We start from the raw sequence: 72089 nt of genomic DNA, 5'->3' as shown, positions 1-72089 counted from the left end.
GTATCGTTTTTTTGCACGATAACGCCCGTCCTCACTCTGCACGCAGAACAACGGCCCTTCTGGAGTCCTTCAAGTGAGACGTTATCAACCATCCACCTCACAGCCCAGACCTGGCGCCAAGTGATTATCACCTCTTCATGCATTTGAAGAAATGGCTCGGGTCACAGCGGTTTGATGACGACGAAGAGCTCAAAGATGCGGTCACAGGCTGGCTCCAGGCACAAGCGGGTGATTTTTATGCAGAAGGAATTTCAAAGCTTGTGAAGAGATACGATAAGTGCCTCAATCGCTATGGAGACTATGTAGAAAAATAGTGCAAAGATGTAGTTGTAAGATGTATATATTAAAATATTTTTATTTAACTTGGTGTATTTTTTTAAATCAACCGGAGGCTACTTTCTGAATGGCCCTCGTATGTCAGGATTACCCGGTTGTTCAATTCGACACAGGTGAATAATATTCAGTATTTCGAAGTACTGTCATAGCTGCACAGTAAAAGGTGTCGTGGAGAAACTAGACGTTACATGAGATTGCATTTATTGGTATGGAAAATTTCGAAGTTTAACAACAAATTATGAGACAGACATATACTTAATCGACACATTAGATTGGGAAAGAAGCTATATTTGTTTATATGTTCATAGATTCGATGATATGGCTTCAAAACATAGGTACGAGGTAGGTAATGGTGAAGTGCTCTGTTAAGTACCATGATCTTCCGAATAATGATGAGTTCTAAAGACAATTAAGGTAATTAATTTTAGTTATACAATGGAAAACCCAGGAAGGAATGTAGCAATGCTCGCAGTCGCAGTGTGACTTCATCTGCCATAGACTGCAGTCATGTGTGTGTGAGTTGCGTTTGAGTGTGTGTGTGTGTGTATGTGTGTGTGTGTGTGTGTGTGTGTGTGTGTGTGTGCGTGCGTGTGTGTCTATTTTTGACAAAGGCCTCGTTGGCGGAAAGATTTTTATGGTAGTCTTTTTGCCGAGCCTATCTGGGACTCGCCCGAAGCTCGTGGTCTTGCGGTAGCGATCTCGCTTCCAGCGCATGGGGTCCCGGGTTCGATTCCCGACGGGGTCAGGGGTTTTTCCTGCCTCGAAATGACTGAGTGTTGTTGTCTTCGTAATCATCATTCATCCAACTGGCAAACCACCTCCACTAGGACCTTGCCTAGCACGTCGGTGCGGGACTCCCGCATCGTCCCCTACGCTCCTCAGAGCATGGAACCTCATCATTCATTCATCTGCGACTCAGCATCTCCGCTATATGGTCAGTGGCAACTATTCATCTCATAATATTATTAATTTTACTCATACTACAATGTGAATATACGAAAATCAGTGCCTATCGATTGCCAAAGACAAAAAAAGTGCGTTCATTGGTCCACAATTACAGTAATTATCTTGCAATTCAGTCAGTTACATCAGCTCACACACAGCGGCGCTTTCAGTTGAAACGACAAACGGCCTCGAAAACGGCTCGAAAGTCGATGTAAAGGCGGGTCCACACTGAGCGCGCCGCGCCGTGCTGCGCCGCGCTGCTGCAGCCCGCGCACAGCTGTAACAGGGAGGAGTGCGCCGTCCACGCCCCGCCGCGCCGCTCCGAGGCGCGCACTGTGTTCCAGTTGGAGCGCGCGCATGGTCTGAAGATGGAGCGAGCCAAGCCCCGTCTAAACAGAGCGCGCGCTATTGCGCCACGACGCGGCGCAGCGCGGTTCGCTGTCCACAGTGAGCGCGCAGAGGCGCGCACAGCCGTTTTGCGCAGCGCGGCGCGGCGCGGAGCGGCGCGCTCAGTGTGGACCCGCCTTAAGACTGACAGTGCCCTCAAAACCTTTGTAAAACTATTATAATTCTTTAACTTTTTTTTAACGCCAGTGCACTTAGATTGGACTGTGTCTGTCAGAATGTGTTCCATCTACGACACGAATTTCTTTTAATTGCATCCCCATCAAATGAGAAAGAAATTACCTACAAATGTCTTACTGCATGCAGTGTGCAGTCAAGTCAACTTAAAATACGAAGTCTGCAATCCATTTCCGGTGTTCTAATTTTCGTTTCTATAGTCCTTTTTCCTTCATTGATGCCATAATAGCGAGATTTAAGTAAAAAAATCGTTCCAGGAAAGCCCTTTGACTTGATAAATTTACTCTGCAGTAACATATGAAGCGTCCATACTCTTGTTCATTTCTATTGCAAACTGTTGCAACTGAGGACGGAATAATTATTGCGGCATCAGAAGTTTTACTATTTGTACCACTAATTTCTTCAAGAGCTTCATGCCTGAAAATTTAGCACAAAGTGCTTCTTGAACAATGACAATGAATCTTGTTTGTCGATTGTTGAAATTTGTTTTGCTCATTCATTGTCATCTAAAAGTTTATATTCTTTCTGAATGGTACTATGGTGTAGCAAATAGGCAGTACCCGTGGCTTATTCGAATTGAGAAGTCTCATCCCTCTCTTCTGTCATTCCCATTCATTTGAGAGGATTGCGACTACAGATCGCTAGACTGCCTCTTTTTGTGCAAACAGTGACTGGACCTGTGAACGTCCTTCATATTACTGACAAATAGCGAAGGGTAAACAGCGCTGACACCCAGATTCTGCCGAACTCAAGAGTTGTGTCAACCGCAGAATGCCGCACTGCAATGTTAAATGAAATGTTGCGCTGTTGCGGGTGCTTCTGAGAAGGACCGAGCAAAGCCGAGTCGCAGGTCTAGCCTTGGCCCGCCAGCAGCACGTTTGGAGACCTCAGTTTCTCCTGGCCTATACAGCTTTCAAATAACTTCCGGTAATTCAGCCGGTAACGCTTTCAGCGGCCGCCGATATTTCGGCGGGAGAACACCCCGCCATTTTCAAGGAAAACTGCAATGGACAGGCGACGTACATGCAAATTTAAAACCTCGGTTCTCGGACTGAAGCAGGAAAGATAGCACACACACTGAACACTAGTGCCACCGAAGATGACGAAAGTCAGAGCGATCGATAGTGAGACTACGAATTCGCAGATGAGGTAGCATTGACTCTGTCCCTCTGTTTTTTGACAAGGGAGAGAGCCGGATTCCAAACTGAGTTTAAACAAAAACCTCCATCCCTGTTAACGAGGTTGCTCGCTAATTTAATCTCAACTGCCTCCTTAATAACACTGTCCCAATATCTGGACGTAAATACCAATATCTCGGTGTTATTATATAACATGGGGTGACTAGTATCCAAGCAATGTTCGGCAATAGCAGATCTACTTGGCTGCTGTAATCGTGTGAGCCGTTTATGCTCAGTACATCGGTCCTCCACGGTCCTGATAGTTTGACCAATATATGCCATGCCGCAGCTACAAGGAATACGGTATACACCCGCCTTACGCAGACCAAGATCATCCTGAACTCGATCCACCCGAACATTCGTTTTACGACGGAGGTGGAAGAGGATGGTTGCCTTCCCTTTCTTGACGTGTTGGTTGGGAGGAAGGATGGTGGATCATTGAGACATGCAGTCTACAGGAAACGTACTCACACCGACTTACGCTAATGAACTGGCTGATAATTGACAGTGGTATAGTGCACATAGTAAATTACAAAAAAATGCAAGATTGAAAACGAGAGGAAGAAGACGTTGCACCGGCGATGAGCACATTGTAAATCAGTAAATAACAAAGTAACTAAGCAAATAAAATTCCAAGGACAGAGAGAAAACGTTGCAACGCCGGTGAATTCATCTTAGACAGCAGAGGTCGCTTTCCGTTTTCTTGTTGCCTTCGGACGCTGATGTTTTGTGGACGGGCGCAGAAGGGCCGCACGGACGCGGTGTCGCCGTCTCCTTGGCTCCACACGAGGCAGTAGCTTTCAGAATGACTCATCTTTTTGCGTATCAATGCATCACATTTTAACACACGACGTCAAAGTATCGTGTCACTAAGAGCAGCTCCGCAAAAATGTTAAGATACTCATCCTGATTAAAGTCACACTGCTCTTTTGAAGTCTGTTCTGTAAAACTTCTTTGTTATTTAAGATTTTAATTTCCTTTACCACATCAAGCAAACTTATTTTGGTTATTGTATGTGGCACTTTCATGTTCTGTTCTGTCTTTGTTGTGGAATGTTGATTTTCAGCAATGTGTAAAGAAAGAATTGTTTTACCTTGGGAATTTGTATGCTCTTTGAGCGTGTTTTAAACGACCTTTCCCTCTGACTATGTAATTCTGATCACAATCACTGCAGTTCATTTTGTACATGCAACAACTCACCAATTCCTCAAGTTTAGGTCCAGTTTTATGCCGGAAAAAAACTAAAATTAATAATTTTTTTAAAGAAAATCCTATTATAACGTTTAATATTTTAAAACTTTGTCCTTTTTTTTTTACATATTTTGGTAGTTCAGCATGCACATTTTCTTCTTCTGCAGCCTGAGGTTCTTCTTCATCACTTCCCAGACCCAACTTAATCATTCAGTAAATCCTAGACGTACGCACCTGAGTCTCCTCCAAGGTAAATTACGTGGACAGAAGAGCAGTCTCGAACAGCAACGTCGTAAAGTGCTTCACAGCCTTGTTATTTTTGTTATTGAGGTTCAAGATATTCCTTTATAACAGACACCAGATGATTACAGTCATATTCTTATATCTGCTGTATTACTGATTTCTTTTTCTTGTATGACTTGTCTGGGAGGTTGGGGTCCGGAACGCGCCGCAGAAGTAGTGGGGCCTCTCAGCGGCACTGCAAGTGCTTCGTAGCCCAACCCATCCCCTCCCCACGAGGAATCCGTGTGTCCCTAACCTATACCCATTCTGCTGAAGACAATTCGGAGCATGTTACCATATTTCTTACTGTGGTTCGGATACTTAAGTGTTTTCTCGAATTCATTTTTCACATACCTATTGTATTGAATATGTTCATCACTCCCAATATTTTTAAAAATGTAACTTGTATATTTGTACGTTAACCAAACCTAGACCACGGGTGCAATAAGGCTCGTAGTACCAAATTAGAACATAAAAGTAAAGATTAGTAAAATTAATTTATTATTTATTTTAAGGCACAGAACAATTGTCATACGTGGTCCTTTGATATGACGGCTCAAGGAAGAAGAAGGCTGAAGGCGACTATGCGTCCTTCTCATTTTATGAACATAGGGCAGTCAAAATTAAAAACGTATTAATTTGTCACATCTAGATGAACATTGCGCTCTGCGAAACATTCTTGTAGCTGCTCTCAGGGAAAAACAAACGTTTGTTTCCCGCCTCTTTGAATGGCAAGGACAATGTCTATAACAGAATTTTGATACATCATTCAATATTACTTCAGTCAGTGGCTCATTGTTTGACATACAATAGTAGTAATTATATAGCTTTGGTTAACGGGTCATAAGTGACTCTGCTAAGCAATTTTTATGTCGTAGATAAAAGATGGCTTCTTGTAGACAATTCAGTTAACATGAGAGAATTGATGTCCTTGTCAAGACGTTTATGCATATGGTTTGATTATAACAGATTGGTTACAGCTTGCCAATGAAACAGTAGATGTCATGACTTACTGTTAATGTCTGAAATTTTCTCTTTGCTCAAGAAAAATTAAGTGGAGAAAATTGTGACGTGGCCTTCAGACGTTAACACTTTACAGAATTAAAGACGTTATGCATCACAGTAAAATGCAACCAGTACAGAATACAGCAGAGATGCTCTCTGTTAACTCTAGATTACCAAAACCCACGTAAAATTTAAGGTTACACTGAGGTACAACACAGGATATTTTGTACTTAATTTGGTATCTAACATGCCTTTGCGCATATAATAATTGCAGTTCCGATGAATTACGACTCCCTTTGAATAGTGTACTAGGGCTGTGGGAGGTTTATCGCAAGATAACTAATCAAAATGTAGGAATGTAGGAATGCGCAAGAAGAAAGCACAACAACTGTGTACCCTCACCTTCTTGTTACGCTGCAGGGACACTTCGACGGTTCCGAAATTTCTAAAGGTGAAGTGGATGTTTCGCTCGGCCAAGGCACATCGTATTTACAACCGTATGGAGTCTGCAATGCTACGTGAGAGGATTCATCAGACGCGGCGAGCACTGGCGGTAACCAGCAGTAAACTTTTTCATCTCCACTTATTTCTTAGTAATAATATGCAGTGTGGTGATTGGAATAAGATTGACGGTCTAACATTCAAAACTATGGAAGTCAGTGCAAAAATACCAGCAAATAGGCAGAAGAAGAAGTTCAATAACTTACAGAACAACATTTCTGGAGGTTCAGTTGAGGACAATTCTCGAACTGTTATTAACCTGTCTGATAAAGATTTGTCAAAAGTTGAAATTTCTGTACAAGCGAAAGGAGGCAATTTTGCTGTGTCGCCCCAAAACGTACCCACAGAGGATATTGTAGCAAATATTGAGGCCGGTATCCGTCAGCTTCCACAGCAGTCCGCTGACGTAATTGGGATGGAAACGGCCAGGATTTTACGTACATGTAAGCCACCTAAAAGTAATTTGTCGCAGGCTCAAAGGAAGGCGCTGAGGGATATAAATGGAGATAAAAACATTATTGTTCTTAATGCAGATAAGGGCAGTGCCACCGTCATACTGAACAGTGAGGACTATCATGGAAAAATCAATGATATTTTGGTTCCTTCCAATTACAAAAAACTCCAGAAAGATCCGACTATGAAGATTTTAAGAATGACAAATCGACTGGTGAAAGCGTCTTCATTTGGCTCCGACGATAAGAAGCTGCTTTGTAAAACAGAAGCGTACCCACCTAGACTTTATGGCGTACCCAAAGTTCATAAACCTGGGATTCCGTTGAGGCCAATTGTCAGCGCTATAGGCGGACCAACACACGAGTTAGCTAGACACCTGGCCTCAATGCTGGAGCCTTATGTTGGTAGGACGGACAGTCATATTAAAAATTCAGCTCATTTCATTGACAAGTTAAAGGAAACGAGCGTGGGTCCGGATGATATCCTCGTCAGTTTTGACGTAGTGTCGTTATTTACCATGATTCCGGTAAACGAAGCTATCTTATGCATAGCGGATAATTTTTCTACCGACATTGTGGCATTATTCCGACACTGTCTCACCACAACCTACTTTCAATACAATAATACCTTTTATGAACAGAATGACGGGGTGGCTATGGGCAGTCCTCTCAGTCCTGCTGTGGCTAACATATTTATGGAGACTTTTGAACAACGGGCGTTGCAGACTGCCAGTAAGAGACCAGCCAGATGGTATCGCTATGTCGATGAAACGTTCGTAGTATGGACACACGGAGCAGTGGAGTTGGATGCCTTCCTGACAAATTTAAACAGCATTAATCCGAAAATCTAAATCACTATGGAGACGGAAAGGAATGGGCAATTGGACTTCCTGGATGTGTCTGTGATTAAACGACGGGACGGAACGTTGGGCCATAAGGTGCATAGAAAGCCCATACATACTGATCGTTATCTACACAAAGATTCAAACCACCACCCTAGACAAAAAAGAGGTGTAATGAAAACTTTGGTAGACAGGGCGTACAAACTTTGTGAACCTGTTTATTTAAAAGATGAGATTGAACATCTACGGTCAACTTTCGTGAAGAATGCCTATTCTAGCAAGGATATAGATCGAGCACTTCGCTCTAGGCAGAGAATCAGGAGTAACGACGAACAACAGTTGTCCAAGGGCAAAGTTTTTCTTCCGTTCATTAGTAAGATCACAGATCGCATTGGGAAAGTTTTAGGCAAGTATGGGGTAGAAACTATCTTCAGACCCACTAGGAAAATAAAAGAATTTTTAAGGTCGGCAAAAGATGCACGACACCCTTTGGCTACACCGGGCGTATGTAAAATTCCTTGTGGTTGTAGACAGGTTTACATCGGTACCACAAAGAGAAGAGTGAACACCCGTCTTGTAGAACATAAGAGGAATTGCCGCCTGGGTCACACGGATAAATCGGCCGTAGCGGAACATATTTACCAGGAAGGTGATCATGAAATAAAATTCAGCGATACAAGCGTCATATCAAAAACCTCGCATTATTATGCATGCTTGTATAGAGAGGCTATCGAGATTGATAAACATCGTAATAATTTTAACAGGAAAGACGAAGGTGTTAAACTGGATAAAAATTTGGATGTCAGCGTTGCACCGCAAGCGTGACGATCGATTACTTTCAATCGAGAATGTTGACAATACCAGAGACAATCTCATAGCCGACGCCACGTGATCGACAGTGACGCCCTCTGTACTGCCTATATAATCAGCGCTTCCTCGAGTTCTCTTCGCAGTTCGCCGCGTTACCTCCGAGGATGTCTCCCGCAGTCGGAGACGAAACGTCAGGAGACAGTTTTATACTTCGACCACGGCCTATCAGCCCGGAAGTTTCAAGTGAAGAATGTAGAAAGGTTCTAATTAAAGTTTCACTCCTGGAAAGAGCCCCCCTGAAAAACGAGTGATCGTAGGACAATGAATGTTTATAGAAACAATTGCAGAAGAGAAATAACAAACAAACTATTGAACGAAACACATTTTAATTTCCAGATGAAAGGGTAACATTTGTTAACTGCGTACCATGCTGACGTTCCAGGTTACAAATGTTGCTGACTGAGACGACCACCTGCATCCACGACAGCCTGGACCGCACTAGAGACAGCATTCCGCAATTGTTCGCAGCATTTTTCGGTGAGCCATGGAATGTTTAGCTTCCGTGACACTACTCGTGCTCTGCTTGAAGACTGCACAATGCGTCCAGCATTCACAGTCATACCAACTATAATCTCTTCAACAATTTGAGGCGCAATTGGCGGTCGGCCTCGCCCATGATCAATTCCCAAATTGGCAGTAAATTCTAACTTCCGAAACATGTTCTTCAACCCCGATATGGAAAGAGTATCATTTCGTATTCATTTAAACAGTCGATACTCGCCTAGAACAGCAGCACTGTTGCTATTGTTTTGATAAAACAGCTTTACGAGTAAAGCCCTGCCCACCTTGTCCAGACCCATTTGACTGTTTGCAACTGTAATGCACACTGATGCTGTGCTTCATCCCTATGTCGCCGCACCAGTACCGGCGCATAACAACAAGTTATAACAACAACACTACCAACAACGCAAATGCCGCAGCGCACTCGTTCTTAGAAAGTTGGATACCCATAAGGTAAATAGTTTTTGATCTACAGTGGCTCAGGTAGCGAAAGTTGCATGCACTGGCGCTTGGATGGTCAATAGACACGTCACCAAATCAATTCCTTCCCTGTGTTATGTTAAAACTGAAACATGAAAAGCAGCTTTACATATTATTAGTAAAAGATAGTGCTGCGTTTTCTAATAACTGAAGACATAGCTCAGGTTAATTGCGTCAATAATTAATGACAAAATTACAGAGAGGAAGGAAATGGCGTGCTTGCATTCTTGCAAGACGAGATACAAGGGAGTGACAAGAACGCGACTACACTCCATACATCGTTTAAAACAGAAATTACTCGAATATCAATCTCAGCTACGTTCAGTACAACGAAATGAGTTTGGCAGAACGTCAAAATGAATTTGCTATATGTATATATAATTTACTACAGTGCCCCTTTGAACGGCTAAGACAACTTTGTTAATAATATATATGTGTGTGTGGCGAGAACGACCAATTGCTCACTTTAGTGAGGATGCACACCAAGCCCTAACTCTTACGGGAATCGGCGAAATATCGCGGCTAATCAGCGTAATGTGTAGGGGCACTACATCAATAGTGCGTCGATAAGTTGAAGATTTGGGTCTGACGGAAGGCGTGTTAGCGCAGTCTGCGCAGGTGTGATGACCATTAGGTCCGTATGGTTCAGTGGTCAGCACATCTTTCTTAGTGAGCAGGGTTCCTGTGTTCGAATCCAGGACCAGAACAAATTTTCAACTTTCCTCTTTGATTTAAAATAATGTTCACCGGCAGCCAACGTCTTGTGTCCTCGTTAATAATGTTTGAAGAACCATTCAACTACATTACTCAGGAGATTCTCTTGTCACAATATTGGTACATACTAGTAATTACATAATTAATTAATTGACACTTCCGGCAGGTGTAAAATTATTTTACCAACAAGTATTTTGGATGTTTTGTGAACAGCATTAGACAAATAGTCAAATAATGCAATCTTCTTATCTTGACATTAGTTTAAACAGATAAACATTGAAAAGAGGAGCTACTACTATAGAATTCACAATTATTGACACTACTCAGTGTATATGGCTTTAGTAGTTTCGGAGTTCTTAAGAGTCATGTTTGGTATTACGAATGTTTCATGCGGCCGTTCATCGACACAGATATTTTTCGGTTTATCTGTTCCTGTAGACAGCATACTGTCACAGCGATATTTTGTACAAAACGGTCACAATAAAAGAAACATTTAGTTTCTGTTTTGCGAACAACGTACGGTAAAGTTTCATCACAGCCTGTTTTATACGACTATTAGGGTGTTGTGGTCGACAGAGACGAAGTGTGATGGACCAAAGGTTATGATTCAGGCGACGTCGTCGGCTTCGGTAGTATCCATCTTGATGAGCAGACTCTCGACAGGAAAGTCATCAACCAGAACATTATGCGGAGGTATCTGCTCGGTTCTACTTGCATCTTAAAGTAGTATCAGACCGTCAGCATTACCAAATTACATGAAACATATTTTGAAATCATACTACGTAGAGTGCGTGCCAGACAGGTTATACCGACAGAAATTCTTTTTAGATAGTAGGTATTTTTTAATTACATAAATATAAAGAAGAAAACATATCTTCAACGTGTTGGATGGATCTGTGCTTAGTGTGGTGGGAATTTGTTACGTTTCACTTAAAAAGCGTCCTTCATTGTCCCATACATTGTCTTAACTACTGAAGTTTGTGATGAACGAGATTATAGAGTCAAAATCACTTTTACAGAGTATTAACCACTAAAGTTTGTGATGAACGAGCTCATCATCATCATCATCAGTTATCTGCTATATTAGCAGGTCCTTTACCTCTCCATTTTCTGCGATCCATTGCTTCCTTCTTAAGGCTGCTGTATGTTGTACCGTCCATCATGTCATCCAGTATCTGGAATCTCTTCCTTCCTCGCTTCCTTTTCCCTTCTACATAACCTTCTAAAACTGTTTTTATCAGTCCGTCATTCTTTCTTAATATATGCCCAATCCAATTTCTTTTTCTTCTCTTTATTACATCTAGTAACTGTCTTTTCTCTCCCACTCTTCTCAGTACCTCTTCATTTTTTACTCTGTCCATCCAACTTATTCTTCCCATCTTCCGCCATGTCCAGATCTCAAAAGCCTCCAGCCTTTCTCTGTCTTTTTTGCTCATAGTCCATGTTTCAGCAACATATAGAAGAACACTCCATACAAGACATTTTATGAGTCTCTTTCTGAGTTCTCTGTCCAGACCGCTGCAGAAGATTCTCCTTTTCTTATAAAACGCCTCTTTTGCCATTGCTATCCTTGTTTTAATTTCTGTGGTGCACTTCCAGTCGGTGTCTATCCTGCTTCCAAGATACTTAAAATTTTGCACCTGTTCTAGTGTTTCTCCATTCAGCACAATTTTTATTTCCTTATTTCCTCCTGTTGCCAATACTTCTGTTTTATTTGTGTTAATTTTCATTCCATATTTTTTTCCGTTAGTTGCAATGGTGTCCACCAAATCCTGTAATTCTTTTTCCCCTGTGGCTAGAAGGACCATGTCATCAGCAAATCTCAAGCACCCACTCTTCTTCCTCCAATTTCTACTCCTTTGTCATCTAATGAGCATTGGTCAATCATATTTTCCAAGTAAAGGTTGAAAAGAGTAGGTGATAAACAGCATCCTTGTCTTACTCCTTTCCCTAGTCTGATCCAGTTTGTACTTTCTCCTCTCACTTTAACTGAAACTTTTTGATTAAGGTACAATGAGTTTATAAGTCTTCTGGTTTTCCAGTCCACTCTCTTTTCCCTCATAATAGTCGCCAGCTTGTCCCAAACCACATTGTCAAATGCCTTTTCTAAATCGATGAAGCACATATATAGGTCTCTTCCTTTTTCAATAAACCTTTCACCCAAGATTCGTAGGAGCACTATTGCATCTCTGGTGCCTGTATTCCGTCTAAAGCCAAACTGCTCCTCGCCGAGATTCTCCTCTATTACTTTTTCAAGTCTTTTATTAATTATTCTTAACATCACTTTGGCTGCATGTGAAATGAGTCTGATTGTCCTGTGCTTGCTGCATTTCTTGGTTCCTTGTTTTTTCGGTAATGGAATCGTTACTGCTGTCAAAAAGTCCTCAGGCCATTCACCACTGTCATATATTTTATTACATAACCTCAATATTTCTCTTATTCCATTGTGGTTCAAGCATTTTAGTATTTCTCCCGGTATTGTATCTGTACCAACCGCTTTGCCATTTTTCATTGCAGCAATGGCAGACTTTACTTCTTCCATTATGATGGTCGGTACTTTCTCTTCATCACTTACACTGTTGTGTGATTCAAGTTCCAGAGAATCTAGTTTACTATTTGTGTCATATATCTCTTTTATATATTCTTCCCATCTCTGGAGGACATCGTCACGATCTTTGTACACTACCTCTTCGTCTTTACTCAAAATTTCCATACTAGCACTTCCTGCTCTGTTTTGTTCCCATGTCATAGTCTTTACTCTGTTGTATAGTAAGTCGTATCTTCCCTTCCTGTCCAGTTCCTCAATTTCATCACATTCCTCTTTTAGCCATTTTTCCTAGCCTGCTCTGTTTCTCTTCGCAGTTCATTATTTAACCTTCGGTATATCTTTCTTGCATCTTCAGTGTTCTTGTTTTTCAATTTTCTTCTCTCCTCCATCTTGGAAATCATTTCTTGTGTGACCCATGGTTTTTTTGACCTTTTCCCTTTTACATATCCTATAATTTGCTCTCTTGCTTTAATGATTCCTTCTTTCAGCATATTCCAGTACTCGTTGGCATTATCAGGTGCTTCTTTGTCTCGTAATGTGCTTAGAAAGTCCCGAGACAGCATTTCTGTAATTTGTTCTTTGTTGGACCTTATCTTCTCTAGATCCCACTTCTTCACCATTGTCGCCTTTTTCAGTTTTTTCATTCTTATTTCTATTTCTGCCATAAGTAAGTTGTGGTCACTATTAATATCTGCACCTGGTAATGTGTGCACCTTCTTGATTCCATTCCTGTATCTTTCTTCTACCAGTATAAAATCGATTTGGTTTCTATATTTATCCCCTGGTGATTTCCAGGTGTAGAGCCTCCTCTTATGGTTCTTGAACCATGTGTTTGCCGCTATCAGCTGCCTTACCCTGCAGAAATCAATTAACCATTCACCTCTGTCATTTCTATTTCCAAGACCATGACTGCCTGCTATGTTTCCCTCTTTCCCTTCTCCCACAATGGCGTTCCAGTCTCCCATTACTATTTTGCAGCATTTGTTATTTTCGTCCATTATTCTCTCTATTACATTGTAAGTTTCCTCTACAATTTGGTCATCATGTTCTGAAGTTGGCATATACACCTGGACAATCAGTAAATCTTTTTGTGCTCCTTTCAGCCTTACACCAATAACCCGGTCATTTGCATAGTCTACATATTCCACACATTTAGCCAATTCCTTTGTCATAATCATTCCTACTCCATTAATTCCTTTTACTTCACAGAGTCACAGAGTCAAAATCACCTTTACAGTTAATGTCCATAACATGCACATTTTTAGTGTCTCTCTGATGAACAAGATTAATAATGAAGGCGTGCCGAACATTTGCAGCTACCATCATAAATGGATTTTTCTGCCATGCAGACTCCTGGAAAAGGGCAGTGGCTCTCTGACTCTTTCACATCGAAGCTTTTTGGTCAGTGTTTGTAAAGTGTGCGATCGGGCGTCGTATGTTGCACTTGGATAACGTCACCATCATTCTGCACTGCACCATAGTTGGATGGTCTTTTGCTGAATTGATTCTCGGTAAGTGCAACTTCCGTCGTAAACCGCGCTCAAGCATTTAGTTTTGTAGCCCGCATCAGCACACCCTAACACAGTGCTAAGTTAATTGTGCCGTAACTATTCTCAATGTTTTCATGAACATGTACTACGACAAAAATGGCATTGTAGTCATTAAATACTTTCCATATACGACTCTTTCCTGATTTTATACACTCCTGCGTTGTATAAGACTTACATGTTGTACCAGTCAGGATAACATTGTCTATTTATAGAACAAAAGTCAACATTGGCATAGAGTCTTAAACCATATCAATAAACAGAACATGGAAAATCAAAGTGAAACCAAAGGGAAACTTAAACTCAAAGCTGACGAAAATCCATACTTACAACTCGCAAGAAGCCAAGAAAACTGTACTCTTTCAAAAGTGGTTTGTGTTACTACGCCAATACTTACATTGTTTTGTAGAGTACTAGAAACATGGTTTCCCTACAAACCACTCTTTCCTTGTACCAAGAATTTCTTCTACTGAATGCAAAAGTTATGAAATTGAAGGTGGAAGTGGGAGAAAGGAAAGGCGAGGGAAGGAACTGATGATGTCAGCTGCATTGGGAGTTAGTGTGGTGCCAGTGGCGATGAGTCAAGAAGTGTGCTTCACCGAGACCCCAACCTGGGATCTCCTGCTTACTCGGCAATTTCGTTAACGACTGCGCCTTCTGCACAGTGTTTATCCTCGATGCGGCACATTTCCCAGCCGGCTCACATTCCCACCTATCCACCATATCCGTCCATGCCCTCCTTGTTCGCGTCTATCAGATTTCTGTAGGAAGTCGAATGTAATTGTGAACCTGCACTAAAGGTGGTGGATTCATTGCCCATAGAGGCGAATCAGTTGTATCAATGCGTGATGTCTGTTCTGTCGAACATGTCCGAAAGAACAGACATCACGCATTCATATGATTCCAGAACTACTGTAAGAATACGTTTCGTTACAAGCCACGCAACATTACTACCAAGTACTGCAGACATCACAGTATGTTGTCCACAATGTGAAGAGTTAACACATGAAAATGTATTAGTGTCCTCTTTTCGTCTCCTAAGCACAAACATGCTAATCTTCCAGGGGAATAGCACAACATCATCACTGCCTAGTAATCCGAATCAATGAATCTTCTCATTCAGTTCACAGGTTAAAGTAATAATATCATAGACCACTATCGCATATAGGGCTTGTGTTTTGGTGTACTGTCCATGCAGCATGTGAACTAACACCACAGTGTTTTTGCTTTACTCTTCTTATAACAAATATTTACACATTTATATAAAACAAAAAGTATCTAAATTGTTTAGGTAGCACAGGGCCTAGCAAATAATTAGTTCGATGCATGTAATTAGTAATTAGAATTTTTCTTCACCTAAATACTATTAATTTAAAATTTTTTCTTCAAATAAATGTCCAGTGACTAGCAATGTTAACCTCCTATTATTCCTTCAGGCCAAACAGATATCGTTCTCTTATATGGCACCAAGGTCTCTACTGATAATACTGGTTAAACCAGTCATACATTACAAATTATAACTGCATTTAAACGTAGAACGTCACATATAACATAAATTTGATCATTCATTTTTGTAAGTATTTTTTCAAGTCCTGGTTGGCATACTACCCCTTAATTTTATTGGCTTTAGGGTAAGGAGATAGCTTCCCTTGTGTGGAGATTTCACAATTTTGTACGGACCCATGTGCAAAAGTTACTGTTTGAAGCAAAGAATACAGGTGAGTCTAAAATAGAATGTATTCTCCTACCTGATATTTCTGCATTTGTCTGAATCTTCTACTATAATAGATTTTTCTCAGATGTGCCTGCCCAATATATTTCTTACCTTCTCTTCTCACGGATACTCATCTCTTTGTAGACTTGGGGCAGCATATATCCATTCCTTCTCCCCCTTCATTCTAATTATGAGTTCTTCTGTGTATTGTATAGCGGCAAATTGTTTACTTCCTGTTCAAAAAGCTGACTTTGGCACAGAAAGGGGTAAATTATGCTGCCACAAAAGTCTTTGGTCACCTACCAAACAGCATCAAAAGCCTGACAGATAGCCAACCAACATTTAAAAATAAATTAAAAGAATTTCTAGATGAGAACTCCTTCTACTCATTGGCTGACTTTTTAGATATAAATTAAGGGAAGGAAAAAAAACCAACTTAAACAGTAGTGTCATGCAATATTTTGTGTAATGTAATATCTTGTACAGACATCTTTTATTAACCTGACACGTTCCACATCATTACGAAGTGTCGTATTCATGATCTATGGGACAAGTATTAATCTAATCTAATCTAATCTTACGTGCTTTGATTCCCATGTGCATAGTTCCTAATGAACCTGTTAAATTCTCGAAAGATAAATGCAACAGGATTCTTGCAGGATGGAAGCGTGATATTAATATCTTTTTAATGCCATATTCATTTAGAAATGTTTACCATGTTTGTCAAGTATCGTTTGAAATATTATCTGACGGAAAGACAGAGCTTGCCACCTGCTGGTATAATTGCTAATTGTTCTTTTAATAATTGGTCCTGTGGTGACAAACTTTGTAGCATGCACTTAAACACACTTGGTGAAAATTTCATACAGTGCTACTACATACTTAACTCCACAGCTAGCTGAGGAAAAAGGTCATGTGTCATCAATTGACCCGATTTTTGGTGGTTTTATTGGTAGTGTAGGGTGTCACTCTGCATGACAGCATTTGTTTGAGGCTTTTTGTTTTGACATAAAAGGCATCTTCTTAGTAGCTCCTGTATGCATTTTCTTGTGTTAGGAAAATAGCAGTATAAACTGAATAAACTAATGTTTCTGAATTGCTTAGATGTGCTATAATGACCCGTGAATTATGTTTGTTCCAAATTAATGCATCCGCTTATGCAACTGGAATACCAATGCCCATCTGTCAGATCCCGTATCGTGTCTATAAAATTGAACATCATTCTGTAATATTGTTGTAGCATATCTGCAGGGTTTTGTGAAAATAGTGTCTTAACCTTCTACCAATGTGTCAGCTTTCTGTAGATACGTCTTATTTGTACACATATCTAAGTAACATTAGTAATAACTGGTATCTGTTAGTGGTACAATACAGTAGTCAGTGTACTATTCTATAAGTCTGTGTACTCTGGTAATCCATGTGGTACTCGTGATGGAGTATCTGCCAAAATGTTGTCTTTTCCTGAAAAGTGAATTATCTCAAAACTGTAGTCTTGTAAAAAACAATAAGCAATACACTAAGTGCACATGGAGTAATTTGCAGAACATTAGAAAGCACAACTCTTCATGGTCACAGTAAACATTAAAGTTTTTCCCACAAATATGAAGACCGAATTTTTTAAATGTCACACTACTGCTATAGGTTCCAACACAGTAGCAGAGTAGCGACGTTCACAATCTGACAATGTGCAGCTTGCACAACTAACAACATGAATATCTTGTTTGCCAGCTTCTTCTATTAATTGAAATAGATAGGCTCTTAGGCCAGAGAATGCGGCATCATTAACTAGGTAGAATGCTAATGTGCACTGGTTTTAGTTTACTAAGTCATCCTTTATCGCATCGGAATCTGTTTTGCAGTCTCTCGTTCACGCCATCGGTGCACTTTTCTTCAATAAACTTAATGGAATGGTTCAAAATTGTTCAAATGGCTCTGAGCACTATGGGACTTAACATCTGAGGCCATCAGTCCCCTAATGGAATGGTACTATTTAAAAGTTGATTAGACACAATTCTTCGAAAAAATGAAAGTAAGGTGAAAAATGCTTTAAGTGGTATTTCCCTGCCATGAAGAGGAAAATTCTTTATTGCACTGATTTTATCTGAATCTGGTGTGATTCTTGTAGATGAAATTTTGTGCTCAAGAAACCTAATATTGTCCCTCAGAAATTTTCTCGGGTTTGCGGTAACTCATGTTTCAAAAAAATTGTGTAGTGTCTTTTCTAACAGATCAACATATTCTTCCCATAGCCATGGGTGGCTATTAATAAATGATCAATATATAATGTAACTCTGTTCTGTAGTTCAGGCCCTACTACTGTATCTAACGCAGTAATAAACATACCTGAACTCACATTTCGACCAAATGGTAGAACACAAAATTGGTAACTTCTTCCTTCGAGGATAAAGGCAGTATACTTTATAAGTTTCTTGGTGAGACTTACCTGCCAATATGAACTTCATAAATCCATGCTAGTAAGATATTTAGTTCCATGGAACATCTGTAACCCTTCATCCAACTTTCAGATCAGGTTCTTGCTGGAATAATGATTTCATTAACGGCCCTCACATCCAGTAATAGACGAATGCTTCACCAGGCTCTGTCATAGCTAAGAGTAGACTACAATAAGGTTACATGGAAGGTTCAGTTATTCTCCATTCACGCACTTGTTTTATGTCATTTGTGACAACTGCACTCTTGATCAATGGGATGGAATACATGTTATGACAACAGATCTCGTGGGAGTGAACATCTACTTGATACTAGTATGTGTTGAGAATACCATGCTTGCTTGCATATACTGCCTGTTGCAGTGCGCCAATAATAGTAGACTAGAACCTTACTTTAAACCAGATTTTCAATATTTTCAATCTGCCTACAGTGTATGGGGTTGCTACTGATGTCTGTTGCTTGTGTCTTGAATAATTGTACCATTAAGCTGCGACAGTATTCACGATGCTCTAATTTTTCCTTGTTAAATCCGCTATAGTCTTCCGGTTATCGATGTTTAAAAGATAGTTACCTGATGAGAAGTCAGTCATTGTATTCTCCTCCATATAAAATCAATGCCAAGAATGCATTCACTATCAGCCAACTTGCAATTAGGAATGGGCATTTTGTCACTCCATTTCCCGTTTTAACCTCCACCTGAGTTTGCATCTTGACATTAAATGATTTAACACCAATAGCTCTGATGATTTTACAGTTGTGTATGGGATATGTGGGTATTTTTGTGACCTCATGAATTTTATTGAACAAAATTAGATGTTATAACACTCAACATAGCACCTGTGTTTAATACAACCATAGTTGGTATCTTTTCCACTGCTGTATGTATCATGACTTGCACACTCTCTTCAGTCTCAACACAGTATTTAAAATGGGGTGAAGTTAGTTCGTACCTGATGTCTTCGTTATCTCTGTAGTGTAATAAATTTGCTGCTTATCTTTGTTGCTTCCAGTCCACACCATAGGTAACATTTAACTGCACTATGTGGCCAGACTTAATTTTTTGACCCCATATTAATGGGTCGTGGCTCTTGTGGATGGGAGGTGGACCCAGCTGTGTCACGTAACTTATGTTATTCTCTCTTGTCACGCTGGGGTTATACCACTGGATGTTATTGTTATGCTTACTCAATTTAGCACCCTCCTGTATAGCGCCAGGTGAGTCCAACTCTGACACATGGTGTTCAATGTCGTTTTGAGATACATGGAAGAATTGGTTCCAGAGATCCAGTGGCAGTTTAGCTTTCATATACTAATAATGTCTCAATTAAATGTGGGCTTATCCCAATACCTTGTTCTATTTAGGTACTTTTCATAGTATTTTAGGAGAATACCCTGCTGCCTTTGAAAGGGTTACGGATTAAACATTTCCTTTTGGAGTCTTTCCTAGACACACCGAGATCCATACTTAGCTAAAAATGCTCGCTGAAATTGCGCGTAATCTAGACAGGTCTCTACAGTCTGTGGCCCAATGGAAGGTCTTGCCCTCCGTGAAACCTGTGACCTATGATGGAGTGGATTCTGTATTGGTTGGTCCAGGGCCTTGGTAGTACACCCTCAATAGACTTAATGAAAGCAATTGGATGGATATTTTTTAATCTTGAGCAAACTCTTGAAATTGTCTATGTTTCAACAGACATACGTCTACCACTGAGGTGCTGCCCAAATCTCATACATTGCAGGATCTGGTGACATGCCTATATTGTTTAAATCACTGTGATGCCCACCCTCACACACAATACGATTAATGCAATTGACTTCTACTCTAACAGCAGAAGGGGCTGAGTCAGTTACCTTCCGTTCGACTGATATTGGTTCCTGATGGATGTTACTAATTTGTGAAGCCATGGTTTGTCGACACTTTGGTACATAATTGTTTAGCGCTGTTTCAGTTTGGTTTAACTGTGTTAAACCAAGTTAAAACAGCGCTATGGTTTCTCTCAGTGTGGTTCCCTGAGATAACAATTAGTTATCCGTCTTTTGAACGAATAATGGTACTTCTGAATTCAGTCTTTCACTGCAATGGATTTTCCTATTTGAAATCCACTCAGAATAGTCTTTCATTAACATGGGCTTCCCTGTCTGAAGTCCACTCAGAATAGCCTTGCTACAACTTTCTCTCTGTGTCAAACTCAAGTTTAATCTTAGCCTCATGGTCAGCAGTGAATTTCTGTGCCGCTGATTCTGGCTTGTAAACAGACTCTTTGGTTTGACTTGCTCATCAGACAATTGTTTCACTATGTCGCATAGGCCATGGTATTCATCTTTCAGTGTAACGATTGCGGTAGTTAATGTGCCACATTGTAATGACAGGTTTGTCATATAGTCTCCATAGCATTTTGCAGTTTCATTCAGCGGTGGTTAAGTTTGCAATTTGAGAAGAAATTTCATTTTACAGGGTTGACATTTGAGACGACAATTGAAGTCACATTTTTGATAACAACGTAACTGACAACTGATCTACTATTTGTTTAAATATATCCGCTAGACTGCAGTGCAATGCAGTGTTTGTATCTGATATCTGGCGGGTAGTTGGACTAAGCATATGATTAATTACTTCGCTTTAATCATGTGCTTCAGTTTTACAAGCTGAAGGACTTACGCCACCTATAGCCACTCACCGAATTCCTCTTCTCGGAACTAAATTGTGTTTTATCTAATATTCCACGTTCCCTTTTGGATTATTTCCTGATCTTTACTACAACATAACACACAAATGATAACTGTTGCTGAACAAGGAGGTATGTGAAATTTAGTCTACCAAGCCATATTTGTTTTGAATGAGTACAGCCCAGACATGAAATCATTCTATGTCCAATAATAGACAATACAATCCTTGAGACTTTCTGATAATTTAAAACTACGTGCCTGACTCGAACTAGGGGCCTCTACCGACTGAGCTACCCAAGCACAACACACGACTCACCCTCTCAGTTTTACTTGTGCCCATACCTCGTCTCCTACCCTGTAAACTTCGCGGAAGATCTCCTCGAAACTTGCAGTACTGTCACTCCTGGAAAAAATGATATGTCGGAGACATGGCTTAGCCAAAGCCTGGGGGCCGTTTCCAGAATGAAACTTTCTCCATGCAGCTGAGTGTGCGCTGATACGAAACTTCTTGGCAGATAAAAACTGTGTGCTGGACCGACTCAGAATCTTTGCCTTTCGTGGGTATGTGCTCTACTGAGACAGGTACCCAAGTAACACTTACGAACCGTCCTCACAGCTTTACTTGGGCCAGTACCTCACCTCTTAGCTTCAAAACTTCGCAGAAGCACGCTTCCGATGTTTATTTCCGATAACAGTAAGTGCCAGAAATTTTTTCTTAGATATACGGCTTAGCTTTATTAAGAATGCTCTAAAAGCTAGACTGGAACTCTTTGTAACGTTACATGTATGTAGGCGAGCTGGTAGGCCGCATGGAGTTGGTGCGAGGTGAGGTGAATTTGTGTATGGAGCTGAAAGCTGGCAGACAGCCCTAGGGCTTTCAAAGCGCCACAGCCAGCTTGGCTAGGCGACCTATACTTATGAGTCCAGGTGCAAAGGCTTCAGCATGGCCGGATGTCCGTAAATCCCATTTCGGGGAATTTTGAAGAACAGGCAATGCCCCAAGAAATGGCGGAGTGTCTGACAATCTGAAAGATGGTTAAGTTGTAGCTCCTTGAAACCCGAGAATAATGCTGAATAAAATAATAAAACAAATCTGAATACGTTGGAGACCTTAGATAAATGAGATGTATCCAATGATAAAACACTGAATATTTATAACATTTCTTTTATTTAAATATTGTTGCAGTATATGAATTTAGCCTGGGGAATGGTGAAGTTGATTCGAATCATGTCTATAGAATGTGAATGGGAAAGCAGACGCTGGCGGAACACCACTGGAGTCAGGTGGAGAGAGACTTTTTCGAGTGAAGAGCTCAAAGGAGAAATTCAAAGCACTTTTCGTTTGGAGCTAGAAGAGGACCTTATGTTAAGACCTGGTGGAAGGCAGACCTGCCTGTAGTAATGTGCGGTATCTGTTCGTGTCGGTGACAGATTCTGGACAGTTACTAAAATACTCTAACTTTTTTCTGATTGCATTACAGAATTGAGGATCGACAGAGTATGAGTTTATACTTGTTATCTCACCCGTCTTAATTTGTAAATAATCATGTTAAACTATGAACTTTTTGAGCTGGTGAATATTCCTTGTACTGAATCACAAAGTGGACTTGGTTTTCACGTATCTTTAATGACTACTTAGGAACAATGGCAACACAACTTAATTCCATTCGCTAAGGGTATTTTCTGTAGGTACTTTAGTTGGATATCGTAGGACTACTTTCCGTTTATTTGAGATGTCCTTTCTTGAATAATCATTATTCAACATAATTCTCTGTCGTCTACATCAGTTACAGAAGTTACAATAGAACTCTATTTGATAAATTAGTCATTTATCTTTTATTTTATATTTCTGCTTATTTTGTTAATTCGCAATTTTAGCCAATCCACAGACTATTTGACTGCAGGTTCACAGCTACAGGTTATTATTTGCAGCGAATTAGCTGCTGACTTGAAAGCAGATGTGCGCGCCTCGACCCTACGACTACACTCAGCTGTTTTTTCTTAAAAAGAGCCATGCACAGCCCAACTATCTGAGGTGCGCGCAACATCAACGAATGCTTTATTCATATGGACTGCTGTTTAGATACAATCTATTCAGCAGAAGAAAACCGCTAGGTGACGCCGCACTACTGTTCGTGGGACCCATAGGGCAACTCCAACCAGTCTGATGTTTGCGTACCCTACACCGACATCAATCGTAGGGCCTATTAATGATATCCTTATCGAACACATTCATCCTAAGATCATCCATCGAAATCGAATTCGGTAAGCAAGCATCATACTGACCAGAGTTGCCCTATGGGTCTCATGGACAGCAGAATTAAAGGCAAAATTCAGCCAAGATATCGATTTATCCCACTTAGTTCGAGAGTGAGAATGGAAAATAACAAGTGCAAATTTAAGATTACTCTTAAGATTACTGTTCTGTGAAGGAAGGCTGCAGGCAAAGAGGATAGTGGTAATATGAGATATGGCAGTCCCAACGCAGAATTTTGCAAACACGCTGCACACAAACCTGAGATCGTTATTAATAAGACCTCAGGAAGCGCACAACTAAAAAGATATAGCCAAATGTTGAATAGTTACTTCGGTTGTCGCTCATTTACTGAGTATAAGCCGCATAAAATGGGAGATGTAGCCGTCCTCCGTCGATGTGCTGCCGTCGACTTCTCTGACGTAAGATATTGATGTTGTTGTCTACTGTACATGCCCGACTTTTCCTTATATCTACACATCAGATGGAGCAGCCCAAAAATCTTCCCTGTAACGGTGGCTAAATTTCTGGGTTTGATAATAATAATTAATGTTGACTTTTTGCACAGTCGGTCACCCTTCATTTGTTGCTGCGTTACCGAAGACAAGATAGTTAATAACGTTTTTGGATCTTAGTTATTATTTCAACTTCCTACTTCCGACGTTACTGCTTATCCGCACTGTTTCTGATTTTATATTATTTTTGTCCGGTTGGAAATGAAATGTTAAATAGTTTTTAAGTCACGATTTATGCTTCGTAATATTTCATAATCGAACCTTCCGTCATCCAGAGATTTGCAGCTTGCTTATGATTATCGTTGAATAATACACACGCTATCGTGAAATCACTTTAAGCTTTTATTAACAACATTTAATAATAATTAAATGATCATGAATGATTGCGTTTTGTATACAGAGAAAGGTAGCGTTGATCCTAAAATTACTCTCAGCAATTACGGCAACTAAAATGTCTGTGATTTTTATAGTTCGTCACTCAAAAATATTATAGCAAGGACTACCTGGATACAGTCATTCAAAATTTGTACGCTTTTACTTTCACAGAATTAAGTGTCCAATTCCTTTATTATATTCAATTTACAGCAGACTTTTCACAAATGTAGATGAAAACCGTTTCTTCTTACTTCTCCTTCTATACAGAAATATACTCTTCGATAGAAATAAGTAGTCAATTAAAAACCTGCAATGGTGATGTAGCCATATGGTGTATGGAATGTGATGCTAACTAACTAACCAACTAATCATCTAACTTATTTGCAGACGTGTACCTCGCTGATCATGATTAATGGTATCCATTAGAATATTTCATTACTGTCTTCATTTTAGGATTATAACGTCTCTTCGAGCTGGTTGACCATAATTGTATCTAAACTCCTAAACGTCCGCATTTCACTTCCCCTAAAGATAAAAATTCGAAGTATTTGGGTAAACTGCACATTTATATATTAGGGAACTAAGTTATACTGTAATTTTACAATTAGTTTGTTTTCCTCAAGCATTTCAGCAGTTTAAAATTCTAACAGTAACATTACTTTCGTTCTTCGTATTTATCTTTCTGTGATTTGTTTGTAAAGAATCTACATATCTACTTCTAGCAGTTGTAATCTGACGTATCTTTCTCTGGTTTTAGGAGCAACCAAAAATTTAGCCACTTTTTCATGCGCATACAGCTTAAATATTTGGAAATAGTGACAGATAGACAGTTCCTTGCGTTCCGAACTCCTCTTTTGGTTGCTGTTTTTCTTTTGTTAATGAAACTAACTACTTGATCCAGATGTCTCTTCAAGTTCTAGAAGTTTTCAGTTATCTTACTGCATTGGTTAAATTACCTTCTCGTTTGTTCCAAAAATCTCGTATTGTAGTAATTTCGTCTTTTTGATTTACCAGTAATAATACCATTACATTGAGCTTGCAGTTTTTTGACTTTACCTTTCTTGACAAGAACTATTCTCTTTCCAACCATCTTGATGCCTCTTTAATGCCCACTGTGCAACGCTTATCTGTCTACTTTTCTCCTTGTGTGTGCACTGTGCATTTGTTGCATTTTCCAAGGTTAATGATCTGCTCTTCGAAATCATTCTTAATTTTTTTGTGCTTCTACAAGTTACACTTCTTTCTGTATTGAAATTCCCACTTAACTGCGTCTCACTTTTCCTCGGTCACATATAATCTCTACGCATATCTCCTGATATTTTATAAGGCTGTGTTTCAAATTTGTGACGAAACATGTAATAGAAGAAAAATGAAAAAAACACTTCAATTTAGAGAAATGTGAAAAATGCTGCTGCTACGAAGGCTTACATCTTAAGTTACTCTGTCTGCAGAGTTACTTCTCATTTGCTGCTCTGCCACGATTTTTTGTGAGATTGCGTGCTCAATGGAAACAGACAAGACGCTGAAGCAGCGTTTCCAAATTGTTTTCGATATTGCCCCATAAAAAACAAAAATTCAATGAAATGATATCATTTCGACTAATTTTCTCCAAATATCTCAGACCTACTTAGTCCTTTACGCTACTTCTTATTATCAGTGTTGTCCGCCCCCGTTAGCTGAGTGATCAGCGCGACACAATGTCAAATCCTAAGGGCCCGGGTTAGATTCCCGGCTGCGTCGGAGATTTTCTCCGCTCAGGGACTGGGTGTTGTATTGTCCTCATCATCATCATTTCATCCCCATGGACGCGCAAGTCGCCAAAGCGGCGTCAAATCGAAAGACTTGCACCCGAGGAACGGTTTACCGCCGGCCGCGGTGGTCTAGCGGTTCTAGGCGCGCAGTCCGGAACCGCGTGACTGCTACGGTCGCAGGTTAAAATCCTGCCTCGGGCATGGATGTGTGTGATGTCCTTAGGTTAGTTAAGTTTAATTAGTTCTAAGTTCTAGGGGACTGATGACCACAGATGTTAAGTCCCATAGTGCTCAGAGCCATTTGAACCATTTTTGAACGGTCTACCTGGCGGGAGGTCCTAGTCACACGACATTAACATTAACATTATCAGTGTTGGCTGCTTGAAGGGACGGAATTACAGTATGTGTTCAGGGGTATAAAATTAGCGCGCATATTAAAAAATTGTAGACATGAGTAAAATTTTTAATTTGTAGATGAAAGCACATGGTCTGACCAAAAAAATAAATAACCTGTTGTAGCGGCACTACAGTTGCTTTCTTCATGCTCGTTTCATAGCTTTATTGGTTTCCCATTGGCGCAGCACCTAATATCATTTCGCTTCTCGACACCTCTACGCACTGCGGTACTTTGTACATATAAAATCCGTGTTTTTTACTTGCACCTTCTGAACGCTCTTATTGCTGCTATGTCATTACCATACATTTAATTGTAACAAATCATATCAGTATCGAAACGTTTTCGAGATATCCTCAATATTTGAAGCATCATGTATTCGTAGGACACATGTTATAATACAAAACCCATCAAATATAATTTTCAGTTAAAACGACGAAATCTAATATGGCCTCTCCTTACATTCCGATACGACTACTAAAGTCGATAGAAATCCCAAACGGTCGAAAAAGTGCATGTATAAGTCACACTAATGTAACGGAGAGGTATCACCGCGGTCAACCTAACGTCTGCCACAAGAGGAAAGGTGTATCGATTAACTTGAAGAGAAACTGACATCTAGCGAATATCTAAAAACACTAAGTATGTATTCTTTGAACTAAAATATCAGAAATGGCATCAGCAGTAGGCTAGGCAGATAAAATACTCCCTCAATTTCTCCGGTACCGAAATTTCCATCCCCAAACATTTTCCTCAAGGTATTCGGTTTTCAAAAAACTCTCCCAAATAAACCATTTGTCCCCAAAATTGCGAAAAAAACACCCAATCTGGAGTCCCTGCGCTGAAGTGATAATGAAAGACAAATTACATATGGTATTGACACTTATAAAAGCTTTCCGGTTGTTGGAATGAAAACAGCCTGTTCTGCGACGTTATAAATTAGTTAGTCTGATGCTACTACTTTTTAGCTGTCTAAGTTTATATGTCGTTTATTTATATCAAAACGGGCTGTGTAAAATGAGGAGAAGAAGAAACTGGAGGATTCACTTGATACCGGTTTTGGAAACACTCTAAGCGGGCTTTTGCTCGGTAATCGGCGTCTGCCTTAAAGAGTCTGCCATCTCAGAATTTTCGATGTTTCTGTGCTGATCCCTCTTGAGTAAAATCTGGCAGTCACTCGTGCCGCTCTTTTTTGTACACGCTGAATATCCCCTGTTGGTGCTATTTCGAACTGGTCGCACGCTCCTAAGTAGTGCTCTAAAAAGAGATGCGCGAGGGATTCGCAAGCAGTCTGGTTCCGCAGTGTCCTGTCAATAAACTGAAGGCCGCCACCGGTCTCACCAACGACTGAACCTATGGGATCACTCCATTACATATCCCTGCAAACTGTTACACCCAGGTATTTGTATGAGCTGACTGATTATTATTGTGACTGACAGATTTTGTAGTCATAAGACATTGCGTTCTTTCGTTTTGTGAAGTGCATTTCCGAACACTTGAAATAAGTTGCCAGTCTTCTACATCTACATCTACATTGATACTCCGCAAGCCACCCAACGGTGTGTGGCGGAGGGCACTTTACGTGCCACTGTCATTACCTCCCTTTCCTGTTCCAGTCGCGTATGGTTCGCGGGAAGAACGACTGTCTGAAAGCCTCCGTGCGCGCTCTAATCTCTCTAATTTTACATTCGTGATCTCCTCGGGAGGTATAAGTAGGGGGAAGCAATATATTCGATACCTCATCCAGAAACGCACCCTCTCGAAATCTGGCGAGCAAGCTACACCGCGATGCAGAGCGCCTCTCTTGCAGAGTCTGCCACTTGAGTTTATTAAACATCTCCGTAACGCTATCACGGTTACCAAATAACCCTGTGACGAAACGCGCCGCTCTTCTTTGGATCTTCTCTATCTCCTCCGTCAGACGGATCTGGTACGGATCCCACACTGATGAGCAATACTCAAGTATGGGTCGAACGAGTGTTTTGTAAGCCACCTCCTTTGTTGGTGGACTACATTTTCTAAGCACTCTCCCAATGAATCTCAACCTGGTACCCGCCTTACCAACAATTAATTTTATATGATCATTCCACTTCAAATCGTTCCGCACGCATACTCCCAGATATTTTACAGAAGTAACTGCTACCAGTGTTTGTTCCGCTATCATATAATCATACAATAAAGGATCCTTCTTTCTATGTATTCGCAATACATTACATTTGTCTATGTTAAGGGTCAGTTGCCACTCCCTGCACCAAGTGCCTATCCGCTGCAGATCTTCCTGCATTTCGCTACAATTTTCTAATGCTGCAACTTCTCTGTATACTACAGCATCATCCGCGAAAAGCCGCATGGAACTTCCGACACTATCTACTAAGTCATTTATATATATTGTGAAAAGCAATGGTATCATAACACTCCCCTGTGGCACGCCAGAGGTTACTTTAACGTCTGTAGACGTCTCTCCATTGATAACAACATGCTGTGTTCTGTTTGCTAAAAACTCTTCAATCCAGCCACACAGCTGGTCTGATATTCCGTAGGCTCTTACTTTGTTATCAGGCGACAGTGAGGAACTGTATCGAACGCCTTCCGGAAGTCAAGAAAAATAGCATCTACCTGGGAGCCTGTATCTAATACACTCCTGGAAATGGAAAAAAGAACACATTGACACCGGTGTGTCAGACCCACCATACTTGCTCCGGACACTGCGAGAGGGCTGTACAAGCAATGATCACACGCACGGCACAGCGGACACACCAGGAACCGCGGTGTTGGCCGTCGAATGGCGCTAGCTGCGCAGCATTTGTGCACCGCCGCCGTCAGTGTCAGCGAGTTTGCCGTGGCATACGGAGCTCCATCGCAATCTTTAACACTGGTAGCATGCCGCGACAGCGTGGACGTGAACCGTATGTGCAGTTGACGGACTTTGAGCGAGGGCGTATAGTGGGCATGCGGGCGGCCGGGTGAACGTACCGCCGAATTGCTCAACACGTGGGGCGTGAGGTCTCCACAGTACATCGATGTTGTCGCCAGTGGTCGGCGGAAGGTGCACGTGCCGGTCGACCTGGGACCGGACCGCAGCGACGCACGGATGCACGCCAAGACCGTAGGATCCTACGCAGTGCCGTAGGGGACCGCACCGCCACTTCCCAGCAAATTAGGGACACTGTTGCTCCTGGGGTATCGGCGAGGACCATTCGCAACCGTCTCCATGAAGCTGGGCTACGGTCCCGCACACCGTTAGGCCGTCTTCCGCTCACGCCCCAACATCGTGCAGCCCGCCTCCAGTGGTGTCGCGACAGGCGTGAATGGAGGGACGAATGGAGACGTGTCGTCTTCAGCGATGAGAGTCGCTTCTGCCTTGGTGCCAATGATGGTCGTATGCGTGTTTGGCGCCGTGCAGGTGAGCGCCACAATCAGGACTGCATACGACCGAGGCACACAGGGCCAACACCCGGCATCATGGTGTGGGGAGCGATCTCCTACACTGGCCGTACACCACTGGTGATCGTCGAGGGGACACTGAATAGTGCACGGTACATCCAAACCGTCATCGAACCCATCGTTCTACCATTCCTAGACCGGCAAGGGAACTTGCTGTTCCAACAGGACAATGCACGTCCGCATGTATCCCGTGCCACCCAACGTGCTCTAGAAGGTGTAAGTCAACTACCCTGGCCAGCAAGATCTCCGGATCTGTCCCCCATTGAGCATGTTTGGGACTGGATGAAGCGTCGTCTCACGCGGTCTGCACGTCCAGCACGAACGCTGGTCCAACTGAGGCGCCAGGTGGAAATGGCATGGCAAGCCGTTCCACAGGACTACATCCAGCATCTCTACGATCGTCTCCATGGGAGAATAGCAGCCTGCATTGCTGCGAAAGGTGGATATACACTGTACTAGTGCCGACGTTGTGCATGCTCTGTTGCCTGTGTCTATGTGCCTGTGGTTCTGTCAGTGTGATCATGTGATGTATCTGACCCCAGGAATGTGTCAATAAAGTTTCCCTTTCCTGGGACAATGAATTCACGGTGTTCTTATTTCAATTTCCAGGAGTGTATTTTCTGGGTCTCATGAACAAATAAGGCGAGTTGGGTCTCACACGATCGCTGTTTCCGGAATCCATGTTGATTCCTACATAGTAGATTCTGGGTTTCCAGAAATGACATGATACGCGAGCAAAAAACATGTTCTAAAATTCTACAAGAGATCGACGTAAGAGATATAGGTCTATAGTTTTGCGTATCTGCTCGACGACCCTTCTTGAAGACTGGGACTACCTGTGCTCTTTTCCAATCATTTGGAACCCTCCGTTCCACTAGAGACTTGCGGTACACGGCTGTTAGAAGGGGGGCAAGTTCTTTCGCGTACTCTGTGTAGAATCGAATTGGTATCCCGTCAGGTCCAGTGGACTTTCCTCTATTGAGTGATTCCAGTTGCTTTTCTATTCCTTGGACACTTATTTCGATGTCAGCCATTTTTTCGTTTGTGCGAGGATTTAGAGAAGGAACTGCAGTGCGGTCTTCCTCTGTGAAACAGCTTTGGAAAAAGGTGTTTAGTATTTCAGCTTTACGCGAGTCATCCTCTGTTTCAATGCCATCATCATCCCGTAGTGTCTGGATATGCTGTTTCGAGCCACTTACTGATTTAACGTAAGACCAGAACTTCCTAGGATTTTCTGTCAAGTCGGTACATAGAATTTTACTTTAGAATTCAATGAACGCTTCACGCATAGCCCTCCTTACGCTAACTTTGACATCGTTTAGCTTCTGTTTGTCTGAGAGGTTTTGGCTGCGTTTAAACTTGGAGTGGAACTCTCTTTGCTTTCGCAGTAGTTTCCTAACTTTGTTGTTGTACCACGGTGGGTTTTTCCCGTCCCTCACAGTTTTACTCGGCACGTACCTGTCTAAAACGCATTTTACGATTGCCTTGAACTTTTTCCATAAACACTCAGCATTGTCAGTGTCGGAACAGAAATTTTCGTTTTGATCTGTTAGGTAGTCTAAAATCTGCCTTCTATTACTCTTGCTAAACAGATAAACCTTCCTCCCTTTTTTTATATTCCTATTAACTTCCATATTCAGGGATGCTGCAACGGCCTTATGATCACTGATTCCCTGTTCTGTACATACAGAGTCGAAAAGTTCGGGTCTGTTTGTTATCAGTAGGTCCAAGATGTTATTTCCACGAGTCGGTTCTCTGTTTAATTGCTCGAGGTAATTTTCGGATAGTGCACTCAGTATAATGTCACTCGATGCTCTGTCCCTACCACCCGTCCTAAACATCTGAGTGTCCCAGTCTATATCTGGTAAATTGAAATCTCCACCTAAGACGATAACATGCTGAGAAAATTTATGTGAAATGTATTCCAAATTTTCTCTCAGTTGTTCTGCCACTAATGCTGCTGAGTCGGGAGGTCGGTAAAAGGAGCCAATTATTAACCTAGTTCGGTTGTTTAGTGTAACCTCCACCCATAATAATTCACGGGAACTATCCACTTCTACTTCACTACAGGATAAACTACTACTAACAGCGACGAACACTCCACCACCGGTTGCATGCAATCTATCCTTTCTAAACACCGTCTGTACCTTTGTAAAAATTTCGGCAGAATTTATCTCTGGCTTAAGCCAGCTTTCTGTACCTATAACGATTTCAGCTTCGGTGCTTTCTATCAGCGCTTGAAGTTCCGGTACTTTACCAACGCAGCTTCGACAGTTGACAACTACAATACCGATTGCTGCTTGGTCCCCGCATGTCCTGACTTTGCCCCGCACCCGTTGAGGCTGTTGCCCTTTCTGTACTTGCCCAAGGCCATCTAACCTAAAAAACCGCCCAGCCCACGCCACACAACCCCTGCTACCCGTGTAGCCGCTTGTTGCGTGTAGTGGACTCCTGATCTATCCAGCGGAACCCGAAACCCCACCACCCTATGGCGCAAGTCGAGGAATCTGCAGCCCACACGGTCGCAGAACCGTCTCAGCCTCTGATTCAGACCCTCAACTCGGCTCTGTACCAAAGGTCCGCAGTCAGTCCTGTCGACGATGCTGCAGATGGTGAGCTCTGATTTCATCCCGCTAGCGAGACTGGCAGTCTTCACCAAATCAGATAGCCGCAGGAAGCCAGAGAGGATTTCCTCCGATCCATAGCGACACACATCATTGGTGCCGACATGAGCGACCACCTGCAGATGGGTGCACCCTGTACCCTTCATGGCATCCGGAAGGACCCTTTCCACACCTGGAATGACTCCCCCCGGTATGCACACGGAGTGCACATTGGTTTTCTTCCCCTCTCTTGCTGCCATTTCCCTAAGGGGCCCCATTACGCGCCTGACGTTGGAGCTCCCAACTACCAGTAAGCCCACCCTCTGCAACTGCCCGGATCTTGCAGACTGAGGGGCAACCTCTGGAACAGGACAAGCAGCCGTGTCAGGCCGAAGATCTGTACCAGCCTGAGACAGAGCCTGAAACCGGTTCGTCAGACAAACTGGAGAGGCTTTCCGTTCAGCCCTCCGGAATGTCTTTCGCCCCCTGCCACACCTTGAAACGACCTCCCACTCTACCACAGGTGAGGGATCAGCCTCAATGCGGGCAGTATCCCGGGCAACCACAGTCGTAGTCCGATCAGGGGATGCGTGGGACGAGCTGGCCGTCCCCGACAAACCCCCATCCGGACTCCCACAGTGATGCCCATTGGCAACAGCCTCAAGCTGTGTGACCGAAGCCAATACTGCCTGAAGCTGGGAGCGAAGGGATGCCAACTCAGCCTGCATCCGAACACAGCAGTTGCAGTCCCTATCCATGCTAAAAACTGTTTTGCAAAGAACGTCTGAACTAATTTACAGAGAGCGCAAACAAATCGACAAAATTTAAACGGTTATTAAAATACAAGATTGCCTAGTAAATGCAGTAATGCTGCTACTTGCGCACTGCTGACACTGCTCGGCGGCGGAAGGAGACTAAGCGAAATTACACAATTCAGGTACTAAAACGCGATGCTACACTCTCAAATACTATAATACGCCCGAAATTTATGAATTAAACAATGCAAGTACCAAAAACACGCAAAGAAATTAAGAATTAAACTATGTAACAAATGAGTGAGCTAGGAGTAGACGACTCGCTGCTCAGCTGCTTATCCAACGGCGGCAGGGAGCACACTGACTGTGACCAACCGACACTGGCCGTTCACAACAAAAACAGTAGACAAACGACTACGCGAATTTACACTATTCAGGTACTAAAACGCGATGCTACAATTCTCAAATACTATAATACGCCCGAAATTTATGAATTAAACAATGCAAGTACCAAAAACACGCACAGAAATTAAGAATTAAACTATGTAACAAACGAGTGAGCTAGGAGTATACGACTTGCTGCTCAGCTGCTTATCCAACGGCGGCAGGGAGCACACTGACTGACCAACCGACACTGGCCGTTCAAAACAAAAACAGTAGACAAACGACTACGCGAATTTACACTATTCAGGTACTAAAACGCGATGCTACAACTCTCAAATACTATAATACGCCCGAAATTTATGAATTAAACAATGCAAGTACCAAAAACACGCAAAGAAATTAAGAATTAAACTATGTAACAAATGAGTGAGCTAGGAGTATACGACTTGCTGCTCAGCTGCTTATCCAACGGCGGCAGGGAGCACCACTTTGAAATCTTATGGAGATAGTTGTGCGCCTCTCTTTCAGATAGTATTTCGTTGTAGTTAACAGCATCATCTGCTAATATTCTGAAGTTACTAGTAATGTCATTTAACAAGTAATGAACATACAACTTGAAGACCATGGTTCCCAGCTCACTTCACTGGGGTACGCTTGCAGCTACTTTTATCTCTGTCGATATCTCTCCATCCTAGATGTCATGTTGCGAACTATGTACCATTCCTCAATACAAACACAAATTTTGTTCGGTCACCCATATAACGGTATTTTTGTTAATAACCCATGGTGTAGTACCGAGTCATACGCCAACAAATACTGCACACATCTGATTATCTTGATCTATGGCTTTAGGATTACGTGTGAGAAAATTGCAAGTTGTGTTTCTCATGAACAATGTTTCTGAATCCATGCTGGTTGACATTGAGGAAACCCGACAGGGTAGACGAGAGAGCCAAAGCGCTGCTTCCTGGACTCAGCTAGACGCGCCGGCCCCGGATCGAATGCGCCTGGCGGATTAACGACGTGGGCCGGTGTGCCGGCCAGCTTGGATGTGGTTTTTAGGCGGTTTTCCACATCCCACTGGGTGAATACCGGGCTAGTCCCCACGTTTCGCCTCAGTTACACGCGATACACAGTTATTTGACACACGTCCGCGCTATTTCACGATTTACACTAGACGCAGACAGTTGGGGTACACTGATTCCATCCTGGGAGGTACAGGGTGGCAGCAGGAACGGCATCCGACCATCCCTAAAACTCACATTGCCAAATCCGTTGTAACCACGCCGACCCTGCGATCGCTGTGGGACTATGGCGTACGCAAAAGAAAGAAAGAAAGAAAGCTGGTTGACATTAAGGCGGTCATCAATATGCCTCATTACGTTTGAGTTCACAATACGTTCTATGATTTGACAACACAGGGACGTCAATGCTGCTGAACAGTAGTTTAATAAATTAATTCTGCTACCCGCCTTGCAGGTGGGTATCACGTGCACTCCATTTCAGTCAATGGACACAGTTTTTCGTATAGGATATCTATGGTATGTTATGATTAAGCAGGGACTTGACTCATAAAACCCTGAAAATTCTGTACGTCATTATGCTGTGATCATTTTCACAATTCTCTACCGTTTTTCTCAGGAATTTTATATTATTAAAACCCTTCAGTGCTAACGTTTTGTTGCGAGTTCAGTGCTTTACGTCACAAAACAAAATGGCTTAGAAACAACAAATGACGTATCATCTCTTATATTGAGCGTAAAATCCGAATCGTGAGGCTACGTCATATTCGTTTTCAAATTTCTTCAATGCTGGACGTTTTCATCCCTCTTCTCAAATCTTCTATAGGATTTCAGCAGAGTGATCTAAAACGCCTAGCAAAGAAGAAATTTCAGAGCAATATGACGTGGCCTGACGACTCGGATGTTATCGTGAGTCCCATCGGCCGGGAAAGACTGCAGACTTATATATCACATACACTTAAAAAAAACTGCAATTTCCTTAAAAGTGAATAGGCTTGTAGCAGGATTGGACTGTCTTTGATCAATTTGCCGCCTCTTTGTTGGTGAGCGGCGGAAGTCGAAGTATCTCGTTTGCTGCTTGCTAGCTGGTACAGCAGCCAACATCTGTGAGTATCTAATTCGCCCATCTTAAATAGTTGCCTGCCAGACGTAGAAGTACCGAGCATTGTTGTTGAGTGCGGCTCTGATTTTTCTTCTAAGGACAGCTTATTTATTCGAGAAATATCACAAACTGAGCAAGTCATTGGTAAGATGGTCCACCTCTGCCTATTATGAAAACATTTATTTGACTTGGCATTGATTAACAGAGTTGTTGGAGGTCCTCTTGAGGGATATCGTACCAAATTCTGCCCAAGCTTATTAAAACTGCAAAATGGTTTAGGCGCCCTGCCCATAAACCTCTTAACGTTCTCGACAGGAGAGAGACCGGCGAACTTCTTGGCCAAGATAAGGTCTGACGAGCACGAGACAAGCTGTATAAAATCTCGCCATGTGAGGGTAGGCACTATCATGCTGAAACGTAAACCCAGGGTGGCTTGCCATGAAGGGCAACAAATCAGGGCGTAGAATATCGTCGATGTACCGCTGGATGTAAGGGTGCTGCGGATGACAACTAAATGGATAGTGTTATGAAATGAAGTGGTGCCCTAGACCATCACTCCTGGCTGTCGGGCCGTATGAGGGTGACAGTCAGTTTGGTAATCCACTGCTATCGGTGGCGGCTCACCTTCGGCCTGGAATCTCACTAATTGGTATATTCAGCGCAGAGTCCCGCTTCGAACTGAGCACAAATGATCAACGAATATTTCTGAAATTGGAATCGTTTATTTGTCTCTAAATGTACATCACATCTACCGATTTCCGTCCCATTCAAATAATATCCTCGTTTTCTTCTTTTTTTCCCTTCTTTGTTGTATGTGTGTGTTGCTGTGTATTGCTATATTACTTATCAGCTCATGCGAATACGTTAACTTTTTTCCAGAAAGTGTTGACGCTTTATTAAGTTAGTACTTCAATTCTCACGTTCATACAAAACTGAATGTTGAGAGAATACTTCCTTTTTCTATTCAAGGTGTCGGCGACACCCTTGTTTTTTAACGTGATCCAAGATGCCGTCGAGCACATAAAAGACGAAGCCCAAGAGATTGCCAACAACATCAACCAGGGCATACAGGATGCAATTAATCAGGTCAGCAACAGCAGCAGCGAAGCCGCAGCCAACGCCACCGCTTCTGCTGACGACAGCAGCTCTGCAGTGAGTAGCCACTTCTCATATCTGCCTCTTAGCACATAAGAAATTATTCCACACGTTGCTTACATACAGTATATATTCTTTATAAGCGAATTTTGCGCATCGTAATTAGCTAGTCTATTCGGTCTATTTACCAAAGTATTTATGGCCACTAATGCCACAATAACGAGTTTTCTGTAACGAAATGACAAATAACCACAGGCTCCACGATAGCTGTTAGTTCTTTGGCTGAGAGATAGCTTTCCAGCTATAGAACGATATTTATTCCACATCTACTTAAACCCTCTCCAAACCGATGTTAATGCTTGACAAAGTATACTTAGCATTGTACCATATACCCAGGGTTTCTTCCCATTCCAGTCGCGTATGGAGTACGAGAAGCACGACTGCTTAACGGCCTCTGTGCATACTACAATCAATCTAACCATGTCTTCGTGGTCCCTTTGGCAGTAGTGCCTATCGGGTTCATCTCTAGGTTTTTCGGTTGATATTGGACCTTGCAATTTCGTAAAAGGAATTTTGCAGGATAATCGACAATTCAGGTGTTCCAGTAATTTAGTGACGCGCTCCCGTAATTCAAACGAACCTGTAGCTATTTTATAATTTAATGGTGTACGGTTAAAAAAACATCAGTTCAGGTTGGATATATTTCTACAAACAATACATATGTAAAAATTGTCACACGAATGAACAAACAAATTAATTTTGAATGCATTATGGGAACAGCAGTGATCAATGTCTTGTAAATAATTACTATTAAAAACAGTCTTGATCACGATTTATTTTATAAGGTGACCGGTTTCGACCACTACTGTGGTCATCTTCAGACCATTGAGTGGAAACCCCTTTCTGTTGGAGAATCACAACTACTCCAACAGAAAGGGGTTTCCACTCAATGGTCTGAGGATGACCACAGTAGTGGTCGAAACCGGTCACCTTATAAAATAAATCGTGATCAAGACTGTTTTTAATAGTAATTATAAACAAATTAATAATTTTAATAATTAATTATTTTTTATACTTCCAGACTTGTTACTTTTTAATATTAGGCATTTAATTAGTCGATAATTGTTAAGTCGCTCAGGTGTCTCTTTCATCTAATGAGGAATACTCAACAAAATACTTGTTACACGATATCAGCATTAGGTGTTGGTAAACGAGACCGACAAAAGACACAGGATAAGACTGGTGATAGGTTTGGACACCATAAAGTTTTACTAAACCTAACATGTAAGGTCAAATGCCGTATGCGGAATTTTTCTGACGCACAGCACATTGTTGTCAGTTAGTGAAACGTCGGAGCAATTGTCTTATGCCAGTAGATCCTATCTATTGACGGATGCTGCGTTTCGTTACGATGTGACTGAGGTGTAACTAACATGCAAACACGCCTCAAGAAGTCAAATTGCCTTTCGAAACAAATAACTGAGAATTATCGAGACAGCTCGACATTTTCAGCATATGTAGCATTGATTCATTGGTGTTCACACCATTTGCACTCAACAGAGATAATCAGGAGGGAAGTATTGGGCCCTTTTGGAGTATTTTGGTACATATCAGAACAGTTTCAGTAGTCTCGTGCTATCATACTATCGTATAAATACCATTGTACTAGTATAGTAATACCAGTGTTGACACCGTACCTGAAAGCAAAATGCGATTGTTTGATCGCTCCTGTACAAATACTGTGTTTCACTGCCTCACTTCGGCTAGACTTGTCGTCATTATGCTACAGTGGTAGTTGTGCCTGGTAGAATTATATCATGAACCTACTGAGACTGTTTTGGTAAGTGCTAAAGTATTCCACAATATCCCAGGCACTGTTACATGTCAAAAGAACACAAGCGGTAGTGAAAATGATAGAATGTTAACGTGCAGCTGAGATGTTGATTTACGTATTCCAAAAAATATCAACATCCATTACTGCATACATGTTGTAACTGTATGCATGGAAGAGGCAGGGTCTCCACACTGTGTAGCGTTCCTGTGTCTACATTAGCATATATCCGGGGGACATCACTTCCTCTGCTTCCAGCAATATTGTCTGTCAGGACAGGGAGGAAACCACGTGGACGCCAAATCACGAACCAGAGCTCATATAGCTCTGCTGAGTGGTTTGGTTGCAAATGCGCCGTTCAAGAACAGTGCACTTGAATTAAAACAGTGTAAGACAGGAAGTGGTCTTTTGTCCCCACTGTTCAATCTATACATCTAAGAAGCAGTGAAGGAAATTAAAGAAAGGACCTACAGAGGGATTAAAATTTAGAGTGCTAGGATATCGATGATAAGATTCGCCAGAACATTGGTACCCTCAATGAAAGTGAAGAATTGGAGGACATGTTGTATGGAATGAATCCTATAATGAGTACAGAGTATTGATTGATAGTAAACCGAATACATACCAAAGTAATGACGAGTAACAAAAATGTGATTAGTAATAAACTTAGCATCACAAATGAGGATCACGAAGTAGATGAAGTTAAGGAGTTGTTCTACCTTGGAAGCAAAATAACATATGACGGATGAAGAGAGGAGCAGAGGGGAAGAAGCCATTGCTACCCAAGAAAAATCTGCTAGTATGAAACATTGACCTTAATCTGAGGAAGAAATTTCTGGTAATAAACGTTTCGATCACAGCACTGTATGGTAGTGACTCATGGACAATTGTAAAACTGGAAGGCAAGAGTATCGAAACATCTGAGATGTGGTGCTGCAGAAGGATATTGAAAAACGAGGAATCAGAAGTTGCTCTGTAGAACTGGAAAAGAAAGGAATATAGAAAACACTGACAAGATGAAATAACAGGGTGACGGGATATTTTTTAAGACATCAGGGAATAGCTCTCATGTACTAAAGTGAGCTGTAAAGGATAAAAACTTTAAAGGAAGTGTAGATTGTAATACAGATAACATGTGCTAGAGGACCTAGAGTGCAAATGCTACTCTAAGATGAAGAGGAATTCATCGAGGTCGAATCGAACCAGTCACAAGACGGAGGACTTCAAGGAAAAAATAGTACGCCACTTTGTAGATGAGAAGTCATTTTACGTAGTAATTAATTTTTGACCACCACGCTGGAAGCTCTTGAGCTGGTGGTGATTAAGTTGCATTATTTGATGCAGACGATAATTTGTAATAATGAAACTGACTATGTTTTAAAATATACATGTGAGTGTGACATTTGGAGTCATTGTGACATGTTACAGGTATCAGCAGACAGCGAAACTGAGGAGGACGCATCTGACTACGCATCTGATTCTGCATCTGACTCCACATCCAACTCTGCATCTGACTCTACATCCGACTCCGCATCTGACTCTACATCCAACTCCGCATCTGACTCCACGTCTGACTCTACATCCGACTCCACATCTGATTCCGCATCTGACTCCGCATCTGACTCTGCATCTGACTCCAGCTCCTCATAAGGAGACGGGATGGAGAGTGAAAGTGAGACTGAGAGCCTCTGAGCATGAGGAGGTTCACAGGACAACATCTATACCTGTGTTCATGGCATTACTCTGAAATTTCCCGTTTTAGCCGTTAATATCGTGATTTTGATCATTTAATTCCTTACAATAACAGTGCCAAATCTTAGAAATAAACATCTCTGACTCACATGTGTAGTGTTGTTATTGTCCGTATTGTAACTAACCCCTGTTAACCTTCTATATGGTGCACCTGCAGCTTTATTAAGGAAACTTTAGTCTCCATACTGACAGTTCTTGCGTGAGACATAATGTTTTACGTATTTTAAGATCGCAGTTTTCACGACCTCGTCTTGGGACAGGGCTGGGGAAGTAAATCGGCTGGTCTTTTTCAAAGAAAGCATTCCAAGAAGCTGAACAACATTTGAAACACCTCTATATTGCTCTTGAAGTTTTTCTTTACTGTACTTCAGTCAGGTAAACAAATTAAGAACGTTGGAAAAAGATATAATTTTTACAGATTTTTCAAAAATGTCCCAGACATAGAGGTATAACAGCGTGAAGTAGATGCCATGATATTTCCCTCGTGTCTGCTGTCGGCCTTTAAGACCAACATGACATAAAACAGCAGCTATATTCTGATAAGATGTGCTGCTGGTGACTAGTCGCACTGAAGAGAAATCAGAAACAAAGTCCACATGAAGGCCGCAAAACAGCCACTGTGTGAGCGCCAGGAAGATGTTCTTGCAGTTCCAAAGTGATAGGTACTATCATGCTCAAGACTATCCAAACGACCTGATTTGCATGCAGCCCAAATAATGTAACTTTCTTCTCGGTCCTCTGATCACTTTTGGGTACAGTCGTTTGTGTATACAAAATGGTTTCAAGTGACCACTATAGAGCACTGCTCTGAATGGCAATAACTCTAGATGTAAACAAACACCACAATACTGCAAGTATTAAGAAACGACTTATTAGAGATGAGGCAGTCCTTAACGCTTGTAAACTCAAATTTATTATAAAATTTCTAATATGTAACAACTCTCATTAGTAACTAATGACCATAACTGTGCCACACAAATCATTCTGTAATTATCACTCAGAACTATTTTTTTCTGCATGCGAATAAAGGATTTCACAGCTATGTTTAAAATAATAAAGGATTTGTCTAAGTACCTGAACTCCGAAAATTCTACGATAATTCGAAGTATTTTTGCTCTCTAAAAGTCTTTCTAACCAGCCTTTAATCATTGTTCACTTTGTGAGTGAGCTTCTATAAACTGGTTCATGAACTAACCAGTTAGAAAAACTCTGATGAACAGCGTCAAGTGCTCAATAGAAGGGTCACTATCAACAAAGTATCAAGATGCACATGCTCGCACTAGGTGTTAGGGGTATAAGTGCAGACACTTTTATTGGTGACTGTGCACAGCGTACTGAACAACATTACATCATCTACTTGATTTGGAAACCGATAATTATAGCTATTAGGAATAGTATGTTTTTAAGTTGGCTAGTGCCTCCAAGTACATGTGGTAAGAGTAAGACAAGTTGAAGTGCGCAGGCCAAACAGTTAGCCTGTACTGGCAGGTGTAGTCCACTGAGTGTTGCAGTTACGACTATGGAGAAAACGTCATGCAGTAAACTGTGTGACATGTTCGGAGGAACACTATTAGACACGGAGGAAAAATAACACACTGTAATGGGTACATGTTAAGGCACCAATGATCATAACATCTGCGCTTACACCACTAACACTGACATGGCCAATCAATACGTAATAACGATTTTAGAAATAACGCCAACTGAATGTGGAAGGACTAGGCAAGGTTCAGAGAATACATCTTCCACCCTTTAGTTTACACTTTTTATTTGAACAAGAACATAAGAAAACATTTCCAGTGTTTTGATAAATATAACAACGGGTTTCAAAGAGTTTAAATAGATAACATGTAGCCTAGATATAGGGGTACTTAGCGCTGAAGTCCTTGAGACTGATTTACAGCTGTCTAATTCTTAAAGGAAGCTTTAACGACGTAAGAGAGAGAAACAATATAAGAGACTCCGTAAAAATATGGTTTCAAATCCTTTAAAACTCCCAATGAGTTTAAAATGTTTAGCGATAAACAAGCAACAAGAATTTTTTTTGAAGAAAGGATTAACAATTTAAGAAAAAGAATTATTTAAGAGACACTCCCAATGTGTTTTCTAGGCAAGCTTCTAGTTATGTTTAATTACTTTAAAACATTAAAGTCTCAGTGGTTACAACACAGTTAATAAATTCTTGCAACCTCTTTCAGTTAAACAAACGGAAAATTCTTAACATATTAAACATTTAAAACACAGCCCTTTGAGAAACATCCCCATACCGTACTTCCAAGGCAACCTTTCAGTTATGTATAATTGCTTTAAAATATTAGAGTCTCTTTGATTCCACCATATTAAAAGCTTATAATTTCCTTTTGAACAAACAGCAACAACCATTTAAGAAAAAAGAAACAACCATATGAGAGACAATTTTACAAACGCATGTAAGTTGCTTCATGTAACTCTTGATTCGGTGAGTCGTTTACGGAGCTGTCGTCCCTCGGTTGCCGCAGCTTGAGGGTCCTTCCACCCCATCAGACCGGACTCATCTTCTGCAAGCCGTGGTCCTCACGCCGGCAAAACTAGAACACACTAAGGCGTTTGTTAATAGTCGGTTCCATACCACTTGTTCAGTGATCACTAAGTAGTGAAAAACGACCTCGGTGGACAATGACCGCCTTCAACCGAAGGCAGACACCTGTGACCTCTCGTTTTGAAAACTGATAGCCCTCCTCCTCTCCACTCTGGTGGTCGCTTGCTAAGTCTCTCTGCCACTTCTGTCAGGCCAGAGCCACTGCACCCGAATGACTTGAATCGGTCACTCCATTCACGCACTGCCACAGTCGCTGAAACCTAGCTGCCGCCGCGAGGCTAGCGTCCCTAGCAGAACATCTCAGAAGCGAACAAACAAAGAATAGACAGAACCAAGGAATTCAAAGGAAGTAGACCCACATGCCTCAACCACTCCCGCCAAACCCACAAAAACTCCCTTCCCTGCTTGATGCGTTAAGTGTCCAGTGAGGAGGCTAGTTCTCCTTAATCTTCGAGACGTGAATCCTGGACAACTTCTCCGACTCAGTATTCCACACAAGCAAATTGACTGGACCCAATACTCGGACAATCTCAAAGGGACCCAAAAACTGGGGAACTAACTAACGAATAGCCCTTCTCCCCTTTCTGATTAACACTGGGGTTGTGCACCAAAATACGATCACTTACCTTACAATTATATACTCTACGTCCTTGATTATAACGATCGGGCAACCTCTGATGGGCCCGCTGAATGTTTCGACGTGCCTTCCTCCGGTTCTCGTGCAGAACCTAGCCTCATTACGCTCCAGGAGCAAGTTTTTAGCCAACCTCTAGTTGCCCAGAGGTGAATTAACTTGATAGGCAAACACTCCTGCCACCCACAGAGTGGTCCCACTTTGGGAATTAGTGCCCCTTTCAAATTTCGGTTAACACGTTCTACAAAAGATGGCCGAGAAATAATAGGGGGTAGGTTTGACATGACCGATAGCCAGCTGAAAACAAAATCTCCTACAGCCCATAGATTCCAAGCCGAGGCATTATCGCTGACCAAACACATCGGAAATCAAAGATGGAAATAATCCCTGAGGGATGTCGAATAGTAATACGACCCGTAACCCTGTGACTAAGGATTACCAACAGAAAGTTGAGAAGGCGTCCATGACCACGAGTACATACCGGTTACCATCATGAATTAATGTCAGAGAACCAATGCAATCGATGAACCACTTATCCAAGGGATGAGTTGCCGTAGTGGATTGCAGAGGAACTTTACTGGGGCTGGAGTTTGATTTGGCTTTTTTGCAAACATCACACTGACTCACAATCCGCCGGACATCCTTGTATAAGGAAGGCCAAGACGCATGGCGCTTAATATTAGAAATGGTTTTGTTGCACCTAAATGCCCTCCAGCAATCGTATGGTGAAAGTGTCAGAACACAGGCTTAACGAAATGAATGGGCTGACAGATCTGGAAACGACAACAAACGAGGTCTTTATGTATGGGATGACCGGCCACCTATTCCACATTCAATAGTTTATTCTTAGTGTCCTTAATCCTGGGGTCACTGTCCTGTCTTCACTTGAGGTCTCTGAAAAGATCTGCGACTTTGGATAGTATCCCTCCTACACAATCCTCCGGATCGGAAAACTTCTCCGACTGCTGAAGGCCAACCTCAAACATCCCACTCAAGGTGTAGGCTATTTGATTGTTGGTGCCACGGTTATGCTTCACCGTGAGTTGGAAAGCCGAAATTCGGACGGTCCAACGACCTATACGATCCATCTTACGTGGGTGCGCCAACAGCCAACTAAGGGATTGATTATCAGTTCAACAAGAATTCGCAGTGCTCAAGGAAAAACATAAATTTCTTTAAAGTGAATAGCACCGCTAGCGCCTCCCATTCGTAGACTGAATACTTAAGCTCTGCTGGGGAACCCTTCTAGATGCACAAGTCACCGGTCTACGTTCTCGTTCCTGCTCTTGGAGGAGAACTGCTGCTACTCCGCAAGTAGAGGTGTCAGTTTAGACCACAAAGGGCAACTCGAAGTTTGGGATAGCCAGGACGGTTGGGTTACTAACAGCCTGATTAGTTGCTTAGAAGGATGCCTGGCGAGTTTGATCCCAACGGTAATTAACTACTTCTAAATCTACATCTACGTAATTACTCTGCTATTCACAATAATGTGCCTAGCAGAGGGTTCAATGAACCACCTTTAAACTGTATCTCTACCGTCCCACTCTCCAACGGCGCGCGGGAAAAACGAGCACTTAAATTTTTATGTGCGAGACCTGATTTTTCTTATTTTATCGTGATGATCATTTCTCCCTATGTAGGTGTGTGCCAACAGAATGTTTTCGCAACCGGAGGAGAAAACTGGTGATTGAAATTTCGTGAGGACATCCTATCGCAACGAAAAACGCCTTTGTTTTAATGATTGCCACTCCAGTTTACGTATCATGTCTGTGGCACTATCTCTCCTATTTCGCGATAGTACAAAACGAGCCGCCCTTCTTTGAACTTTTTCGATGTCATCCGTCAGTCTCACCTGATGCGGGTCCCAACTCCCTTCCTGGGCAATTCATTAAGAGAGGCGGCCACTTGTGCAAAATGTGGCACGAATTTGCGGAAATAGTTGGTCATCCTGTAAGTAGGCTGTTTAGGTTTTCTTATATTGGTAACGCCACGTAGCTCTGTATGAAAATCACTGGCTGTGCTGTGTGCAGTCTGTGGCTAGTTTGCATTGTTGTCTGCCATTGTAGTGTTGGGCAGCGGCAGCTGGATGTTAACAGCGCGTAGCGTTGCGCAGTTGGAGGTGAGCCGCCAGCAGTGGTGGATGTGGGGAGAGAAATGGCGGAGTTTTGAAATTTGTAAAAATGGATGTCATGAACTGCTGTATATATTATGACTTTTGATGACTGTTAAGGTAAATACATTGTTTGTTCTCTATTAAAATCTTTCATTTGCTAACTATGCCTACTAGTAGTTAGTGCATTTCGTAGTTTGAATCTTTTATTTAGCTGGCAGTAGTGGCGCTCGCTGTTTTGCAGTAGTTCGAGTAACGAAGATTTTTGTGAGGTAAGTGATTTGTGAAAGGTACAGGTTAATGTTAGTCAGGGCCATTCCTTTGTAGGGATTTCTGATTGCGTTGCGCTAAAAATATTGTGTGTCAGGTTAAGCACAGTCCTGTATAATTTTTCTAAGGGGACGTTTCAATCCCACTAACAGGAGGGTGAAGTTTTCGCAGATCCTTCGTAGGCCCCTGATCGATCCTAACCCTTCGGCAGAGACTAAAGGCCCAGAGTGGCAATGTGCCGGCAGGGAAAAGGTGACCATAGAAGGTTTGGCCGTCAAACCTGTCTCCCTGAACGTTCCTCAGTTGTGGGGCTGTAGATAAACATCGTCCATATAATTGTATACACATTTAAATTTTAAGTCTCCGAGCACCCGATCCAGAAACCTAGATGAAACAGACAAAACGGAACTCTGCTAAACTGGAAGAGATTCCAATCAGACAAATGGCGGTAATGTGCTTGGAATCGTCTGACAGTGGAATCTGGTAATACACTTGGTTCAGATTCAAAACGGTGAACTACTTTGCTCCAGAGAACCATGAGAAACAATGATGATTATCAGGTAAAGGCACAGATTGCAATACAACCATTTCATTCACCAACCCGCAATCAACTACCGATCGGAACTCCCCTTTACTATCCTTCGGGACCAAGAACACTGGTAGCGCATATGGGGAGGTAGAAGGTCTTATGACGCCTTCATGCAGTATACTGTCTATCAGGGCACGCGGGTTCTTCATCCTGAGGTGGAAGGGGGGGGGGGGGAGGGGAATAACCTGTAGGGCGATTGGCGAAAAGGAACGTCGTCAGTCAACCGGATTTTGTTACTCGTGCCAAGGGCTGCCGGAAACTTTTCGAGCAGGCGCGACAATAGATCCCTTTGTCGTGGCTCCAAATGACTCAGTTCATAACACCCTGTAGCAAGCAAAGCAGAACACACCGGCAATGAAATATTACACGAGCATAAACTGATTCGCTCCGCAGGATAAAATTTCATATAAATAGTACGTCGTTAGCTACACAACATTAATCCCTCGTGGGATATAAAATCACAGAAGGGGATCAAAATAAAGGACAAATTCTTCACCACTAATAACTTAATTGGGCAGGAAAACTTTTTCGCAATACTCAAACGAACCACAAAGTCGCCTACTTAAAGCAGCCGATGTATGCTAATAGATCGATAATTCCGATAAGAAATTTGTAAGGGAATGAATTTACGTAAAAATCGATACTCCGGGTACCAATAATAGTCCAGAGGCGATACAAGGGTGAAAATTGGCTCACGATTCAACTGAGAACACAAAGTGTAACGACTCACCCACTACGTCCTCAATTCAGTGCAACGCCTAGGAAAGGACATCCGAACCGTCAACTGTCACCTATCAACTGTCTACCCCCCTCCCCCCTTTTTTTGCTGAACCGGACACTCACGAACAAAATATCTCACCTGCCGGCAACGAAAACAGACTTTAGATCGTTGTCACGGGACACCATCGAATTTAGGTTACATCGAACAGCCGCTAGCTCCCAAACAACTAAAAGATGATTGAATCCGCCCCTCAATGCTAGAGACCAAAGCACCTTATTGATCAAAGGTGGGGGGGAGTTTACTAGCAAAGGTGATGCGAGATTGGTCCTCGGACCTCACGCCTTCCAATATGCTATCGAAAATTTGAGCCTCGGGAACTTGCAACTCTAAAGCCGAAACAACGGTTCAAATCCACTCATTACATTTACTCAAGGGTTTATTACCTTATTGCACCGGCCAATTATGCTTACACTGCAACTCGTTGTTCAAACGGGGGAACAGTTCGATACTGATCACCCGTTGACGTAACTCCTTCAACCCTTTCCCCTCGCGCAAAATGTCAGTAAATATTTGACTCAATGTCTCATTAGTTAACGGGTACAATAAATGAAGAACCTGATCATTAGGCAAATTCAACGCTTCGGGTGTCAGAATCCTGGCCTCCTCTGGAGCTCTCTACATCATCTAAAGTAAACTGTTTTACAACACCTGGCAATTTAGCAACATGACCTAAGCAGTTGTTGAATAACTTGCACGTGATTGGCACCAGGCATAAGATGGCCAAGGTCACTAACCCGATTTTCCTGATACAAAAGTTATGCCTGAAGAAGAGCAAGTTGTTTACAAGTGGAAGGAGCTTCGCCAGGAAAATCAATGGTCAACGCAGCGGTATAAAGCGGCAGTATGTCAGCTACCCCATCAACAGTTTCCTTGGTGACGACGATCTCACCCGAGCAACGAGATCGGCAACGCATCCTTCGCCAACCCGAGAGCGAATCTTACCTTTGTAGGCAATTTTTTCTTTCTTTAACAAGTTGAACCCCGGGAAACGCCGGGCCTCCATAGTCAACTGTGGCCTGAAAATGATGAATGTATAAGTAACAATAATTTTCCTTAATCACAGTCAAGGTGAAAGATGCTTCAAAGTTCTCCTCCCCCTCCCCCCTCCAGCAATAAAAATGGAGCTCTGAGTAACCAATTGACATGTCTAATCAAAACGTAATAACAGTTTCAGATACATTGTCAAGGAAACGTGGAACGGCTAAGTAGGGTTCAGGAAAAACATCTTTCACCCTTTAGTTTACACACTTTATTTAATAAATATAATAACCGAGTTTAAAGAATTTAAATAAAAATACATGTTGAGTAACCACAGTGGTACTCACGTCCTTGAGATTGTAATTTCCCAATTCTTAAAGGAAGTTTTAACCACTTAAGAGAAAAAAACAATTTAAAAAACTCCCTAAAAATGTGGTTTCAGTACAGAATGTTTAACGATAAACAAGCAACAGGATTTTTTTTTAAAGAAAGGCATTAAGCATTAAACAAAAAGAACCATTTAAGGGACGTCCCCAATGTGTTCTCAAGGCAAGCATCCAATTATGTGTAAATACTGTAAGACATGAAAATCTCAGTGATTTCACTACACTTAGTAAAGTCTTACAGTCTCTTTCAATTAAACGAGCAGGAAAATTCTTTAGGTATTAACAATTAAAAACAACAAATCTTTGAGAGACACCCCCACGCTGTGATTTCAAGACGAGCTTCCTATTATGTATAATTACTTTAAAACATTAAAGTCTCTGTGACTTCACCACACTTATTAAAAGCATCCAGTTTCTTTCAGTTAACGTCTCTTCTTAAAGTATTAACAATTTAAGAAAAGAAAGACCATTTGAGAGACAATTTTACTAATGCGTATACTGTAAATTGCTCTACGTAACTCTTGATTTCGGTGAGCCGTTTACAGAGCCGTAGTCCGTCGGTTGTCGCAGGCCTGGCCATCCTGCCACCCCGCCAGACCGGACTCATCTTCTGCAAGGAGTGGTCTTGGCGCTGGTAAAACTAGAACACACTAAGGCATGTGTTAACGGTCGGTCCCATACCACTTGTCTGGAAGTAGTTTTAATAAATACACGTGGGAGGGAAATATAAATCCGGTGCGGAATAGCACAGTGCCCCTGTGAAACCACAGTCAATATGGAACCGCTGAGCTACCATGGGCTCTAAAGGCAACAGACAGAAACCAAAGCCCATAGCCGCCACACGGCCGTATCGAATCAAAACGCAGGAGAGACGTTATGGAGACCTATAACAGCTCAAGAGTTGGCAGGCAGACTCATAGATTAAACCAAAGAGCCGCCCAACTTAGATCAACTTCGGAGAAGGCAGCAAGTAGCAATCTAAAGAGGGTGTTTAAGGATACACAGCCATTATCTCGAAGGTGTTAGGAAATATCTAGGAAAGAACACGGTTCAACCACCCCCACCAAACCCACAGAAACCCCATCCGATGTTTTATGTGTTGAGCGTTGTGGGAGGAGGCTAGTCCTCCTTAATCTGGGAGACGTGAACCCTGGACAGCTTCCTCTACTCAGTATTGCACACTAGCAAGTATACCGGAAGCTTTAAAAATGCTACATTAGTGCTTTAAATATGAATTACTTTTAAAAAACTTTCACCCACTATTTTGTCCACATAGTGGTTGAATTTCCAAAACTACTGAAACATGCCGTTTTTTATTTCTGACTGAAAAAACTGAATACAAGTTTTCGTAGTTTTAGCATCAAAATTGCCTTAATAACAATATATTTCGACATAGCCTACCATCCCCTATTTCACCCGCTTAGGAGAGGATCTTTGAGCAACCTCTTACTAAAAGGTGCCTACACTGTAAGATCAACACCCTCTTCAGATTTCAAGTTTCGGTTCTTAGCGGTTTGGACTGGGCGATGATGACTCTGTGAATCAATCAGGCCCTATTTCACCCCATCAGGAGTTGAATTTCGAAGAACGCTGAGACAAGTTATCTTTTAATTTCTAATTGAGAAGCCGAATAAAATTTTTTGTAGATTTAGCTTCGAAAATGGTTTCAGAATGAAATATTTCCTAAAAACTTTCATCCCCCATTTCACCCATCTCTGAATCAGTATCTTTTCACTTCTAACCGAGAAGTCAAATGTCAGTCTTCACAGATGTAATTTTAAAAATGATTTAGTATTTCTTTGATAATGCTTTAATTTAAAAAAAAATTTCTCTACTGTTATGCCCCCTATGTGGTTGAATTTACAAAAACACTGAAACACCTGCTTTTTTTCATATCTGCCTGAGAATTTAAATACCTATTTTCATAGATGTAGTCTCTAAAATGCTTTAGTAGGTCTGTAATAATGATTTATTTTTAAAAAAATTCACCTGCTGTTTCGCCCCCTTCGGGCTTAAATTTCCAGAAATGCTGAAACACGTATATTTTAATTTCTGACCGAGAAATCAAATAACAGTTTTCGTAGAGCTAGCTTCAAAATTACATTAATAACGACATTCCTCCAAAAAACTTTTCATCCCCTGTTTCACACCTTGGGGTTAGAATTTTGAAACATCCATTCTTAAACGATGTCTGTAATATAAGATGACCATCTTCTCCAAATTTCATGTTTCATCCATTAACGAAATGGGCTTGGCGATGGTGAGTCAGTCACTCAGAACATTGCCTTTTATATAAGGGGTGAATACTAATAAAACCGACAAACTACAGGGACGGAATCTTGATTGGAAATGAAGGAAAAACGATTTCATGGACTTGTGTCTGGAAATGCATAGTTACCACGGTAGATGTCTCTGACGAAAGATAATTCCTCTGACCAGGTGTTTCTTGTTCAAAAATGTTCAAGTGTGTGTGAAATCTTATGGGACTTAACTGCTAAGGTCATCAGTCCCTAAGCTTACACACTACTTAACCTAAATTATCCTAAGGACAAACACACACACCCATGCCCGAGGGAGGACTCGAACCTCCGCCGGGACCAGCCACACAGGCCATGACTGCAGCGCCTGAGACCGCTCGGCTAATCCCGCGTGGCTGTGTTCCTTGTCTGTTGCAGGCTGTGTGATGGACGCAGTGTACTATGAGGTGCATTCAAGGTCTAAGGCCTCCGATTTTTTTTCTCCGGACTGGAAAGAGATAGAAACATTCGCATTGTTTTAAAATGAGGCCGCGTTCATTGTCAATACGTCCCAGAGATGGCAGCACCGTACAGCAGATGGAATTTTACCGCCAGCGGCGAGAATGAGAACTGTTTTAAATACTTAAAATAGCGACGTTATCCTTACTTCAACAGCGTGCAATCATTCGTTTTCTGAATTTACGTGGTGTGAAACCAATTGAAATTCATCGACAGTTGAAGGAGACATGTGGTGATGGATTTACGGATGTGTCGAAAGTGCGTTCGTGGGTGCAACAGTTTAATGAAGGCAGAACATCGTGTGACAACAAACCAAAACAACCTCGGGCTCGCACAAGCCGGTCTGACGACATGATCGAGAAACTGGGGAGACTTGTTTTGGGGATCGCCGAATGGCTGTTGAACAGATCGCCTCCAGAGTTGGCATTTCTGTGGGTCCTGTGCACACAATCCTGCATGACGACCTGAAAATGCGAAAAGTGTCAACCAGGTGGGTACCACGAATGCTGACGGACGACCACATGGCTGCCCGTGTGGCATGTTGCCAAGCAATGTTGACACGCAACGACAGCATGAATGGGACTTTCTTTTCGTTGGTTGTGACAATGGATGAGACGTGGATGCCATTTTTCAATCCAGAAACAAAGCGCCAGTCAGCTCAATGGAAGCACACAGATTCACCACCACCAAAAAAATTTCGGGTAACTGCCAGTGCTGAAAAAATGGTGGTGTCCATGTTCTGCGACAGCGAGGGCGTAATACTTACCCATTGCATTCCAAAGGGCACTACGGTAACAGGTGCATCCTATGAAAATGTTTTGAAGAACAAATTCCTTCCTGCACTGCAACAAAAAGTCTGGGAAGGGCTGCGCGTGTGCTGTTTCACCAAGACAACGCACCCGCACATCGAGCTAACGTTACGCAACAGTTTCTTCGTGATAACAACTTTGAAGTGATTCCTTATGCTCCCTACTCACGTGACCTAGCTCCTAGTGACTTTTGGCTTTTTCCAACAATGAAAGACACTCTCCGTGGCCGCACATTCACCAGCCGTGCTGCTATTGCCTCAGCGATTTTCCAGTGGTCAAAATAGACTCCTAAAGAAGCCTTCGTCGCTGCCATGGAATCATGGCGTCAGCGTTGTGAAAAATGTGTACGTCTGCAGGGGATAACGTCGAGAAGTAACGCCAGTTTCATCGATTTCAGGTGAGTAGTTAATTAGAAAAAAAATCGGAGGCCTTAGAACTTGAATGCAACTCCTATAAGCAGCAGAACGGCCTGGTATTCATGTCGGGAACAAGCAGAGATGGCGTTTGCGTGCGATCAAGCAGTTGGGAAAGGTCGTGAGACAGCACGGCTATACCATAACAAGTACCCTCACAAAAACCAGTCACATCACACAACATTTCAAGCCAGTTTTGGGCATTTGTGTTATCATGGGCACTTTCAGAGAGACGAACGTGCAGGTAGGCACACCGGCTTTGGAGGAACGGGTTCTGTCTCTCGACGGTTTCCATCCGACTGGCCATATAGAAATACTATCTCCACCTGTTACCGGCGTGAATACCAGACCATTCTGCTGCTTACAGTACACTGCGTCAAACACACAGCCTGCAACACACAAGGAACACAAGGCACGTGGTAAGAGGAAGTTTCATTCGTCAACACCATCTACCGTGGTAACCATGCATTTCCGGACACATGTTCATAGGACATTTCTTCCTCCGTTCCCAGTCAAGGGTCCGTCTCTGCAGTTTGTCGGTTTTATTGGTGTTCATACTGTATGTAGATATATCAAGCCGAAGAACAAAGTGCAATATTAAATAATCTTATGTTTGCCAATGTGAATGCAGCAACGAACGCCGCAGATCACACACTCTAGGAGCGATGTGTCGCCATCGTCTGGGCTGACGTCGTCTAGCGTCACGCAGCTGTAGGTCGGTGGAGCAGAAATTGTTCTGATGAGGACAGGCAGCCAGAAGCTCTTTCTTGGAATTGTTTGTCCGAGGTGTTACTATTACTAGAAAATGAAGTAAATCATCTGAGCTGCCAATAAAATGCTGCTGCACACAGACGTTCTGTGTTTTACTAAATTACGGAAGAATCGGGTTCAGTAACTCAGCTTTTATTTTGCGCTGCGTGACGTTTACAACGAGCAGATAGTGCAGCAGAATAGCTAATTGGCAAAAGGCATCCCCCCAAATAATTAGACAAATATCTGGCAAAACATCAATAACTCGATACGCTGAATAAAAATTAGCTTCATCTGGTAAGTAGCAGTAAGCGACTTCACGTCGACTGGAGAAAAACTACACGTAATAAATCTGAGAACCACGCTCAGACGTTTAGGGTGTCAAATTGTGGACCGTTTAGAGTACTAACTCACATGCAGCAAGCAAACAGAAATGTGGAATAGGACCCGAAAAGAACGCTGTAATAAACAGAACGGCAGAACATACGAATAATATAAATCACGTACTACAACCGGATTTGAAACTGTTTCCCAAATCCAAAAACAATAACTATACCTGGCTATTGGGGGACTGCGTGTATTGCTTGATAAATAATGTACAACATCTTTAGAATAATAGAAGCTGCATATCAGAGAACAAAATCAAAGACTTACTTGTACAAAAATGTTTTAAAAACTTCCTAGCAATCACTTCTTCTCATCTCGAAAGCCCAAGAACCAAATGAAGAGGGGACTGATGACCTCAGATGTTAAGTCCCATAGTGCTCAGAGCCATTTTTTGAGCCAAATGAAGTATTTCGCCTCCAAGTGCATATGCAGGACATCAATAACCCCAAATAACTGGATGAAGAAACTTCGCTTAACAATAGAAATCTTAAAGTGCCAATGATTAGGAGTGTTTGTATTAATGTGATCGTTCTAAGTAACATAACGAAGAAAATCTCTGTTATTTATTAATTAATAAACACAGATCCCAATGAAGAAGCTAATATTAACTGTCACACGGGGAAGAGATGCTTAAAGAATGTGACATTTTTACCGAAAAGAAGGTAATTTCAATCTAGATTAGCAAATATATTTTAGCGCAAGACGAATATAACTATCGCAGTTGAAAAGAGGGCTATACATTTTGAACGCTACAGCTTACTTCAGAGAAGCTAAGTTTATTAATAGTCGAATGTCTATTTTCCCCAAGGAAGAAAGAAACCCTATTGTATTTGGCAAAGCAGCATACTTATACAAGAAAATTGTTATTACTTTGGAATCAGAAATAAAGTACTCAGAGATAATGGCAATCTAAAGAAAAAAATGCCTAGAGATATATGTGGCGTAGTATAAACGCAAAAATCAGAAATTTAGCACATTCTTCTCTTTATATTTTTAAAAGCATTTCGTCTCATATGATGTAGGCAAGGGTGTGGCGATCTTTTCTCATCAAGCACATTACGTGAAGAATATGAAAATGAAGAAAAAAGAGTGAAAGGATACCCTTTCTACGGAAACTTCCGCAGCCTAGGGTGCTGGCAGTTTCTGTAGATGGCCGTTATGTGACTTTGTTTCAGTGATTACGTAAGCAAGTCGTTTGTACTCATCGGATAGCCGAGGTAGCTGCTTAATGCCAGTTGGACAGAATAAGGAAATTAATGTACTGGACATCATGTATTCCATTCCAGGGCGTCAGAAGTCAGAATTCTCATTCAGTGTTGCGCCCCTGTCTTACAACGAAATCACGGGCCAGGCACAAACGGAGAGCAGTGGTCTGGCGGAGTGATGTTAGGTTGGTATACCTGGATCCTGCGTTCCATTTCCCCTTCAGGCGACGGTTTTTAATAGGTGCCGACAGACTCTGTTCACCACTGGTTACGCCAACTGAAGAACATAGGGCTGTATCGTGGTTCCAGTTTCACATTAAACGTGATGTTCCTTCGCAAGTTTGGTTCTCCCACGACAGGGACGGAAGTGGTGGCATGTAGAAAGTTGTCAACAGTAACCTACATTAGACTACTAGTTTTATTTTGGTTAAAGAACCAAATGTCACGTAAAGTCATAGGGAAGTTATTCATATTTATTTGAACTTCAGATGTTGAACGCATTAGTTGTGCACTCGAACTCTGATCTTTCCTTTTGCGAGATTTGAACCCTTCAAGACAATGTAATTCCATCAGTTCGTTGCTTGCTCAGTATTCCAAATACCTCAAGGACTCCCTGTAAGGCATGTGTCTAGGTTCTAATCCTCTACCGCCACAAAAATTTTCAACATGTCTCTTCAAACTCTGGCATAAGCTTGTGGAAGATAATTTTGATTTTTTCTATGCCTTCATTCGTTCTCAACAATTTTGGTACACTACGTGATCAAAAGTATCCGGGCACCACCTGAAAATGACTTATAAGATTTAGGTCAGGACTCTGTGCAGGCGAGCCCATTACAGGGAAGTTATTGTCATGTAACCACTCCAGCACAGGCCGTGCATTGTGAACAGGTACTCGATCGTGTTGAAAGATGCAGTCGCTATCCCCGAATTGCTCTTCAGCAGTGGGAAGCAAGAAGTTGCTTAAAACATCAATGTAGGCCTGTGCTGCGATAGTGCCACGAACCACGCAAAACAACATGGGGTGCAAGCCCCCTCTATGAAAAACACTAGCACACCATAACACTTGCGCCTCCGAATTTTACTGTTGGCACTACATACGCTGGCAGATGACGTTCACCGGGCATTCGCCATACCCACACCCTGCCATCGGATCGCCACATTGTGTACCGTAATTCGTCACTCCACACAACGTTTTTCCACTGTTCAATCGTCCAATGTTTACGCTCCTTACACCAAGCAAGGCGTCGTTTGGCATTTACCGGCGTGATGTGTGGCTTACGAGCAGCCACTCGACCATGAAATGCGTTTTCTCACCTGCCGCCTAACTGTCACAGTACTTGCAGTGGATCCTGACGCAGCTTGGATTCTTGTGTGATGGTCTGGACAGATGTCCGCCTATTACACATTACGAACCTCTTCAACAGACGAGATCGGTTTGTACGGTTTTGTGCTGTACGTGTCCCTTCACGTTTCCACTTCACTATCGCATCGGAAACAGTGGACTTAGGGATGTTTAGGAGTGTGGAAATCTCGCCTGCAGACGTATGACACATGTGACACCTGACCACGTTCGAAGCCCGTGAGTTCCGCGGAGCGCCCCATTCTGCTCTCTCTCGATGTTTAATGACCACTGAGGTCGTTCATATAGAGTACCTGGCAGTAGGTGGCAGCACAATGCACCTAATATGAAAGACGTATATTTTTGTGGGTGTGCTAATACTTTTGATCACATAGTGTATGTGACGATTTCTACTGCTAGTCGGACACGCAATTTTTCGAAACATCGTTTCAAGTACAAACATGCCAACTTCTGTTCGTGTACCACGAATGATCAGTCAGCACTGAATTCTAGAAGAAACACAAGCATGTCTCACTACAGGTGAAAGAAACCTGTATTTATATCCATTTGTAGCTAGGAAACAGTGGCGACAGGTGCCTGATTCCAGTCACAGGAGGGCAATAATTACTCATGCGTCTCGTCATTTCACGTTCAAACAGGTCGCTACTGCTGATAAAATTCGATATCTAGCAATTGATTGTGCTTAATTATCAATCCACTCAGGTGCTGGGTTAGAATCCCCACCCAACACAAAAGTACGTGTCGCATCGTTTCAAGTTGTTTGCTTGTCAATGAAACAATATTTAACATGGTTGCTGAATAGGAGTCATGCTCCTGTACAAAAATTTTTGTCAAAAAGTTTTAAATTCAGATCTGCTACTCATAATGGCTAAGAATGAGGTACGCCACTTCTCTTTATGGCTAGGCAGAAATGACGATCAGTGCATTGTTCGAGTCTCGATCAGGCATGATAACTTTGCTTCCTTATATCATTGCCTCCGCCACACACCGTCAGATGGCTTGCGGAGTATGGATGTAGCTGTATTTGTAGACGCTTGCTTTGAACTCATATGCAGAACAAATGAGTTCGTCATGTCATTTAATGTTCGAACATATGTACAACTAGCTTCTCATGAATCGCTTTCATTTTTACTCCACTTTGTGTTAAATACAAACGGCAATAGGTGGGTTTCGAACTGTATATACAAAGTGTTAGAAATATAAGTGCAAATGTTATGAACATTGGTATCTTGATATGTACCCATTTCAGTGTGTTAGTTGTTTTTCTTTGTATCTAACAGTCTTACCGCAAACATGTCAAATTATTTATTGTATAATGTTTTCTGCATGGTTCTGACTGCACCAGGAAGTAGAGTATGCCTGTCAGTGTAGGCTAAATCTTTTGCATTTACACACCCACAATTCAACGCCTGACCTGCTGCTGAGGGGCAAGGTAACATTAATGGCTTGCTCTTGCCACATGTACTTGGAGATACTATCCAACGTAAAAACATACTACTCCTAATAGCTCTCATTATTAGTCTGCAAATGAAGTAAATTTCGATGTAATATTACTCAGTACAGTGTCCTCAGTCACCAATAAAAGTATCTGCACTCATGCCCCTAACACTCAGGATGTGCACAAACATTGTTGATGTGTGGTTTCCATAGAGCAATTGACACTGTTCATCAAGTTTTTTCTAATTGGTTAGTTCATTAACCAGTTTATACAAGCTCACTTACCAAGCGAACGACGGTTAAAGGGTGGTTGGAAAACTCTTTAGAGAGCAAGAATATTTCGAGTTCAGAGATTCTTGAAACATCACTTATTTGCAAACAGAAATACTTTTGAGTAATAATTAAGGAATATTTATGTGCTAGATTTACAATCATTAGATAATAACGGGAGAGGTCACATTTTAGAACTCTTTCTGAATGTAATAAATTTGTATTTACTATTGTTAAGGAATGTCTCACCTCAAATAAGGTGTTCCCTGATATTTTTAGTATTGTGTTATTGGCTTACGTCTGAATTTATTGCCATACTAAGCAATGTTCTCTAGTGATCACTTGTGGTAACCATTTTATATAGTGAAACGACTGTACCGAAAATGATTAGAGGACCTTTGGGCTGCATGCAAATCAGGTCGTTCAGGTGCTTTTGAGCATGATAGCACACATCGCTTTGGAGAGGCAAGAACACCTTTCTGAGGTGCACGCAGTTGCTATCGTTCAGCCTTTATATGAGCTTTGTCTCTGGTTTCTCTTAAGTTCGACTGGTCAGCAACAGCACATCTTATCACAAGATAGCTACAGTTTTATGCCATGTTCGTCTCAAAGGTCGATATCAGACACAATATCTACTTCTCATTGATAGGTCTCTATGGTTGGGACATTTTTGAAAAATTAGCAAAGTTTGTATTTTTACCTGAGTGAAGTACAGTAGAGAACAACTTGAAGAGTAATATAGAGATGTTTCAAATGTTGTTCAGCTTCTTGGAATGGTTTTCTTGAAAAAGACCGGCCGATTTACTTCCCCAGCCCTGTCGCAACAAGAGCTCGTGACAACTGCGACCTTAAAATACGTAAAACATTATGTCCCATGCAAGAAGTGTCAGTATATAGACTAAAGTTTCCTTAATAAAACTGCAGCGACACCATACAGAAGGTTAATGGGGGATAGTTACAATATGGACAATAACAATACTGCACATGAGAGTCAAAGATGTTTATTTTTAAGATTTGGCACTGTTATTGTCAGGAATTTAATTACCAAAGTCGTGTTATTAACAGCTATAATGGGAAATTTCGGAGTAACGCCATGAACACAGGTTCAGATCTCCTGTGAACTGCCTCAGCCTCAGGAGCTCGCAATCTCATTTTCAATCACCAGCCCATCTCCTTATGAGGAGCTGGAGGAGCTGGAGTCGGATGTGGAGTCAGATGCGGAGTCAGATGTGGAGTCGGATGAGGAGTCAGATGTGGAGTCGGATGAGGAGTCAGATGTGGCGTCGGATGCGGAGTCGGATGTGGAGTCAGATGCAGAGTCAGATGCGGAGCCAGATGTGTCTTCCTCGGTCTCACTGTCTGCCGATGCCTGTAACACGCCACAATGACTGCAAATGTCACAATCACATGTATATCTTACAAGAAAATCAATTTCATTATTACAAATTATCATACTGCTTCTAAATAATACAACTTATTCCCCACCATTTCATGATGGTTCAGTATAGTGTTCACAAATTAATCTCTATATAAAATTACAGCTCATTCACAAAATGGCGTAGTATTTTTTCCTTGAACTCCTTAGTCTTCTGACTCGTTAGATTCGACAGTTTATAGATTCCTCTTTGTGCCAACATCTTCATCTCAGTGCAACACTTGCACCTCACGTCCTCAAATGTTTGTTAGATTTATTACAATCTCCATGTTCCCATAATGTTTTCACCCTCTACAGCTCAATTTAATACATGAAAGCTATTCCCCGATCTGTTTAAACATCTCATACCACCCTGTCAGTGTTTTCTACATGTTCCTTTCTTTTGCAGTTCTTGGAGCAACCTCTAATTTCTTGTCGGTCCACTTAATTTTTAACATCCTTCTGTAGCACCATATCTCAGAAACTTAGCTACTCTTTCCCATTGTTAAATCTTTCTTTTATTTCTTTCACTGCTTCTTCAATGTTTAGATTGAACAGGAGGGGCAATAGAGTACATCCCGTCTTAAACCACTTTTGATGCGAGTGCACTGTCCTTGGACAGCGCATTTGCAACCAAAACGGCTTTGCAGAACTGTATGAGCCCGTTTCGGGATTTGCCTTCCATGTGGTTTCCTTTCTGTCCTGACAGACGAGATCGCTAGGAGCAGAGGAAGTGAGGTCTCCCGTAACGTAAGGAGAGGAACGTTACACATTGAGCAGCCCCAACTCTTTCAAACAGAATACTCACAACATCTGTAGAGTAATTTTATGCATATCTCACGTACTGGTGCTACAACACGGGTTCATATTTTATGGAATATGTAAACCACCAGTTCAGCTGCACGTTAAAATTATTTAACTTTTCACTACCGCTTTGAATAGTGATAAGTGCCTGGGATATTTCGGAGTGCTTTGGAACTTACCACAACAGTCTCAGTAGTCTCGTGGTCTGTTTACCAATTACAAGTACCACTGCATTATAATAACGGAAAGTCAAGTGGAAGTGAACTAGCAACTCACAGTATTTCTATAGGAGCAGTCTACCAAACGCATTCTCCATTCACGTACTGTGTCAACACTTGATGTCAGAATACTTCAACGGTATTCGTACTGGGTAGCATCGTATCATGAAGCTACTGAAACTGTTCTAGCATGCGGCAAAAAAACTCCAGAAGAGTCCTGATACTTCTCTCCTGATGACTGTTGAGTGCAAGTTTGTGAACATCAAAGAATTTTAAACTGCGATTCAATGCCTATGTTACATTTACTGAAAATGTCAAACTGTGTCGGTAATTGTATGTAACTAGTTTCGGATGGCAATTTGGTATCTTCAGGTTCGTTTTCGTGTTAGTTGCACCTCAGTCACATCGTAACGCAACACAGCATCCGTCAATAGTTAGGACCTACTGCTATAAGACGGTGACTCCAATGTTTTGCTAATTAAGGATAATGAACTGTGCGTCAGGAAAAATTCCGCATACAGCGTTTGACAGTACATATTACGTTTAATAAATAATTATACTTTTCAAAACTACCAGGTATAACCAGATTGTTCCTATGTCGCCTGTCGCTCTCGTTCACCAACAGCTGATGTTCCTTTCATGTTACAAGTATTTTATTCAGAGTTCCTCATGAGATCAAAGAGAAGCCTGACCGACTTGACAATGATCGACAAATTAAATGCCTAATATTAAAAAATAACAAGTCGGGATGTATAAAAAATAATTAAGTAAGATTAATTATTAAAATTATTAATTTGTTTGTTCATTCGTGTGACAATTGTTACAAATGTATTGCTTGTAGTAATAGATCAAACCAGAAATGATGTTTTTTTAACCGTACACCATTCAAATATAAAATAGCTACAGGTTTGTTTGAATTACAGGAGCGCGTCACTAAATTATTGGAACACCTGAATTGTCGATTATCTCGCAAAATTCCTTTTACGAAATTGCAAGGTCCAATATCAACCGAAAAACCTAGAGATGAAACCGATAGGCACTACTGCCAACGGGACCACGAAGACATGGTTAGATTGATTGTAGTATGCACAGAGGCCGTTAAGCAGTCGTGCTTCTCGTACTCCATACGCGACTGGAATGGGAAGAAACCCTGGGTATATGGTACAATGCTAAGTATAGTTTGTCAAGCTTTAACATCGGTTTGCAGAGGGTTTAAGTAGATGTGGAATAAATATCGTTCTACTGCTGGAAAGCTATCTCTCAGCCAAAGAACTAACAGCTACCGTGGAGCCTGTGGTTATTTGTCATTTCGTTACAGAAAACTCGTTATTGTGGCATTAGTGGCCATAAGTACTTTGGTAAATCGACCGAATAGACCAGCTAATTACAATGCGCAAAATTCGCTTATAAAGAATATATACTGTATGTAAGCAACGTGTGGAATATTTTCTTATGTGCTAAGAGGCAGATATGAGAAGTGTCTACTCACTGCAGAGCTGCTGTCGTCAGCAGAAGCGGTGGCGTTGGCTGCGGCTTCGCTGCTGCTGTTGCTGACCTGATTAATTGCATCTTGTATGCCCTGGTTGATGTTGTTGGCAATTTCTTGGGCTTCGTCTTTTGCGTCTTGTATGCCCTGGTTGATGTTGTTGGCAATTTCTTGGGCTTCGTCTTTTATGTGCTCGACGGCATCTTGGATCACGTTAAAAAACAAGGGTGTCGCCGATATCTTGAATAGAAAAAGGGAGTAGCTTGTCATCATTATCGCATCTCCGTTCACTTTTGTATGAGCATGAGAAACTGAGTATTAACCTAACAAATCTCAAAAAAATGTTCTTTTAGGAATAAATATGAGGTTATTAGTCCTAGGAGTATAAGTGATATAAGACTGCAGGTTTTCGGGGCCGACGTCTGGTGCTAAAATCTGTGTCGTCAGGCCACATGGTATTCGTCTTCAGATTTCTTCGTTCTTAGACTTTTTGAGCCCTCTTCGGATTACTGAAAAATCTCCAAGGAATGGGAATGTCTGAGGAAATTTGGAGACGAATATAACCTAACGACTCAGATTTTGCCATCAATTAAGAGCTATGCCATTTTTTGTTTCTAAACAGTGTCTTTCGTGACGTAAAACACCAACTCGCAAAAATAACATTAGTATGAAGCAGTTCAGTAATATATTATGAAACTCCAGAGGAAAATGCGTAAGGATTGCAGGATGACGGTCTGTATAGAATTTTCAGCTGAATAAGCTCCTGTCACAACCGTTATACGCCAAAGCACAAAACAAAAAAAAAAAAAAACAAAAAACTGTTTCCACTGACTGGAAGAAAGCGAATCTCACACCCCTCTACAAGAAGTATAGCAGAACTAATTCTCTAAGATATCGTCCAGTCTCATTGAAGTCAATTTGTTGTCAAATCTTATAACATATTCCAAATTCAAACACAATGAGTTATTTCTAAGAGAATGGCCGCCTCCGTGCTAATAAACAGGGATTCCTAAAACATCGATCTTGGGAAACACAACTTGAAGTTCCCTCAGGTTTCATCCTGTAAGCCATGGATCAAAACAATCAGTTGGATGGAGTGTTTCTTGGATTCTGTAAAGTATTCGGCTCGGTACTACACCAAGAGTTCTTAACAAAAGTACTGTTATATGGATCAACAAACAAAGTTTGTGACTGTATTGAGGATTTGGTGATAGAGAAGACGCAATATTCTATCTTGAATGGAGAGTCATTCACCGAAGTAGAAATAAACTCAGGCGTGGCCAAGGTAAGTTTGCTGGGATCCTTTTTGTTGTTGCTGTATATTAGTGAGCTCGTAAATGAAATTAACAGTAATTTCAGACTTTTTACAGATGACTCTGTTACCTATGATGAAGTAGTATGTGACAAACGGCACCATTATGCAGACAAATCTTGATAAGATTTTAAAGTGGTGTAAGGACTGACAAATTGTTTCAAATATTCAGAAATACAAATATATGCGCTTCACAAAAAGAGAGAGAGAGAGAGCTTAGTGTCCAATTACCACCATCTACGAGGCGTAACAATAATCAGTCAGCTCATACAGATACTCGTGTGTAACAATTTGCTGAGATATATGATGGAGTGATGCCACAGTCTCACTTGTTGACGAGGCACGTGGCGGACTTCAGTCTATTGGCTGGTTACTGGAGAAGGAGACTGATTGTAAACCCCTCGTGCGTTCCTTTTTAGAACACCGCTTACGTGTCTGCGCCCCTTACCACATAGCACCAACAGGACATATTCCCCGTACATATTTCGCGTACGGATTGTCACCAAGCTTGTTTGAATCACGGGAGTGCCGCACAGAGATACAGGAAAACCTGAACGGGTACTCTGTAATATTGACGCTGATTAATTGTGAGAAATTCTAGTTAAAGAGTTTCAAAAGCCAGTAGTAAGTGTATACACCTATTACTTCTTCTTCTGATTTCAGAATGGCTGCTTTTGACATAAGTAGGCGACAAATAAAAATTAGATAACTATGCACACAACTGGAAACTAGTTGCACGCATAAACTAAACCCTAATTCTTACTCGTAAAGCAGAGCCGAGCAGATTGTCTTCATTCCAACAAGCTTAAAGTTTCTTAAGTGAAAATACGGTATAGAATCTATATTTCACTATCGCTCCAGCGCCTTTCCTGTTTCTGTTGTGCACGTAGTGTGGCAACAAAGCGTGATAGTCCAGCCACTGAGAAATAACACTGCAGACAGTCTAAGATGTAAGTTTTCGGAGCGGCAGCATTTTTCACCTCTCTAGTTCCCAAATTGGCGCTTTCTTTTGTTTCGAGGTTACAGCAGCGTTTCGGAACTCTGCCTTATAAAACATCAACAGGATTACATAGAAATTAAACATGACTCGAGAAAAGGGAGTAACATTCAAGTAGCACAAATAAAATCAAGAATAGTTTCGAAGAACAGATCATTAATCTCAGGATATATGACAAATACGCAGTGCACACAGATGAAAAAGTGGACAAACAACCACTACATAGTGGGCATTCAACATGATTAAGATGACCTACAGTAGAACAGTTATTGGCAAGAAAAGTGAAACCTAACATACCACATATAAATGCAATTGTGTAATTAGTGGTAAGTTAAAATATTTCAGTACAATGCAATACAAAATGTTCACAAGACGAAATTTGGGGAAAGATCCAAATAGAAATTTAACCAGTGCAGTAAGGTACCTAAAAACTTCTGAAACTTGAAGAGACACCTGGGTCAAAAACAGGTTGCCTTAATAACAACAACAAAACAGCAACCAAAACAGGAGTTCTGAACACAACGAATCGGCTAGTTACATTTCCCTATTTTTAAACTGTATATGCATGAAGAAATGAGAAAATTTTTGGCTGGTCCTAATACCAAAGAAAAGTGAATCAGATTATAATTGCTAGAACCAGATGTCTAAAATCTTTACAAGCAAAGCACAGAAACATTAATATGAAGAATAACAACTATGTTATGTAAGGAGGAAAAAACAGCATAACTTAGTTCCGGAAAGCAAATGTGCGGTTTATCCAACAACCTCGAAGATTTGTGTTTAGGAGAAGTGAAAAAGTGGAAGTTTAGGATTTAAAATATAATTACGGTCAAACAGCACGAAGTGACGTTATAATCTCAGAGCGAAGACAAAGATGACAGATTGCAATGGACACTATTTCATAATAGTGATCGACGAGGTAAACGTCTACAGGTAAATTAGAAGATTGGTTAGTTATAGCCAATTTCCACATACCACATACCACATACCATATGGCTACGTACTCGACCGTTTAGAGGTTTTTACTTGACTACTTATTTCTATCAAAGAATATCTCTGTTCTATAGATGGAAAAGCAAGGACAAACTATTTTCATCTACATTTAAGAAAACTTATGCTGTATGTCAGACTTTTAATTTTCATGGGTAGATTTTCAAGCAGCTTTATAGCTGTATATTCCCTATTTTCTGTGCCAAAATTAGAGTCACTAGAGGGAAGTGTAGATCTTCTTCCTTCTGGTGTTGTATTTATGAATATCACTATTATTTTCTAACTGAAATGGATTTATCAACGAATTAACGTATTGAGATGTTGTGTTTATTAATTCTAATTCCTTCAGTTGATGCCTGATAATGTACATGTGTGATGCCAGCACACAATTTTAATTCCTTTCTGTCGTGTAGTGCATGTTCTTTGCATAAGCGAGATTTACGCAATACCTTATCCCGCAAACAGGAGTTTATGAAAATATGTAAAAGTGTTAACTTATTGGTGCCAAGTAGACGACTGTTCTTATGGCAAAAGTAGCTGAATCTAAATACGTTATCAGGTCTGCCTTACGATTTTTCATAAATATGACACCCGAAAACCAAGAATTTGTCTATTGTCTTTTCTTGGAACAGCACTTTAACAGGAGAAGGAATATTTTTTACTGTAAGACACTGGATGAGCTGCAATTTTTAAGAGTTTAATACAGAATAAATTAAAGGATAATTTACTATCCCTATTGATTGTTCTATTTTATATTTAATTATTATTAGGTTCTGCAGCTTCGTGTTCTAATGAATTTGGTGAACGGAGGAAAAGATAGTATTGAACTATCATTCATATCTTACAGAGTTGATATCTGTACTGTACTATCCATGTAGAAGTGAAGAGACCATGGAACCAAATACGAAATGAAGACTGTAGGAAACAGCAAAAATTTACTACAAAACAAAAAAGTGATTCGGATTTTCGAATGGGTAGAGATATTACAGGGGAAAAACGATTACTAATAGTGTCCTGCCAGCGATGGTAAAATAGTTGCAGAAAAGCAGTTAAATTATAGTAAGAACGATGTCCAATGTAGTAATGATACAGAAGATTATGATTATGTGGCCCGGTTCCATTAGAAAATAACGCAGTAAGATTTGTGGCTTTGTCTTTCCACGAAACAGATAAAATGCTTTAGTGTAGTTACTAATCTCTTTTAACTGGTTACATATTCAGATGCATCAGGTTATGCACAATAATTTTGTCACTCATTTGACCACAGAATGAACTAGTAGTTTAGGATTTACCTGAGCCACTACGGCCAGAGCGATGACAATCACCAGTTTGGAAGTCATTTTGTTTAATCGACGACTCGACGCAACTGCCTTACGCTAATAATCGCGGGGTATTTAAAGGGCAGGCACCGTCTGTAGCCGCACATGTTGGCAATTTTCACAGGTGTCTTACATTCGTCATCTGCAAACAGCGGTCCTTGTGTTTCTGATTACTCAGGTGGACGTATTCTGCCAAAAAATAACTGGTGTTTCTTTGTCATGCGACGACATGTGTCTCAGAAAGGTAATTTTTCACTGATCATGCCTTACGAAATAACACACGTCATGAGCGAGGCTTCTAGACGGAACCAATTAGTTCACTTTTGATGATTAAGGCGTCGGAAACGGGGGTACTTGAAAGGAATTCGTTTTTGACACTAGTTGGCGGCATGTCGCTTGTTGACCGTGACGGGAAGGACAGGGTAAATGGTCTGGTTGGTGGGTCTGCTGGTTGCCAGTGACTGTATGTAGTTCTTCAGTCCTGAGGAAACCCCTGCGTTTTAACGATGGAGAGTGAACAGTTTTTTAATATTACATTTGTGGCAGGAGCTGAAAAATGTCCCGAACTGTACGATTACATGCGTAGTGATTACTCACGAAAGGACATTACTGAAAGACCCTGGAAGAAAATTTCGAAAGAAGTTGTAATGACAGGTAAGTTGGTTCAGCTATATTTATAAATAAGTAACGTCAACTAGATAATATAACACGTACATCTGTTTTTTCTCAAACTCCAATCTTCTCAATGTCGTTGCCAATTGGTTAAGTAAGCTCTTAAAATATTGGTTGACATCATTCAGCAATCGTTTTCCAATGTTGATGATTCGGCAGACTCACGTGCAATTCCTTCAAAACATTCCAGACTGTTGCTATAGTCTGTCCAAAGGGGTCATGAGTCCAGATTGTTAGGCAGACAGTGCTAAGACTTGTATTTTGGAAAACAGGAGTTCAAATCCCCGTGAGGGCATCCACGTTTAAGATTTTCGTGGTTTTCCTAAATGGCTCAACGTAATTGCCTGGATGTTTGAAAAGGCATAGCCGACTTCCTTGCCAAATTCCAGTTTTTACTTATTTCTTAATAAGAATAGAAATAAAATATTTGCCATGGCTCAGCACCCTGCAGCAAGTCTTTCAAGTGGACGCCACTTTGGCGACTCGCGTGTCGCTAACCTACCCAGTTAACATACCAGAGAAAAGGAACATACAATGTAACGAGGAAACTGAACCACGTGTCGTTCCTGTTGAATCTTTACATCGATGAGAGGCGAACCCTGCGTTAAACGCAAACTGAAAAATTTCCATGGTTCGAACGGTAATCGATCCTGCGACCTTCCAGTTTCAACGTGCAACTCGTTCTCAGATGAACTATCCGTCGAATGGGCGTTGAACGTTACCAGTGACCTTTTGTACTGAAAAAGTGAAATGAGAAGAGGCACGAACGTTGATTCAGCTGCAAAATATTTGCAAATCGGTAAAAGACGATATGATAGCCTAGCGCCCTTTTGTAATTTACTTTACTTAACAAAAACGTTATGTATTTCTTTATACAAAGACGAGTGTTTTAATTTTGAGGAATTAAATTTATTTTTAGTGGCTGAGTGCCAGAAAAGACGGAAGAACTTGACGGCTTTCATGTAGGTGACTTGAAATTTTTAGTGGCTGAGTGCCAGAAAAGACGGAAGAACTTGACGGCCTTCATGTAGGTGACTTGAAATTTTTAGTGGCTGAGTGCCAGAAAAGATGGAAGAACTTGACGGCTTTCATGTAGGTGACTTGAAATGTGCCCTAAGTGGCTCCGTAACCAAATAAAGTAAGCCATATTGTATGACAGAAGCCATGCAATTTTCTCTTCTATTTGTCAAGCAATTTAAGAATTTTTCAGGCAACATGCTTTATGCACCAAAATAGGAAATATATGCAAATATTGGCGAAAATGGCAACGAAATAAATGTCACAGGACAGAACTTCCAACTTCCATTGTCACTTGATCCTCTGCAACCACCAATACCATCACTGCCGCTTCCTCCTCGTGATCAGGGAATGTCGAATACACTGGACACACTATCTAAACACGAAGAGAAACGTGTTGTACGATAAAATGCAGTTGACAACTCATTTGCAGAATATGTAGAAGCAAAGAAAGCGTAAACAGAGCTTTAAGCCAAGAAGTCAAGGCATTGAAAATGGTTTTACTAAGTATGCTGCCAGATCTTGACTCAGTACCGATGCTCAAGTGCGTCACTTTAAGACAAAGTGCCTTGAAGCTATTGATGAGATACTGACATTACCTCCATGCCATCCTCCTAGCCAGCATCCACAATTTCATTTTCATCTCTCTCGTCCTCTGATAGTAATTATTCGTCCATATGTCAACTTCTCAGTCAGTCTTTACAGTGTCTTCAGGATGAACCAAATGGAGTGAAGATGTTATGAAGCAAATCGCAATCCATTTACCGATGTTAACGATCCTTCATTTGGTAAGGGGCTATAGTGAACTGCTATAAAAGTAAGCAGTACATACAAAGTGTGTCTCCCAAGGATCGTGGGCGAATTTTCTCTGGTGTTTTGACAGATATTTGTAATTTAGTTTTTGCAAGGTGTAGCTGGAGTCAGTCCAAACCTATACTACTCACCATGTCTTTAATGCCACACCCACTGTCAACAGAAAGCGTGGCTTCGTTTCCCATTACCAACAAAATTATTTTTAAAGTGGAATTTTACGTGCCCATCCAGTAGAGCCATCACAATTTAGTCTATTTCGATATTAGTTTTATCGGTCTGTGTTACCAGGGTTCATGGTGTGGGTTCCTGTAGTCATGTTCTAGTTCATGAACCACGGACAACGTATGAGTGGCCAAGTAAGTGGTCCCGACGTCGGGATACCAGTTACTTTGGAATAGGGCAGGGCATCTCGGACATATTCTGAGTCGTGGTCACCTTTGTGCTCATACGGCAAGGACTACCAAATCCACCGGTTAGTCCCTCAACCGTTAGGGGTAATACCCAATGGGTCCCTGGGCAAGTAAGGCTAGCAACCTGCTTCCCTGGTACTTTAAATATGATGCTGGCAACAATCAGAGCAAAATGCCTCTGACCTTTGGAGTTGATGGAGTCCCACCTCTAACTGACAAACCAGGGACTCCTAAGATACGACTTGGCAAACAAATGGTAATGAGATGGGGAGCTATTAATATCAATGGGGGCTACTCTGGGAAGAAGGTAGAGCTGGCAGAGGCTGCAAGTTAGATGGGGCTGGACGTTTTAGCTATTAGTGACATTCGGGTAAGGGGTGAGGAAGAAGAGGAAGTGGAAGAATACAAGGTCTACCTGTCAGGAGTCAAAGCAGGAATAGCACAATGGGGTGTAGGGCTTTACATCAGGAAAGAAATGGAACCCAGCGTAGTTGCAATAAGGTATGTAAACGAACGACTGATGTGGATAGATTTGACAGTGGCTAGCAAGAAAATTAGGATTGTGTCAGTATATTCGCATTGTGAAGGGACAGATCAAGATAAGATGGATAGTTTTTATGAGGCACTCAGTGATGTAGTTGTTAAAGGACAAGGACAGTGTTCTGCTCATGGGTGATTTTAACGCCAGGATTGGAAATCGAACAGAAGGGTATGAAAAGGTTACGGGTAAATTTGGAGAGGATATGGAGGCCAACAGGAACGGAAAACAACTCTTGGATTTCTGTGCCAGTATGGGCTTAGTAATCAGAAACTCCTTTTTTAAACATAAGAACATTCACGGGTATACTTGGGAAGGCAGGGGAACCAGATCTGTCATTGACTATATAATAACAGATCAGGAATTCAGGAAGGCTGTGAGGGACACACGTGTATTCAGGGGATTCTTTGATGACACTGATCGTTATTTAATCTGCAGTGAAATTGGGATTGCGAGGCAGAAAGTGCAGGTGGTCAGGTCCATATGTAGGAGGATAAGGGTGGAGAAACTTCAGGATAAGGAAATCAGGCACAAGAACATAACAGCGATCTCAGAAAGGTACCAGTTAGTTGAATGTAGTCAATTACAGTCATTGGAAAAGGAATGGACAAGGTACAGGGACACAGTACTAGAAGTGGCTAAAGAATGTCTTGGAACAGTAGTGTGTAAAAATAGGATGAAGCAAACAGCTTAGTGGAATGACACAGTCAAGGCAGCCTGTAAAAGGAAAAAGAAGGAGTATTAAAAATGGCTACATACTAAAACTCAGGTAGACAGAGAAAGTTATGTTGAAGAAAGAAACAAAGCCAAACAGATAATTGCAGCATCCAAGAAGAAATCTTGGGAATACTTTGGAAACAGGTTGGAGACTATGGGTCAAGCTGCTGGAAAACCATTCTGGAGTGTAATTAGCAGCCTTCAAAAGGGAGGTAAGAAGGAAATGACAAATATTTTGGACAGGTTAGGAAAACTGCTGGTGAATCCTGTGGATGCCTTGGGCAGATGGAGGGAATATTTTGAAGAGTTGCTCAATGTAGGTGAAAATACGATCAGTAATGTTTCAGATTTCGAGGTAGAATGGGATAGGAATGATGATGGAAATAGAATCACATTTGAGGAAGTGGAGAAAATGGTCAATAGATTGCAGTGCAATAAAGCAGCTGGGGTGGACGAAATTAAGTCTGAACTCATCAAATACAGTGGAATGTCAGGTCTTAAATGGCTACACAGGATAATTGAAATGGCCTGGAAGTAGGGACAGGTTCCATCAGACTGGACAAAAGTAGTAATCACACCAATCTTTAAACATGGAAACAGAAAAGATTGTAACAACTACACAGGTATCTCTTTAATCAGTGTTGTGGGTAAAATCTTCTCAGGTATTGTTGAAAGGAAAGTGCGAGTATTAGTTGAGGACCAATTGGATGAAAATCAGTGTGGGTTTAGGCCTCTTAGAGGTTGTCAGGACCAGATCTTAAGCTTACGGCAAATAATGGAGAGGTGTTATGAGTGGAACAGGGAATTGTATCTATGTTTTATAGATCTAGAAAAGGCATATGACCGGGTTCATAGGAGGAAGTTATTGTCTGTTCTACGAGATTAGGAATAGGAGGCAAACTTTTGCAAGCAATTAAAGGTCTTTACATGGATAGTCAGGCAGCAGTTAGAGTTGACGGTAAATTGAGTTCATGGTTCAGAGTAGTTTCAGGGGTAAGACAAGGCTGCAACCTGTCGCCACTGTTGTTCATATTATTTATGGATCATATGTTGAAAACAATTGACTGGCTGGGTGAGATTAAGATATGTGAACACAAAATAAGCAGTCTTGCATATGCGGATGACTTAGTTGTGATGGCAGATTCGATTGAAAGTTTGCAAAGTAATATTTCAGAGCTAGGTCAGAAATGTAAGGACTATGGTATGAAGATTAGCATCTCCAAAACGAAAGTAATGTCAGTGGGAAAGAAATATAAAGGATTGAGTGCCAAATAGGAGGAACAAAGTTAGAACAGGTGGACGGTTTCAAGTACTTAGGATGCATATTCTCACAGGATGGCAACATAGTGAAAGAACTGGAAGCGAGGTGTAGCAAAGCTAATGCAGTGAGCGCTCAGCTACGATCTACTCTCTTCTGCAAGACGGAAGTCAGTACCAAGACTAAGTTATCTGTGCACCGTTCAATCTTTCGACCAACTTTGTTGTATGGGAGCGAAAGCTGGGTGGATTCAGGTTGCCTTTTCAACAAGGTTGAGGTTACGGATATGAAAGTAGCTAGGATGATTGCAGGTACTAGTAGAACAATG

General features: G+C 41.5%; 1 protein-coding gene and 1 long non-coding RNA gene across 2 annotated transcripts; one reads left to right on the top strand and one right to left on the bottom strand.

The window, feature by feature from the left end:
• The first annotated feature begins 36378 nt into the window (after positions 1-36378).
• Positions 36379-40173, top strand: LOC124777291. The gene is made up of 2 exons (XR_007015706.1): positions 36379-36557; positions 39760-40173. It is a non-coding gene; the product is annotated as an uncharacterized LOC124777291 (long non-coding RNA).
• Positions 40174-58781: 18608 nt separating this feature from the next.
• LOC124777391 (clumping factor B-like) lies at positions 58782-66431 on the bottom strand. Its single transcript, XM_047252782.1, has 3 exons — positions 66310-66431; positions 61722-61958; positions 58782-59165 (listed from the first exon to the last, which is right to left on the bottom strand). The coding sequence occupies exons 1-3, from the start codon at positions 66355-66357 to the stop codon at positions 58971-58973; spliced, it is 480 nt and encodes a 159-aa protein (XP_047108738.1). The 5' UTR covers positions 66358-66431; the 3' UTR covers positions 58782-58970.
• Between the last annotated feature and the right edge of the window lie 5658 nt (positions 66432-72089).

This window comes from Schistocerca piceifrons, chromosome 2 (assembly GCF_021461385.2).
Source record: "Schistocerca piceifrons isolate TAMUIC-IGC-003096 chromosome 2, iqSchPice1.1, whole genome shotgun sequence".
In the NCBI taxonomy this organism is placed as follows: Eukaryota; Metazoa; Arthropoda; class Insecta; order Orthoptera; family Acrididae; genus Schistocerca; species Schistocerca piceifrons.
This window is presented reverse-complemented; position numbering and strand designations above follow the sequence as displayed.

Bases quoted from the DNA above. Each gene is read 5' to 3' on its own strand.
- LOC124777391 (XM_047252782.1), bottom strand. From the start codon at position 66,357: ATGACTTCCAAACTGGTGATTGTCATCGCTCTGGCCGTAGTGGCTCAG. The intron at 61,959-66,309 runs GTAAATCCTAAA...TTTCTATTCAAG, and splicing joins CTCTGGCCGTAGTGGCTCAG to ATATCGGCGACACCCTTGTT. The intron at 59,166-61,721 runs GTGAGTAGACAC...GGCGTGTTACAG, and splicing joins CTGACGACAGCAGCTCTGCA to GCATCGGCAGACAGTGAGAC.